Source organism: Miscanthus floridulus, chromosome 7 (genome assembly GCF_019320115.1).
Source record: "Miscanthus floridulus cultivar M001 chromosome 7, ASM1932011v1, whole genome shotgun sequence".
Lineage (NCBI taxonomy): Eukaryota > Viridiplantae > Streptophyta > Magnoliopsida > Poales > Poaceae > Miscanthus > Miscanthus floridulus.
This window is the reverse complement of record NC_089586.1, coordinates 12,570,073-12,638,680: the sequence shown is the minus strand read 5'-3', so window position 1 is coordinate 12,638,680 and position 68,608 is coordinate 12,570,073. Positions and strand designations below refer to the sequence as shown.

Here is a 68,608-nt window from a genome sequence, read left to right as displayed (position 1 = left end):
ACGTCTAGAATGCTCCTCTTTGACATTGGGAATTGGATTTTGATATTGTCATTATCCATTTGCTAGAGATAACTTGGACTGCCGAGCAGCGCCGCTAGCTGATAAAGAGGATGGAGCCCATCGCCGAGGAGAACAAAAAACTTAAAGAGGCGGTGAACGTCTTAGAGAGAAACATCCAGAGGGCCCAGCGCGAATGAGACCTTGTAGAGTCCAACACGCAGGACCTAGAATACCAGAGGGGGTCCTATCCGAGCAGCTGGCGGCTATGTCCGAGGAGCTGTGGAGCCAGTCCAAGCAGCTGGTTGCTATCTCCGAACAACTAAAGAGTAGCTCTAAGCAGTTGGAATAGAAATCCAAAGAGCTCAGAAGTGTATCCGAGCAGAAAGCAGGTATAGTATATCGGCGAATGCACTTGGTATTGCTTAACAGCCATATTTTTGGTGGTAATTGTTGCTCTTGTAGAGCAAGATGCGAAGCTCGGCCAACTGCACTAGGCCATCGAACAACTTCAACAAGAGAAAGCGAAGGAGTCTGAGCGAGCAGACAAGCTGACCGAGGAGCTGAAAGGTGAATACCTCCTGGTCAGAATTGTTGTCGAAGTAGTTTCCTTGTATGATGGAACATTATAACGCTTGCAGGCTACCATCATAAAGCCAAGGCACAGTTTGATGTGCTAGTGTAGGAGGATAGGACCCAAAGGGATAACTTCGACGCCGTAGTCACCGCAATTAAACCGGTGCTTGACTGCGTTGACCTAGAACCGGGTATTCATCTCAACGGTAGGTGGCAACGTTCAGACACCATCATCCAGAGGTGCAAGGTAGTGTGGGAGAACTTCAAGAGCTTCAATGGTGACGCTATTGTGTCCATCGCTACTCACGCCCTTATGGTGGTTTGGTCCCATTACCCTACCATCAACCTTTAGGCAATAAGGGGTGGGTTCACCGAAGGACTGAGCGATGTGGAGACCTAGCAGTTGGAGGATCAGGTGGAGGACGCAGTGAAGAAGTTGGCTGGTGATATAGACCTATTCGAGGAGACGGACGGTGATGGTGGAGCTTGGTGATCTATTCAGAGATTATCATCTGTAATATCTTGACAGTGTAGTTAGAACGCGCGAAGCACAAAAAACAATTATGTATGTGAGGAATGTTACAAGGTGCATGTGTATGCAGTTTGCTTGTATTTTCAGTGAAAAAAAATCCTCGTAGTGTTGACCATGACGTATTTATATGGAGTATAAGTAGAGTCTGAGCAGTTAGTTCGATACTGACCCCTATGGCCTCAGCTAGCCCAAAGTCCATAACGTCGAGCACGGAGCCCGTGCACGTGTAGGAGGAATAGGCGTGACTAAGGAACCGTACCCAACGACCCTTAACGCAGAGCGTGGAGCCCATAGCACGTGTAGGGAGAGATCAAAGACTGGGTCTTCTCCATAGAGAATAGAGCGAAACATGTGATGCTCGGCGATTGTTGAAATAACTTAGAGATATAGGTAGTATAAGCGGCATTCGAGCAATTAGTTCTGTGCTAAGCTCTCGGCCTTGGCTAGCCCAAAGTCCATAACGTCGAGCACGGAGCCCATGGACGTGTAGGATGATCAGGCGTGACCAAGGAACCGTAGCCGACCACCCATATCGCAGAGCGCAGAGCCCGTGGCATGTGTAGGGAGAGATCAGAAACTAGGTCTTCTCCGAAGAGAACAGAAAAGAAAGTTTGCTGCTCGATAATCGGTGAAATATCTTGGAGATTTGGAGCAAAGTGTTTGGTGATTTGGAGAAGACTTATTTGGTGATTTTTGGTGAAAATGTGTCGGCGATTTGGAGAAATTGTTCGGCAACATTGGAGAAAATCGTTCAACGATATTGGAGAGAACCGTTTAGCGATATTGGAGAGAACCATTCGGCGCTAATGTTGTAGATTTGGAGAAACGTGGTCGGCGCAGTTATGTCTATTTCGTATTGGAGTTCATTATGGAGTAGTATAGAGCTCGATGACCGTAAGTGGGGGTTAAACCACAATGCAGAAAAAGTGGAGACAGGTTATGGAGACCAAAACTTTATTCAGCATAAAGTGGGGAGTACATATCTGGAGCGTTTCAAGGATAGAAATGTATAAGGTGCTCGATGTGCCATGAGTTGGGAAAATCAATTCCATCTAAGTCACATAGGCGATAAGACCCTGGTTGGGTGACCTCTTTGATGACGTAAGGCCCTTCCTAAGGGGAAGAGAGCTTGTGCATCCCTTTGGTTTTTTGTTTTCTGCGGAGAATGAGGTCGCCGACAGCAAATGAACGACCTTTGATGTTGTGGTTGTAGTACCTCCGTAAGCCTTCTAGATATTTGGCTATCCGGACGTAGGTGATTAGGCATTCCTCCTCGGCCCTATTGATGTCCTCTGTCCGAACAGCCGCGGCCTGCTCTTCATCAAAGTTTTCCACCCTAGGTGCTCGGATGGCTTCTGAGCTGTAGACCAAGAAGTATGCAGACACACCGGTGCTGCGATTAGCTTGAGTACGTAGTCCTCAGACTATACCTGATAGCTCCTTGAGCCATCTGCCCGGGTGCTTTTCTTCTTTCTTATATAGTCTCTTTTTGAGGGCATCAAGGATCATGCCGTTCGTCCGTTCGACCTGTCCGTTGGCTCTAGGATGAGCAACGGAGATGTATTTGACGGAGATGCAATGGTCTTCGCAGAAGTTCCAAAAGTGATGGTCAGTAAATGTAGTTTCGAGGTCGGTGATGATGCTATTTGGGAGACTGAATCTATGGATGATATCTTCGAAGAGTTCGACTGCTTTCTTTGCAGTAGCCGAGACGAGCGGTTTATACTCAATCCACTTGGAGAACTTATCAATGGCGGCGTGGCATAAGGCCAGCTCAGCGCACGGGTGCGACGGCCCAGGCGCAGCGAGCGTGGCCCAACATGGGGACGGGGAGTGGTAACTGGCGTGGTTGGCCTAGGTGTGCAGGCCATGGCCCAACAAACCAGAAGCGGCTGGCCCACATAGACGAGCCCTGGTGTGGTGGCCAACTTGCACGAAGACCCCTGAGCTTTTCCTGAATTAACTAAGACCTTTCTTGTAAAGTTATGAGTCTAGCACTTTTGCAAAATCAACCCGGTAAAGAATCCTATTTGTGCTTCCTCACCTTCTCAAAACAGAGCACGGATCAGAGCCACCGGCCAACGGCTGATTTTCGTCAGGGGAAGACACGGCAGTGCGGACAGCCAGCAGGCGAGCTACATGGGGACCCACGCGGCCTCGAGCTAAGGCGGCTAGGAACCAACGATGGCCAAAGCGGCTAGGCTATGTGTGCCAATGACGGCAATCGTGCTGCAGGGCGCAGTAGGATCAGGAAAGGAGTGCGGACCATGGCGAGGCTTGACGACCCGGCACAGAGGTGGAGCGGCGCGGGAAGGCAGCATGGGAAAGTGAGGTGGAGACGCTGTGGCATGGGCGCGCGATGCGGTAAGGAAAAGGAGGGCCGACGCTACAGGGTTGGAGGTCTAGCACGGTCATGGGGCTTGCGTGCGCTCGCGTGGGGGATTGCTGGCACCGGACGGCGAGGTGCTTGACGGCGGTGGGCATTGGCGAAGAAGGCTCGGGCGTGGTAGGGTACGGATGCGGATGTGAGGCAGGAGGGGAAGAGTGGCACACGAGGGGCTTGGCACGGCTAGAAAAGGGAGCATGAGTGTGGCCGTGCCGGTGCGCAAGGCGCGCATACGCAAAGGCCAGGTGACGGATGGGCGCTGCCACCATGGTTAATCGGCTCGGTGGATGCAGGCAAGACAAGTAAAGTCAAACAGCAGAGGCAGGCAAGACCATCAAGGAAGGCAACAGAGGCAAGACAAGACAAGAGGCATTCATGGCTGCAGAGATGATGCGATGAAGCGGGCAACGACCACAAGCACGTGGCCCGGTTGGCGAACAAAAAAGACTTGGCGTGAGGCATTGAATTGTAGCAGCGTGTCCGCGCGGGGTCATCGACTAGCGGCAGAGCAGGGCAGGGAGACATCCTGTCCTCACTGTGGATCTGTTCGCTCGCTAGTCAATAATTAAACCACGACAAACAGTTGAACACATGGGCGTCGCATGGCTCTGCAAGCTGCGGCAGGATAGGTAAAACGAGCGGCTATGAACGCGCAACAGCATTTGTTTTTCAAAATCCAAGTTGTGCTTTCATCTACTTGACTTATACTTCAATTTTTATTAAAACCCCAAACGCACGTTCTATATTTTTGTTGCTTTATAAAAATCACTTTTCAAATTGGCTATTATTTATCGACACAAACTATGAACGGGTTTTCTATTTTCATTCCTTTTCAAACTAGTTTTGAAACTAACAAACATCACAGCAATACTCAAAACAAACATACTAACACACTCATGAAGTTCTTACCTTGCTGATGGAATAATTTTTACTTTCAACAAATTTTGTTTATAAAAATTATTTTTCATGCTTAATCAAATAAACAAGCCATTCGCCCTTTATTTGCTATCAGACATTTCTAAACATAAGTCAAATTTTAAAATCCGAGAACATTGTTTCGGTAAATTCTCTTAGGCCTAAACCTCGGTGTTAAGTAAGCTCGTAACATCAGAGGTGTTACAAAAAAGTAACACGAAATGACTCTTTTACCCCTAGCATCGAATGCAACACTACAGTAGCCTACAGTAGAGTTACAGGCCTTTCACGCTGCCTACTATCAATAGTTTTCCAAAATAAGGTAGAATATTTTTCAAGCATGAAATTGCTATTACATATATATTTTTATAAAATGATTTGCCAAATATATATAATAATAATTTCATACTTGAAAAAATATTGTATCTTATTTTTGGAAAATTATTGATGGTAGGCAACCTAAAAGTCTTGTATGACTCTACTGTAGGTTGTTGTAGTGTTGCATTCGGCGCTAGGGGTAAAAGAGTCATTTCGCGTGGCTTTTAACACCATTACCTTGTCAAACTAACAAAAAGGCCAAGAACCAAAATAAATTTTGTTTTAGGGCTAAATAAGCAATTTCAATCGAAAAAGGGCCAAGAAACTAAGCACCACCTTTTTTGCGCCAAGGAACTCATTTTCTCTTAATTTTTAGGTATCAAAACGAGCTCAAATAAAATAAGAAAAATCCAAAATAAAGCATGCTCTCTATTTCAAATTATAAGTCGCTTAAACTTTTTTGGTATATCCATTTTTGCTATGTATCTAGATATAGGGGAAATTGGCTGGCGGACACCCACAGTGGTGGTCGTTTGCTGACGGACACTCAAAGTGGAGCTGTATGCTAGAAGACACTCTGGTTTATTGTAATTATGCCAGAGGACACCGCGGACCGGTTTCCCCAGTTGAGGAGAGAGAATTTTTTAGTTTGGACATCCGGTGCCCCTGAGCGTCCATGGGTCATCGGGTCAGGGCTGACTAGGGCACTATGAGCTCATGAACCTATACACCGATCTGTGGACTTGCCCCTTCAGTATCAGTGGTCTTTGTGAACCTTGTCTATAGAAGAGGAGGGACAGGGAGTGGAGCCTATGACAGGCGGGCCCCACGGCCAGGCGTGGCCTGCCCCTATTAGGCCGAGTGATGTGGCTGAGCACTGCCTTGCGCTGGTCGTCCTCATCCGCTGCCAAGCCATGAGGTCAGAAAGGAGAGGAAGGGAGAGAGAGAAAGAAGAGAGACCGGTCGACGGAGGGCACAAGGGACGGTGACGGAGGAGAGAGAGAGAGCGGGGGAAGATAGCGAGGGAGGAGAGGGAGGCGGAACAGAGAGGGAGGGACGCGCTGACTGTGGGGAGGTTGGCTCCGGCGGTGTGGGTTGAAAGTGGAGCAGAGAGGGAGATGAGAGAGAGATGGAGAGGGCTCACAACGTTGGGCAAGGCGAAGGATGGGGAGGAGTCAGAGCAGGGCTGCCGAGGGCGGCTCCGACGTGGGCTCGGGCTACCGTGGCGTGGGTGGCGTCTGTGCTCTGGCGGTGAGTGGTGGACCGGCTTTGGTCTCCTCTTCCCTGTATGGAGCAGAGGAAGGTAGGAGAGCGATGGAGAAGGAACACGTTGCGACGATGCTCGGCCTCGTCCACCTTCCTATCCATCTGGTTCCCCGCTTCCTCCATAGCATCCACAGTGAGCTCGCCAAAGATCTGGACCACTGATCTTGACATGGCGGGTGGAGGTTTGCTGCCTGCCCTTTGTTTTCGCTGGGAAGGAGCAGAGCCGGCGGCGGCCATGGTGCTTGCCGAAAATGGCTCTCCGGTGGCCAGCAGCCTCCAGCGAGATGCCAAGGTGGGCGAGGGTCTACGAGGATGCCGTTGCAATCATGATGGTGGAGTTTTCATCGGTGTTGGTGGACTAGAGGTGGTGGACACTAGTAAGGGGCGGTAGCGCACCTCGCCGAGGTCGGAGGGGCGGTGATATGGGCATGGATCGACGAGTAGGAGTTGTGGGTGGGTTCGTCATGCTCTTGTGAGCTTGTAGAGCCCAAGAGGAGCAGTGTAGATGGCCGGAGTGAGGAGATCGGAAGCTCAGGCCGGGATCAGCCATGGCGGCGGCGGTGGCCATTAGAGGCGCTAGAGTGAGGGAGAGAGCTTGGAGAGGGTCGGGGCGGGTGTGGCATGCAGTTGTGGTGCCGATTCCCTGCTTTTATAGGGCAGAGAGGGAGCGGAGAGGGGCTGGGTCACGGAGAGCTCGAGCATGCCGGTCATGGCGGCCGTGACTCCGTGCGCACGTGGGAGAGCGATTCGTGGTGGGGAGTCGGCAAGGACGAAGTGGGGGCCTAGTCCGTGCGGCTGCGGTGGACGCGGGAGGAGCACAGACGGGGCTCAGTCTGCGGCTTGCTCGGTCGCCCGGTCAGGGCAGAGAGGAGCGGAGGAGAAGGAAGAGCCGGAGGTGGGGGATGATGGGTGGGCTCCACCCATCAGCGAGGAAAGGGTGAGGGGCCCGCCTGGCAAAGGGACTGAGGGAGAGAAGGGCACAGGCGGTTAACCAGACCAGGCTCGGGTCGGTTATTAGCTGGTCCAACCAGACCCAAACGTGGCTTAGGGGCACCGGATGTCCAAACTAAAAATTTCTCTCTCCTCAACCGGGGGAAACCGGCCCGCGGTGTCCTCTGGCATAATTACAACAAACCAGAGTGTCTTCTAGCATACATCTCCACTTTGGGTGTCCGCCAGCAAACGACCACCACTGTGGGTGTCCGCCAGCCAATTTCCCCCTAGATATAACGTATGTCCAGATCAGTGTTCGCATAAACGGCCTAAATGGCCGATTAAACGGCCACTAAACAGTAAACGGTGGTAAACTATTTTGTTTAGGGGGTAAATGGAAATTAAACGGTTAACCGTTTAAACAGTCAAAAAACGGGAAAAACGATCTAAACGGTCTAAACGGAACGGAGATAAACAGTATTAAACGGGTTAAACAGTTGTTTAAACGACTGTTTAGGCGAACACGAGGTAAATCTAGTTCAGTTTTGTATGGATAAATTTGTATACTTAAGTTTCTTATATTTGTAAATGTGTACACTTGATATGTTACATACATAAATATCTATATTTGGTTCTTTTCACATGCATAAATATATATACATACCAAAATAATTGATTTTTACTCGGATAAATATGTATAAATTCTAGAATACTTGATTTTTTATATGCACATATATAATTATATGCATTTTTTGAAAAGTACAAAACCGTTTAGACCGTTTAACTTCGTTTAAACACTGTGTAAACAGCATAAACGTTAAAGGAAGGGCGACCGTGTAAAGACCATTTACCATTTAGAAAAACATTGGTCTAGATTCATAGCAAAATAGATGTGCTATAAAAGTTAAAATAACTTATAATTTGAACGGTGAGAGTACAAAGTTGTGGATCTGTTTTCTTCTCTATGATTTTCGTATGAATTTTATTTTATATTCACCGGAGTCGATATATAAAAAGTTACGGCTTTTTTTAGATGAGCTGCACAGAAAATATAGAAAATCTTGTTAATTCAAGATGGCAGTAACCGGATAATCCGCATGACTATTACAGATTTACCATTTGTTTTCCACTCAGACAAATATTTAAAAAATAACAATTTGAATAATAATAGAAAATTAATAACGGATTCCTCCTCGATGAATCAGGAGCGCATCAGCCCACGCCATGGGCCTGAGGTTGTGGAAGAGCAGCCCGGAAGGGGAAGGCCCGGCCCACACTGTTGGAGTCGGTCGGAGGAACCGGATCGAGAGTTTTGTATTAGTAGTAGGTGTTAACCGTTACGGCCCTCCTCACCTACAAAGTCGAGGCTTTTACCAGTGTGCTATTAAAAAAGTTTGTAATTACGAATAAGTCATTAAAAAAATTGAGCTTCCATAAGTGCCATCATTCTGAACTTCTTTGCTCTCCAAGTCATTCCGTCTGTGTTATGTTGTTTTTTACCATTTGGCAGCCCTTACATATGGACCCGGTCAACGTAAACTTACATGTCCTGCCGAGACAGATTCTTATCTGAATCAACATCAGGAATATCTAAACCCTATGCAAGAACCTGGAAGAACAAAATAAAAACAGGACATTGATGTAACAAGAAATTATGAAGCAACTAACATTCCCAAGTGTTGACAGCACAGAAAATTATCAATTTTGATGTCTACATGCTCTGAGTGCTAGAAAACATCCAACCAAGCCAACATCTGAAAACTTGCTACTCATTTGGTTTAGCTATTGCAGTAGCATGTATACTGCTTTTGGCCCATGCAAAGACCAAACTCAGCAAGACAAAACATGCCACACGCGGCCTTGTCGTATGCATACTCTCCTTGCAGTTTGCGTCATGACTTCATCTTGTGCAGCCACTTGAGAGAGTTCTCAAGCTCAGAATACGCCGTCACCTCGGTGAAACTCTTGGTCTGAATCGCATAATCAAACACCTCATACGCGTCGGCGACGCTGCCCGATCGACACAGCGCCCTGACATAGGAGGCGTACGCCGGCGACTCAAGCTTCATCCCAGCCGCTAACATGGACTTGTACACCTCGACGGCCTTGTCCAGCTTCTTGTTCTTGCAGAGACCCATTAGCAGCGTGTTGTAGGTGCGCTCATTGGGCTGGCACCCCTTGGCCTCCATCTCCTCGAGTAGCTTCAGCGCCCCAAGCGCGTCGCCCTGGACGCACATCCCGTTCATGAGCGAGGTGTAGGTGATGACGTCCGGGAGGTGGCCTTCCGCGGCCATGGCGTCGAGGAAAGCCCTGGCCTTGGCGACCATCCTGGCGCGCGCAAGGCCGAAGATGAGCGTGTTGTAGGTGACGAGGTCGGGGTCGACGCCGTCGCCCCTCATCTGCCGGAACACCCTGAGGACGGCCCCGGGGTCGTCCGCCGCGACGTGCGCCTTCATGAGGGCGTTGTAGAGGTGCGCGTCGGCGCGGACGCCGTGGTCCCTGAGCACCGGGAGGACGCTGGAGATCTCGCGCAGCCCGCCGCGGTGGCACACGGCGTCGGCGAGCGCGAGCAGCGCCCCGCGCGGCGCCGGGTTGGGGCGCGGGGCGCCGTCCTCCTGGCCGGCGGGGTGGAGCTTGTCGAGGAGGCCCCGCGCGGCGAAGACGGAACGGGTGGTGGCGAGGCGGCGGAGGAGGAGCGCGAGGGAGTGCGTCGGCAGCGGCACGTCCGGCGGCGCGGAGAGGGCCAGGGCGGCCGCCGCGTCCACGTCCGCATCCGCCGCCAAGCGGATGGCGGCCGCGAGGTCGGCCGGCGTACGGATGGGCTTCCGCTCCTCCTGCACGGCCGGGGCGGCGGCGGGGGGCAGGGCTGTGGATCTTTTGGAGGTTCCGTGGGGCTTCTTGCGGGGTTTTGCAGGATTGGCGGGTGGGTGCGCGGGCGGAGGAGCACGCGGCGGCGGCGTGGAGGGAGAAGCCGCGTGGGGTCTGGGCTTTGGCTTGGGGATGAGGGCGAGGGGGAGCTTGGCGGCGTGCCGCACCTTCCCCATCCTGCGCGTCCCCTTGACCCCTTCCCGGGGGGCGCGCAACGGCGGCGACGAGGGCGGGAGGGAGAGGGGTTGGGTTTGTGCGGCGGCGAAGAGGAGCGGAGCCGGCGCCGCAGCGTGGAATGGTGGACAAGGCGAAGCTGTGCTGGGCTCCCCAGGTGGGCTGCGCTTGTAGCGATGTAGTTTCGGCCCAAGAAAGTTGGAGACGTGGGCTCGCTCGTCTGTCAGAAATGCTGGGCCGGACGGAGCTCCTTCTCATGCTCGAGAATTTTGGTTGGACAAAAACAAGGTGACATTCTCAAATCATTTATTCCACTCAAAAAAAAATCTCAAATCATTTATCTTTAGCATGTAGGTGCTCGGCAAAGTTTGTGGGCATGCGAGTAACCCACGAACTGATCCGTTGGGAATCCTTCTGAGCCTAAATTATGTGGGCAACCCGCATAGAGAAAGCCCATATGTGGGCTTATATTCATAGCTGCCTAGTCCTAGGTAAAATTTTCTTTAACTTTGAGTAAGATTTTAGAAAAAGAAATATATATCATAGACCTAAATTCCAAATAAATACATCACTAGTACAAACATACTTAGAAAAAATAACAAAACTGAGGTGTATAGATAAAGCAATTATAGGACTTGTTTTGGTTTTCTCGCTTTGAATTGTTGGGCGAGGTTACGACCTGTTTGGTGCGGCTCCTACGCTGGATCTTTACGTGGAGTCATACAAACAATATCACCCCGTGGATAGCGTTTCAACTCTCGTGCATGGAACCAAAGTTTGTTTTAGGCCCCGTTTGGCCGGGCTCCGACGGCTCCGGCTCCGGCCTGTTGGTTACTGGGCGGCCGACACCCGGCTATAGTGCAGGAGCCGGAGCCCACGGGAGCCCGGCCAAATGGGGCCTTAGTACGTGAAGCCAAAGATCAAAAGGTAGCTTCGCCAGAAGCCAAGAATGAAGCGATCCAGCTGGCTTAAGTTGGTTGATGAGCAGAAATTTTGTCAACACAAACGTCGAGGCGAGTTGGGTTCTAGTTGCACGTCTAAACAACTTGCCTCCATCAATGACTTATCGACCTGAGATGTGTACTTATTTCTGGAACGGAAGGAGTGTTTAGTTTGTCACCCAACGAGTAACACACGATAATTTAACTAGCAAAAATTCAAACACGCTCTAGACATTTGCACGCACGCATTGACCGGCGGTCCAAGGCGCAAGCATGACTTCTTTTAGCAGTACTATCTCCGTCCTGAAAAGAATGTAACTATAGGTTGCGTGACATAAAAAAATAGTTCATGTTTGACCAAGTTTTTAGTGAAAATTATTCATATTTATTGCTTTAAATTAATTTAATATAAAAATATATTTCATAATTAATCTAATTGTATTTATTTGATATCATAAACATAGATACTTTTTATTTATAATTAGTTAAACTTAATGTTTTAAAATGTAATACTATGCTCTCATACTCACTGATGGTGCCGGCCCTTAACGAAAAGGCGAGAGGCACTTTGCACGCGCACAGCGGCACAGGTCACCTGGCTCTCCTCGCTTCAAAATTCAGAATTCAGATCGGCCCCGCTGCTCTTCGTGCAACATATTCATCGGTTTCACGTGGTTCACACCACGACCCACCCCACTTGCTGCCTCGTAAATCACGAGACATGTCTACTACCCCTCGTTATGTACACACGTTTCCTCTAATAATTTAATTTACTACCGCTAGTTTTGTTACATTTTTTATTTTATTGTATATATAAAATCTCAGATAGTTTCCTTTGATACACAGTAGATTTGTGCTGCACTTGTACAACGTTTCCTCTAAGAATTTAATTTACGGGTCCATGTCACACCGGATGTTTGACACTAATTTTGAGCATTAAACATAAGCTAATTATAAAAACTAATTGCACAGATTAAGACTAATTTACAAGACGAATCTATTAAGCCTAATTAGTCCATGATTTGACAATGTGATGCTACGATAAACATATGCTAATAATGGATTATTTAGACTTAATAGACTCGTCTCGCGAATTAATCACAGCTTCAGTAATTAGTTTTATGATTAGTATCCGAAAACCCCATATGACACTTAGTGTGACACTTAATGTGACATCTCCTAGACTTTAGTCCCTAAATCTAAACATAGATAATTTTTTTCCTTGCCATGGCCTGTCAGTACTAGGGACCAGCCAGAGCCAGACGGGGTGGCTCCCGACCGGCCGTACTATCCGACAGCGCCAAATAGAAAAAACACCATGCACATCTACTAGTACCTCTCAGACTGACTTCAACCACTGCGACCCAAAATACATGATTTTTGAGGTAAAAAGTTTAATACTTATTTTTTATCTTCTTCAACAACAAGATAAAAAAACAGCATTTTCTATAAATAGATCTTTCAGAAGAGGATATTCAAATTTAAGTTATGTCTCTCTTAATACTTAAAATATACTCTAGATATTTATTTTAGGTTTGGCTTCCGTAACGAGTCTCCGACAGCCTCGGAGAGAGAAATGGGCCAAGTGGCAATAGAAAGTCACCTCCACGGTCCATGCCCGCCCATTGCCCATTGGTGGGTTCTTCTGCTTTCTGGTTGGCCGCTGGCCCGTGGTCCCGGTCGTGTCCGCCGGGCGCTGGCGACCGGAGTCTCCGGTCACCGACGGCGGCGGCGGCGGGCTCTGCAGTCTGCACCATACAAGAGACACGGGCTGCGAGGGACGCGGTTCCCATACATACGGTTACCGATTGTACTACTGCCACGTGGGCCCCACGGTCCCCGGGCCTACATGCTAGTCACCGCCTGCGCTTGCGCTTGCACTTGCACGCGCACATTCAGCCCAGACGGTTGCGTCGCGCACCCTCGCCTTCCCGCAAATTTCATTCGGCCTCCCGCTTCTCACATTTGCTAAAAAAAGAAAGAAACACAACACTTGCATATTTATTAAAGAAAGAAAAAATGGGAAAATAAAAGGAGAACGAAAAAGGAAATCATGAGGCACGGCACGGCAGGGTAGCAATTCTGTTCTCTAGCATTTCATCTATCTAATAATAGATTCTTTATTTTATTTTCTCTACAAATATAGATAGAAAGGTAATGATACCGTGCCCCAAACGTGCTAGATTTCTCTGTAAATAAAATAGAATTTATCTGTAAGGAATCTATGTCCCATCCGTGGAGTAGATGGGGGTTGGGGGAACAAATTGGAGAGCAATAATAGCAACTATACTCGCCCATGTGTTCAGTGTTTGGTCCCTCCTCCTTCATTTTTGGTTCTTTGGTTTCACAAATTTCTTATTCTCCGTGCGTTGCAACGAAAAAAAATTAATATCGCGATGATTCAAGTTTGAATATGTGTTGTACTATTGCAAAAATTGATACTTTGAGCTTGTTGTTCTCACATCATTCCATTTGTAACTAATCATCAATATAATATAAGTTTTGACGAAGCGTGAACAAATTGAATATAACTCGAGTTTTGATGTGAACAAATATAAACATCGAGTCTTGATTAGGACAACAAAAATTTAGTACATATAATCATTGGTCTAAGATAATCACATAATTAGGCCACTACTAAGATCCATGGCCCCTTTCACCTGCTTTTGTTGGATGTCTATAATGAATTATATTATTCAACATTTCATTGGCATTATTAATAGATCACATTAATGCAATCACAATTTGTTGGATGACACACCAACATCAGAGGTCCTAATCTTTTCCTAGACAACCTTTGAGAGCTCCCTCACTTCCTTGTGAATATGGCGAAGGCGACTTAACCAAAGACCTCCATCACCCACCAGTTTAGTTTCATTTTTTTGAACAAACTGGCAGGAGCTCTGCCTTTCAATTAAGCAGACAAAAACTTTGATATGACCTTGAGGTAAGTGGTGCACAACTCTTCTGAAAATTCTGAGAGTATCTGACATGGTAATCTGGTTAGGAAACATGTAGAGCTAAACCAACCTGCATTAGAAGCAAAGGCAGATCACAACCATTGCTATGTACCGCTTACCCCCAAATTTGAATAAATGGCATCATTTCTCCACGCCCCTTGCTCATTTCTTCGGGTGCAAGCCTCCTCACTCCCCGGGTGTCTTGAATTGGTCCGGGTGCAATCCTGTTGACTCTGTTAAGAAACAGTCTGCTTATTCTAATTATTTACCCTATAGATAGAAAAAGATACCGTGTCCCAAATGTGCTAGGTTTCTCTATGTAAAATAGAATTATCTATAAGGAATCCATGGGGTAGATGGGGAATAAATTGGAGAGCAATAATATCAACTACTCACGCATGTGTTTCAGTGTTTGTTTGGTCCCTCCTCCTTCAATTCCACTTGTCTAGTTTCACAAATTTCTTTTTAGCCACTACATCCCAAATAATATTTTTTCCACTAAGAAATACACACGTATTTCCTTAAGCCGTGAAAAAAGAAATAGACTTCCATATTTATTCTCTCTCTCTATATGTCTATCTACTAAAAAGACCCAACGTACTGCATTCCTGTCGAGTACGGAATACGCACGGTACATTCTCCGCGATGAAGAATACCCCAAGTCAGAATAACTTTTTCTCTATTTTTCTTTTTTCCTGAAAGTGACGCGGAATAAATAGGAAAAGCACATGTGCCCTGGTGGACCCGACACTAATACGACGCAAGCGGAAGGACCAAACCGCAAAACCGCACGGTTCCCTTCCATTCATTCAAGTCCTCCTCTCCTTCCCTCGTCCCTGTCAGACCATCGTCCCCCACGCTGTGACCCAACCGGGGCGCCGGCGGTCTCTCTCGGCCCCGCTAGATCCCGCCCCAATCACCACACGGCACGCCGCCTCCCGCTCCCACGCACGCGTGCTCCTCTTCCTCGCTTCTTTCTTTCCTTCCCTCCTTCCGGGAGCCGAGCGGGGGGATTCGGATTTGGGGATTGCTGTCTGTCCTGTGCGTGCCACGAAGAAGACGAGGGCGGAGGGAGATGGGTTACATTGGCCACCACGGCGTCGCCACGCTGCGGCGCTACAAGTACAGCGGCGTCGACCACTCGCTCGTCGCCAAGTACATCCTCCAGCCCTTCTGGTCCCGATTCGTCAACATCTTCCCGCTTTGGTTCCCGTAAGCACCTCCTCGCCTCTCCGCCCCTCTCTCTCCCTCTCTCTTTGATTCTTGCTTCCCCGGCCGTCCGTGCCAACCTCCAGCTCTCCCCCGTTGCTGAATGGCGTCATGAGAATGATTGGTTTTCCGGCAACAAGCTAAACTTGTTTTCAGACCCCGGTGGTGGTGCTGGCTGCGCCTGCCTCCACCATCTTGCTGCCATTCTGTTCCTATTGGCCACACTGTCCTGATCTGGTTTTGATTCATTGTATACCGACATCTCCAGTCACCGCATATCTGTGTGGCATCTGGCATGTGTGTGATTTGATTTGGGCAGTTCGAGCTTACCTGGCACTAATGTTCTGTAACTCCGAGTCCCAACCTTTAGCTTAGCCTGAGGAATCATCTTTAGCTTTGGTGAGCATCCTCCAGGGGCTGCTCACAGCCATAGAACAACGGCTTTTGCTTAGTGGTACCATCTTGTAAAGCTGGAAAAGCCTGGCTCTCATATATTCTGTAACCCTGTTCTTCCGGATTAGTTTAGGAGCCGTGCCTTCAATGTGGCATCTGAGGATTATGCTGACCCATGTACTTTAACGCCGTCATTTTGACTTTATGCGATAGTGACTAAATCAAGCCTTGCCATTCTTTGAACCTGCTGTTCAGTTGCTTCCTTGGTTAATGGAAATGGGGTATGCCTTGATTTTTTTAAAGTATCCTGTCATTTGCTGTTTACCTGCCAAGTTTACCGCTCCGATGAAGTAAGTAACGTTTGCATTCTTCCTTCAAGCTAATGCTTGCACACATCAAGTTGTTGCTTCTTTTTCCTAGTTATTATCTGCGCTGAGTGCTAACCTTATCTTTTTTATTTATTTTTTGGTTGATGCTGGGATGATCTGCAGACCAAACATGGTGAGAGTTCAATTCACATGCTGCTACAATGAACTATGCTTCTTTTGTTGAAATCCTGATAGAAAGTATTGATGCATTTTTTTTTTCAGATTACATTGACAGGTTTCATGTTTCTACTGACATCGGCATTCCTTGGCTTTGTAAGTATCTTACTGCAGTAAAGCTTTCAATACATATGATACTGTATTGTTCTTACATATATATATGCGAGTTTTTCTTTCTTTATGATCATAGTACTACAATACTAATAATTCAGAAAGCTTGAGCCTTATTACTGCTTCCATTCTACGTGCAGTTATATTCACCACATCTAGATACAGCACCCCCCAGATGGGTTCACCTTGCTCATGGACTGCTTCTCTTCCTTTATCAGGTTTGTCAATCTTTATGTGCTCACCCAAATACGCATTGCTCTACTGCCATATTTTCCCTTCACATCCTAACACAAGCCTGGCATTCAGCTAGTACTCTAATTTGTCAATCTGCACTTCTAGCACTTTTTTTTTAATTCAAGGCATCTACTGACCCATGGTATCTAGGTTTTCGTAATCAATTTTGTGGATCTTAGGATCCCTAAACATCTTTCTGAACATCTGATTGGGTTTTCTGGTTTTCCTGGGATCTAAGCTTCATTTTTTTAATTGAAATATCATGTCAAACCTTCCACTTTTTTTGTTTACATGGAATGGTGTTTATGCAGACTTTTGATGCTGTGGATGGAAAACAAGCAAGGCGTACCAACTCATCAAGTCCTCTAGGCGAACTTTTTGACCACGGTAATCTCCAGTTGGAATTTAAGCTGGTGTACTCAGTTTTAAGAAATCTCGTATGATGCTGACAAGTTTGCATCCTGTGCAGGATGTGATGCACTTGCCTGTGCTGTAAGGCCCACCTGTCAATCTTTTTTCTTTCAATTGCAATGTTTTGGAAATTTTTGTGAGCTGATTATTTTTTTATTTTATCTATTAGTTTGAGTCCTTGGCTTTTGGAAGCACGGCAATGTGTGGAAAGGCTGCCTTCTGGTTTTGGTTCATTTCAGCTGTCCCATTTTACTTCGCAACCTGGGAACAGTGAGTTCTTGTGTTCTTGCCTTGCCCACCAGCGACGAATGAAACATCAAGCTGTTGTAGGATCAATCATTGTTCTAAACTAATTTGCACGCTTAATACCTTTTATATTACTCCCTCTGTTCCAAATTATAAGTCGCTTTGACTTTTTTTGGTACATCCATTTCGCTACGCATCTAGATATAACAATATGTCTAGATACATAGCAAAATGGATGAACCAGAAAAGTCAAAGCGACTTATAATTTGGAACAGAGGTAGTATATATATCTTGCCAAATGGGTCATAGTTCTTTAGATCAATGCCTCCCACTGTCCCACGTGACTCTTAAGTCTTCTGGAGGCTCTCTTTTTTTAAAAAAAACCAAACACATTATATTTCCCTTTATTATCCTGTATGAACCTCAAAACTTGATTTCTTACTTTTGTTCTAGTGGTTCATTTGGTCCTGTGCTGTTGTGCATAATATATGTTGTTGCATGGGAAGTGCTTCAATGCTTTCTGGAAAGTGAAAACACACTTGTGTAATTATAAATAGGGATATAATGCAGCTACCCTTGGTGTATGCTTTTCGCTGACGATGTAGTGCTAGTTGATGAAAGCCGGACAGGAGTGAATCAGAAACTGGAGTTATGGTGGGAGACTTTGGAGTCCAAAGGTTTTAGACTCAGTAGAACTAAAATTGAGTATATGAGATGTGACTTCGGCACTACTACTCGGGAGGAGGAAGATATTAGTTTGGAAGGTCAAGTAGTGCCTAGGAAGGATACCTTTCGATATTTAGGATTAATGCTACAGAGAGACGGGGATATTGATGAAGATGTTAGCCATATAATCAAAGAGGGTGGATGAAGTGGCGCCAAGCATTTGGTGTCCTATGTGACAAAAGGGTACCACAGAAGCTAAAAGGCAAGTTTTATAGAACGGCGATTAGACCTGCTATATTGTATGGTGCAGAATGTTGGCCTACGAAAAGACGACATGTTCAATAGATAAGTGTCGCGGAAACGTGTATGTTGCGTTGGATTTGCGGTCATACAAGAAGGGATCGAGTTCGGAACGATGATATACGTGATAGATTAGGGGTAGCACCAATTGAAGAAAAGCTTGTTCAACACCGGTTGAGATGGTTTGGACATGTCCAACGGAGACCTCCAGAGGCACCGGTGCGTAGTGGAATCCTAAGCCAGGATAGTAACGTGAAGAGAGGCAGATGAAGACCGAAGTTGACTTGGGTAGAGGCAATAAAAGGAGACTTGAAAGGATGGAATATACCCAAAGACTTAGCCTTAGATAGGAGTGCTTGGAAAACAGCTATTCACGTGCCTGAACCTTGATTGTTTCTGCTGGGTTTCAACTCTAGCCTATCCCAACTTGTTTTGGACTTAAAGGCTTTGTTGTTGTTGTATATAATGCAGCTACCCACTATTCTGCTGAGATTTGCACAACTTAGCTTCTGCAAGTGCAAAGCACTACTGTCAAGCTTCACAACTATATACATTTTGTTGTTTATCTTGGTGATTTCTTTTCTATTTTTTGTTGAAATGATTTCTTGTTTTCTCCTGTATTACTTCATTTTTCATTGCTCTGTGCAGCTTTTTTACAAATATACTTATTCTTCCTATAGTCAATGGACCAACTGAAGGCCTTATGCTGATCTACTTGTGCCATTTTTTCACCTTTTTCACAGGTATAATTTCGTTTAAACTGTCAATTTTCATGCTTATAAGGTCCCTGTTGAACTTTAAATAAGGGGTCTTCCTCTGTTAATTCACTGTGCATATGTATTTACACAAAGCCATGTGGTTTGTGGTATTTATAGCTCATCTTTACTTTGTAGGAGCTGAGTGGTGGGCACAGGATTTTCAGAAATCAATGCCCCTACTGGGTTGGGTGCCTCTTATTTCTGGTATGGATGCTACCACACTAATGATTTCTTTTTGTATTATATTATCATACTGTCATCAATTTTCTTTGATTTTAGCACCATCTATATCACATGTTCCTGGCGTTTTTCTTCCTCTTAATACTCTGTGAAAGCTTCATTGTGAAATCAGAAGACAAATTGACTCTACCTATACTGATGTTTTACGCTCATTGCCTCTTTCCCCAGAAATCCCGGTGTATGACATTGTGCTGTGTCTTATGATTGCTTTTGCTGTAATCCCAACAATTGGATCTAAGTAAGTACTGTGTGACAACATGTATTATTTTCAACTGGTATTTTGTGCTATGTGGTGTTCTATATCATTTTCTGTATATTATATGTCCCTGTAATCTTATTTGGAAAGCCCTCTAAAATTACATTCTCTGTTATATTGTTTGTCAGTTTTGAAGTCCAAAGAAACAATAAGCATATTTTTATCTGTATTTCTGTATATATTGTTTCATATGTAAGATTAATTTATCTTTCCGATAAAAAAGGAATAGTTTAATCTTTAATTGATGTCTGGCTATGAAGTGAAATTACAGTTGCAAAATGGACCACCTGATAGTGCCAGAGCTAGTTAATGTTGCAAATGAACCAATTGAATGAATTGATACCCTTTTAGCTGATACATGTTTCTGTACAATATATCCAAAGCACCTCCTATCATACCAAGTGATTTTAAGCTCTAGTTGAAGTCATTATCAGACTAGTGCAGAAGGCACCTAAGTTTAGTTTGTCTACAAATGGAAAGGCACAATGGACCAACTGCTGAATTATGTACTGTTTTGGTGCTTAAGCATAAGCATACACATTGCATCTAAGATCTAGGTCTTGGACTCTTGGTTAGATGCTCTAGTACCTTTTTGAATCGCTAGTGAAGCAAGTATTGCCGATCTAGTGGAACAATACCTCATTTACTTAATGCTTGATCTTGTTATGTTTTTATAATGTTGAAATTTTTATCATTGAAATATAATAGAAGGTTGATAAAGTTAATGTTGCAACTGTACAGCATTCACAATGTATATAAAGTCGTTGAAGCAAGAAAAGGAAGCATGGTGCTGGCACTAGCCATGGTAATCTCTAAATTTATCTCCTTTTTTTTCGTACTGTTGTGATTCTCTTTCATTCATCTGATATTCTTCATTTGTGTCAGCTCTTTCCTTTTGGTTTGCTCTTGGCTGGAGTTCTTGTCTGGTAAGGCTTTTGAGGCCCTTCCTTGCTTCATGTGTATGCCATGCATCACTACCAAGAGATCTGAACTGGGCAATCTAAGCTACCAGTTTAGTAGCCTCTAGTATATCACTGAAGGATATTGCATGTTTATGCAGGTCCTACCTTTCTCCTTCAGATATAATGAGAAATCAACCACATTTGCTAATTATTGGAACTGGTTTTGCATTTGGATTTCTTGTGGTAAGGCCAATTGTTGTAACTGGTTTTGTATTGCATTTGTACAATCAATGCCTTCTGTAGCTGTGTCCTTTTCTTTGCTTCTTTGTGTATATGATCATTTGTAAATGACACTTTCCTGTTAAAGACTTGAGAGCATTGTGTCCTTATGCAAAAATATAGTTTAGACTCTGAACTCTCATGCTGATTTTATTTTGCTCTTATAGATGCCCTTTTTCAGATACTGTCGTGCAGTAAAAATATGAACATTACTTGATATCTGCTTATATTGCTCCACAGGGAAGAATGATTCTGGCTCACTTATGTGATGAACCCAAAGGTCTGAAAACAGGGATGTGCATGGTACTTGCTTGCAAAGCCGAATCATCCCTTTTCTCTTTTACACCATCCTCATTTATGGCCTTGCTAAAAAATCGTCTTCGTCCTTCTACAGTCCCTTGCGTATTTTCCATTTGCAATTGCAAATGCGCTGACTGCCCGGCTTTATGATGGGTTTGTGCCTAGATACCTTCTTCTTTTTGTAATTTGCAATAATAATTTCATTGTCCTTCTAATTTTATGGTCATTGGTTGTTGCAGAAATCCCTTCGTTGATGAGCAGCTAGTTCTCCTGATGTACTGCTTATTTACAGGTACTGCGTTATTTATTCTCGTGATTATCTTTTGTAGCAACAAGAGGGCAGTTGTGCGCCAAAGTACTTGTTTGGTGTGTGTTTGTTGCTCAAGAGCAATATTCCTTTTGGTGTGGAAGACTAAACCTGCTAAATCATCATGATTAGAGTGTTTCTGGTTGATGGTTTGAAAACTTTAGATCAGTAGCTCAAAGCTTACCATTACATCAAATTGACCACATTCAGAAATTCATTGACTGTAGGTTTGTCGCTCATCTTACCTTGTAAGAGCACCTGGACTCTGATCTGACCTTTTTTTTCCCGAATTTTGCAGTGGCTCTGTACATGCATTTTGCTACGTCTGTTATTCATGAGATCACCAATGCGCTTGGGATTCATTGCTTCAGGTTTTTAATCCTCATTACCATCATCTTTTGCACATGTTTGAATGATAAGTTGGTTGACACAATGTTGGTCTCGTGACAGGATCACTAGGAAAAAGGCATAGTTGTCCATCCATGGGCATCAGTGTTGCCCTGGATTGTAATCAATCAATAGTGGTGCCTGCCAGACAAGCAACTTTTCATAATTATCTCCATTATACGTGGATGCTGCTTCCCGAATCACGTTTGCATCTTCCATTACGGGGATGGTGCCCCCCCTGAAAATTCACATCAGCATGAAGAACTCTTGCGGATGAGAAAACAGTGTATTTTTTAAACAATTAGTAACAGCATGTTGTATCTTACCTTGAGCATGTGCTCATGTAATGCTCGGCAAAAATTTTGTGGAATTTGTTGAGCTGGCTGATAGTGATATATTGCAAATTAAGAATTGCTCGGTACTGTTAAAGGAATGGCCCTTCATGCATTTTTTGTGTGCTATATTTTTGCACAATGCATTACCCATGTTATTTTCTTTTGTTTGTAGGAGGTTGTCTGCGTTATTTTAAGAAGCCTGTTGGTTTCATCTGTTTCTGATTGAATTTTTATTATGCAAGTTTGGAGCAATGTGTGAAAAATATCAGTCCCCTTGTGTGAAAAATGTTTCAGCTGAGCAAGTTTGGAGCAACTATTGTCGTGGAAAAATACTTAATAACCTAATAAACATAATGTAGATAGACACTAGAAAGTATTTGTCGAAATCGTGAAAACCATGAAATATAACGCGACAGGTCCGCATCCGGCGCCAAAGCCAAGCAAACACAACTAAAGCACCCATCAGTCAGCTCAGCCCATTCTAGGCTGATTTATCATTTATTAATGATTCATGTTGGTGTGATGGGGCAGCAGCATCTCAACTGAAGCACTTTTATTGTCACAAAAAAAAAAAAAAAAAAAAAAACTGAAGCACTTTTGCTTCCTAGTTGAAAAGTCTAAACTCAAAAGCTCTTCACCGGATCTACAAAGTTCCAAGAAGTAAAAACTGCGCTGCACACTCGTTAACCCCATCAGACAGAGAATGTGATGTGGTACTCTTCTACCACCTTCTCCTGCGCTAATCCCCGCCACTCTACATTTTGTTAGAGATCATGTTCTTCGGCACACACAAGCACAACCACAAACAGGGTGAACACAGAGTTAGGAGGAACACGGAGGTGAACACAGAGGTGGGAGGAAGAGGGAGCTTTATGTGAAAAATGTTTTTGTCATGCGCCACAGGACAATTTTCCCCAAGTTTCTTCACAGGAATCATTTCCTCATTCTCCGCGATTCCCTATGTCAAGTGTCATATATTAGTATGTATATTGGCATGCTGACATGTGTTCAGTCAACTTCAGAAGGCAGGAACAAATTTCAGGCGTATAGATGATCATACCTTGAGACTGTTCCAAATGCACCTTTACCAAGTTCTAGCTCAGGAGAAAAATCATTTGTGATTTGCTTCAGAAAGCTTGCAGGTATATCCTTGGGCAACGTGCTTAGAAGACTAGACGTGGTGTTAGTAGTCATCTCTGAAGATTTAGAAAGTTGTGATCTGAGCGACAGCAAGACACAGCACGGGAGGAGGGGGACAAGACCCCCCAAGTCCATAAAGTTTTTACTGGAAAATATTACATTTTGTTAGAAATCACGTTCTTCGGCACATACAATCACAAGCACAAACAGGGTGAACACAGAGTTGGGAGCGACAGGGAGGTGAACACAGAGTTGGGAGGAAAAGGGAGCTTTTCTGTATTTCACTTTCACTTTCATTCAGTTACAGCTGTGAAAAAGGACCTCCTATATATAGCAAAGGAGGCTAGGTAAAAACTCTGCTATAGCCATGTGCGCTCCTAATATCACAACAAAAAACATTTATTCAACAACTTAATAATCTACATTTATATTAAGGAGATCGTAACAAAAATCTTGTCATATATTTTTTATGCTTTTTAGACAATAAAAAAATTAGACAATAAAAAAATTAGACAATAAAAAAACACAAAACACAACTAGAACAAAATATTTTCGTTCATCTAAACTTGTTTTCCTACCATATTGGGGTGCATTTCGCTAATTTTAGGTTCATTGAACGGCATTATTATTATATGTCGACTTTCTATCTCTTTTGCGGATCACGATGTAGATGAAGACGTTTACATACATGCACGCATACTTGCCTCCAATAAAAGCATGCGTGGGACTTCCGCAAGACTGAGCTGATAGGTCTCAAGATTGATCAATTACCACATACATCGTTATTACGGATACGTCGCCTACTGCTAAAAGAATAATGTCGTTAAGTCAAGGATTTGACAACCCATCAGATTCCATTATTTCATCACAAAGATTTTAATCAGCCGAGCTACGTTCAATTTGCTTATATCCATGCTCGTTGCTACCTCCCCAGTGTATAATTGATGGCTTCGCCACTGCTTCTGTTGGGTTTGCATCCGTCTTACTATGACACTCTTCTTCTAAGTACACCAATATAGGCACCGACCAATACGTCACAAATACCTTAATTAATCTTCTCCAAACATGGAAACTCATAAAAAAAAGGCTTGCATTGGTGGTATGTATTTTCACTGTGCTACGGCAAAAAAAAAAAACGATGCTTAACTTTTATATACCCATCAAAATGGAACGCAGAAGGCGAGCTCACTCGCTGTGTTGGGCACGGGAGGTGTAGCGCTGATGTTTCGGCCCAAGTAATGATCTGTGGGCTTTGTTGGGGCGTGGGTTCGCTCGCTTGTAAGAACTACTGGGCCGCAGGGAGCTCCTTCTCTTGGGCTGAGTTTCAGGCATATGCAACATGCTCGAGACCTCGGGACATTCTGAAATCATTTTTTTTTCGAAAGGTTTGTTCTGAAATCATTTATCTTCGGAGCGTTGAGACAAAATTGGACAGAATAAAAAAATATATTCATGATCTCTCTCGGGTAGTTTCTATGATCCATTTTAAAAAATGCGTTAGCATCTATAGGTTCAAATAAATAAACTATCAAAACATATCCAATCCATAATTTTTCGATAATGCTCTGTCCAGGATGTCGGGCCGCGATGCCCACGAGGCTTTCTTATCCGCTCCTACACGACATCGCTCGCACCACTCGCTCGCATCGCAAAAAAGAAACCATTGACGCGCACTCCGCTTTGTACCCGCGGCCGCCGCTCCCACCCCCGCAGGTCCACGCCGCTGGCTTCGCACTGTCCGTGTCTCTGCCCCAACTTCCCCTTCCTCTCTCTCCCGACGTGGCCCAAAGCGCGGCCACCTCCGCGCGCTGCGCATGGCTGGCCCGGCGGTGACCTAGCCGTGCGGCGCAGCCCCCCGACGGGGTGGCCACTCGCCCGTATCGCACGTTGCGCGCCTCTGCCCCACTCTGCCTCGCTGCTCCTTCCACCACATCCACTGCGCGCGCGAGAGATCCAATGGTGGTGGGGACTGCGGCGCCGGCAACAGGGGTTGTGGGGGGCTGCGTGTCAAGCCCACAATACCAACGGTCACAAACGGGTCCCCACCGGCCTCGTAGTAGGTGGAGTCCATCTGGTCGATGGTGGTGACGGCGCGGCTGCCTCCGGTGAACTCCACACGCCGGCGAGCCACCATTTTGCAAGTAGCAAGGAGATGCTGCGATGTGCTGAAAACGCATGTTGCAAGCATATGTTTCAAGTGTTTCGGATGTTTCAGAGGTATGTTGCAATTGTTTCTGATGAATGTTGCAAAAATATATCAGAATGTTGCACATGTTGTAATAGTTGTACACGTATGTTGTAAATGTCTGTTCCTAATGTTTCATTTGTGTTTTTGGATGTATTGTTGCAAATGTGTTTTCTAGATGTTGCATACGTTTCCACATATGCTGCAATTATCTGGATATTGCGTATGCTTGCAATGGTTTTCAAGTTGTTTTCATGTTTTGCAAGTGTTTCAGAAGCATGCTTAAGTGTTTCATTTATCTTCCGACGTATGTTGCAAGTGTTGCATGTAGATATTTCAAAGGTAGATCGGGTGTTGTAAATGTTGCAATGCGTGTGATAAGCGGAGGGGATGCTAGTGCCCTCCCCCCGCGCGGTCTGGTAGTGTGGGCGGCGTTCGGGTGGCGCGGGCCCTGCATGGGCACGTGAAAACCTAGGCGCAGACGGGGCGTACTAGTTTTTGTTTGTTTGTGCGAGTGCGAGCATGGATTACTGGTGCGAGCGCGGATGTCCGAACGCGGGCCTCAGGCCGGATGTCCGGACACTAGTCGTCCCCATAATTTTTAGATGGTGTTTTTTTTCATATATAGACACATAAAGTCAAGTTATATCAAGGCCAGCTGATTCGTAATCATTATGCATGCGCGTATAGCATGCTTCAGTCACAGAAATCACGATAGCATAGAGATGGTAACACAGGGGCATGCTTGTGTTCAAATAATGAGGATGTGTTCTTAGAAGTTTACCAGAAGATAGTAGTATATAATGTTGAAGCCAAAACAAGCATTGGGACAGCCCTTACCAAGAGAATAACTCCAGTTTTAAATTATCCCAATGACAGCATCTCAATCCCCTGCATAATTGAAGTGCAAAGGCTCTGGTAAACTAAAAATAGATCCTGCTGGTCATTCATTTGTGGATATTGGAAGGACAAAAAAAGATAGGGGGAATTCCTTGAGTGCTATTAAAAAAGATCGCAAGGCCCTGTGAGCTCCTGAAAAAGTTCTGCGGTCTTCAACGCCATCGCTCTAACTTTTTTGTGCCTTCCATGCCACTGCCGTCAGTTTGGGCTCTAACACCGTCAAACTGCAGGTGTGAAAAGTCAAAAATACCCTTAAGTCTAAATATGTCATTAATTTTTTTGAACATCTTAACAACTTCAAATGAAAAAACTCAAAACTAGAAAGTTATAGATCTCGTCGAGATCTATAATTTTCATATAAAAATTATCTTCATTTAATTCCACAAAAAAGATATGATTTTTCTAAGATATATTAATCATATCAAATCATATTTTTTTTGCGGAATTAAATGAAGATAATTTTTATATGAAAATTATAGATCTCGACGAGATCTACAACTTTCTAGTTTTGAGTTTTTTCATTTGAAGTCGTTAAAATGCTAAAAAAAATTAATGACATATTTAAACTTAAGGGTATTTTTGACTTTTCACACCTGTAGTTTGACGGTGTTAGAGCCCAAACTGACGGCAGTGGCATGGAGGGCACAAAAAAGTTGGAGCAGCGACGCTGAAAACCGCAGAATTTTTCCAGGATACTCCCTTCACCTTCAGTCATGAATATTTGGCACTTGGGACAAGGTTCAATCAAACTACTGAAACTTTGATCGGATATAGCATTTGAAAACATAAAAGCATGGGTGCGTTCTAAAATTAGTTCCATTAAATTCATTGGTATATTCTAATTCCAGTGAAAAAATATTTGTCAAAATCGGCTCTTGAAAAATCATGGAAAAATAATGCGACCAGAGGGAGCAGATGATTCAGTTCTCTTAGGCCCTCCTTTGGAATGTGGAATTGTTTTCATATTTCCTGTGGAAATAAACCGATTAATGTAAAATTTTCATTACATGATTTCTATGAAAAACTTGCGTTCTAAAGGGTGTTATCCTCAGAACGACTTGTCATCATCTCAAGAATCCGAATTCTATTCTTATGGCCTTTTGAAAGAAACTAGTACAGTACCAAAAAGCATGAATAGGTAACAGAGCAGCAAGTCACTGACCATGAGGAGTCGCACTGCCAATGGCATTACTAGCAGTAGCACAAACGGAACACGACAGCTAATGATCAATTCATTCGGTTAGTTGTGTGTTTATATTTACTTTACTTACCTCTGGCAAATAAATTGGTGCAATCACATCACATCTATATAAATTTGCTCACATGCTCTCTGGATTCGACAGCATCGTGCAACACAGTGACAGACACACTACTCCGGTCGTTGGCCGTGGCCATCCATGGCTGTGCAACGAGCTGCGCTGCACGGGATGCTTCTTCTGGCGGTGGCGGCGAGCGGTGCCGCGGCGGCGAAGGTCCCGGCGGTGTACGTCTTCGGCGACTCCACTGCCGACGTGGGTAACAACGACTACCTGCCGTGGAGCATCGCCAGGGCCGACTTCCCTCACAACGGCGTGGACTTCCCCGGCGGCAGGCCCACCGGCAGGTTCAGCAACGGCCTCATCGGCGCGGACTTCCTGGGTCAGTACTGATAACTGCAATGCGTGTGCAGACATCTCACAAACAATGCTGCAAAAGGACTTATAAGTTTACAGCAGCTAATATTAATTTCTGACAGAAAAAAAAGTTATGATGATAGAGTACCTTATGTTCTTGTAGTATTGTTTTGACAAAACTTGCAGCCATTGCTATGGGGTTCAGCGGGAGCCCACCACCTTACCTGTCTCTCATGGCGGCCACTGCTGCCAACAGCAGCAGTGAGGTGACGAGGAACACGACGATGGCAGCTGCAGCAGCCTACATGAGCGGAGCCAACTTCGCTTCTGCAGGCTCTGGTCTTCTTGATTCCACTGTATGTCTATCTCTACTGTACATTTGTTTTCACTTTGCATCAAATTCTTTTGTCTTTTGGTTTGGGACATATAAATCTTGCTTCAGTAGATACTATATTCTCAAGTAAGAATCATGCTCCAGTTTCTGACTAGACAAATCTCTCAATTAGCTTAGTTTTGCTGTCTAGGAAGCTTATTAGGCAATTTAATTCTTAAAAAACAAAAGGTGTTTTTAGCAAATTTTGGCTTATTAGGCTGCCTTTATGGTACACTTCAACTTTACACTTCAAGTACTATGTATGTGTAATGTGTGTCATCACTGCACACACTTTAGATAACTTTAATTGCATCCGTACATCAAGTGATGAGTTACTACATAAAGTTGGAAAAAGATCGTTCACAGAAGTTCAACCATTTATAACAACTTTTGTACTCAGCTCATAAATTCAGTGAAGCACGCTTGGGCCTGTCAAGACATTTTTTCCTTTTCAAATTAAATCACTAGTACAATCAGCATTACCAAGTAACAACATGATTGCTGCTTCGAAGAAAAACACTAACATCAAGGTCCAAATGGTCATTATGCCAGGGTTCTACAATCAGCATGACCCAGCAGATAGGGTACTTCTCAGACCTTAAAGACCAGATGTCAAACAGATTGAGTGCTGGCAAAGTGGCGGACTCGCTGTCAAAATCCATCTTCCTCATAAGCGCCGGATCCAATGATGCATTTGACTTCTTCTCACAGAACAGATCACCAGACTCCACTGCAATTCAGCAATTCTCTGAAGCTATGATCTCCACGTATGATAGCCATGTCAAAGTAAGAACTCTGGCCTATACTCTTCAACACAGAGAAATCCATATGCTGTGGTGCCTAGCAAGCAACTCAGCCTTTGAGATATTCTTTTCAACTCTGACTCGCTACTCAACTGACATGCTGACAAACCAGTCGATGCTTTATTATTCACTATAACTGTATGCTCGTTGTGCAGACATTATACCATTTGGGAGCGAGGAAATTCGCTGTGATCAACGTGCCACTGATTGGGTGCTGTCCATACCTGAGAAGTCAGAACCCAACAGGAGAATGTGTTGAGCAATTGAATCAGATAGCCAAGAGCCTGAATGATGGAATCAAGGACCTGTTCAGCAATCTCAGCACAGAAATGCAGGGCATGAAGCACTCCATTGGCAGTGCTTATCAGCTTGTCTCTAGTCTGATTCAAAACCCACATGCCGCTGGTAAGTTGCAACAACTGAGCAGGACAGCAGGAGCATTCTAGATATGAAACCACGCATGCCAGTGATTAGCCGCCTCTTTCTCCAGTATATTTGCAGATTTGCTCACTTTCTGCCTGCAGGGTTGGAGGAAGTGAAGAGTGCATGCTGCGGTGGTGGCAGGTTCAATGCTGAGATAGGGTGCACCCCCATCTCCAGCTGCTGCAGTGATCGCAGCAAATACCTCTTCTGGGACCTGCTGCACCCTACCCAAGCTACCTCTAAGTTTGCGGGACTTGCCTTCTACGATGGACCAGCACAGTTTGTCGGTCCCATCAGCATCAAGCAGCTAGTTGAGGCATAATACTCCAACATCAGAACAAGGATTAGCCCAAGACATCTTTGAGAGTCTTGTATACACTTTGTAATTTGCATTATTCTACAGCATGAGCTACCTTGTTATTCATCTGAAAATCTACACGAGGTTGGAAAAAAATTGTCCAAGTTTTCTGAAAAGTGTAAATACAAACGATTGTTGGTTTGTTGCATCAGGCGATTGATGTGTGCCCTCCTCAGGCACTGGAAAGCTGACCAGCCATTGCTTCACCCTGTCTCGCTTTGCCACAAGCCGCCTTTTGTTCCTTGTAGACAGCTGTAGGGGGCTCCCCATCCGGCTCAGTACCTCTTGTGCCAGTTCACGCACTTTAGGCTCACCTCGGACATCACTGTGTTTTCCAATGCCACACACCACTGACACCTCCAATGGCAATTCACGACCCTTTACCGCATCCACCCATTGCAGCATCAGCACATAGACTGAAACTCTACTGAATCCGTGCAGATTCAGCTTCACCTCTGTTTCTGACCACTCCATCGCTTTGTCAAGCACCGATGAGGAGGCCAGAAGTTCTTGCACCAGCTCGGCTTCTGCTGCCGGTGTAGATACAGACCTGAGCCTCTTGACCAACCCCGTCGTTGACAGTGGAAGTGAAGGATCCAGCTCTTGAACCACCGAAGCGAGTGAGGAACATGAGTTGAGCACAAAGTTGTAGCCTTTCATAATTGGCGCGAAGCGCAATTTCCGCATCTTCTTTAACCATGCCAGCATCTTGGAATGATCACGGCAGGAGCTGTAGCATGAAAGCACAGTGTCCACTGCGTCAGTGCCGAAGCGGATGCCAGCATCTACCATGGACGCAATAACCCGCTCCATGTCGGCCAGTGAGCCAGACTTGCCATAGCATTTCGCGACCGACCCAAACTGGAAGGACTCAGACTGGTATCCTAGAGAAACCATCTCCCTAAGTGTTTTCTCAGCCTCGGTGGCCAGACCCATCAGGCACAAGGACTTTATCATGGCCATGTAGGTCTTGCGCCCAGAGAGCAGCATGGGCCGTAGCTCAGCATAGAAATCCATCGCCCGGTCCTTCAGTCCACGAGAGGAGAAAGCTGCCATGAGCTCGCAGTAGAAGAGAGCTACCTCACTGGTGGACTGGAGATGCTGCGCGATGGAGTAGGAGATGAGAGACCTTGATTCTCCAGTGCTTCCATTGGCTTCAAGCAAGGCGGCAACTGCCGCAGCATGGATAGAGCTCCATTTGAACCACGGGGCCTGTGTGACCGCCTCATAGAACTGCAACAACAATAGAAGTTACCGGTTTATGACGAATCAGGTGATGATTTTTTTCTTCTTCTGCGTGGACCATTTTGGAGTTTGGAATATAGTTCAACAAGCTAAGACATTTCCAAATGTTCTTGGAATGCACACGCACAAGTTAAGTATGAATGCAATGACAGTTCATCAGAAAAAAGGCACTCACACTACGGTCGCTCGAATTCAGAGCTAACAACTAGCAAAAGTTGAATCTATTGCTCACAGATTGTAATGCCAGGTACAAGGACAAGCATAAGACTTCAAATTTATTTTGTGTTGGAAAAAATGACGAAGCTTTCTTGGTACGGCTGAGAGAGGGAGCGCACCGGGATGGCGAGGGGGTTGGAATCCATGAGGAGCCTGGAGAGCGCGGCGCGCTCCGACTTGGTGCCGACGTAGCTGCGGATGACGCGCTCGGCCGCGCCCGCCGTCACCGTGCGCTCCAGCTCCGACATGAGCCGCCGCTCGCTCCGCCAGCTGGAGCCCCCGCCCGACGCGACCCGGCGCAGCGAGGCCGAAGCCACGGGGGAGAACCTCCGCCGCTGGGCTGCCGGCGCCGGCGCCGGCGCCGGTAGGGACGCCGCCGCTGGCATCGCTGCTTGGGCTTGGCGGAGCCGCCTGTGCTGGTGCCTGATGGATGTGGATGAGGTGAGAGATGACACGATGTGCCCGCCTTTTTTATGATTTATCCATACCATCGCGCCGCGCCGAGCTGCCAGCCTGTGACTGACGAGCGGATAATTCCATCTGTGCGCTGCGGCGGCACACTCCCCACCAGAGACCACGCCTCGGTCGCCGGCCGCCGCGCCTCGCCGCGCACGCGACGATGCTGGTCCCGACCGCTTCCGTACCCTGCCTGTCCTCCCCGGCTCCGCCGACACCTACGTCCACAACGGCGCCTACTCACCTCATCCGCCTCCCTCCCCTCACAACCCACCCCCGCGCGCGCCGGTGCCGGTGCCGGTGCCGCGCCAGGCCGCCGAGAGCTGGACCGGCGCCCACGCCTCCGCCTCCGCCGGCGCCGTCGTCTCGCCCGGCGAGGGACCGCGTGATCGAGTTCGGCAAGCACAGGGGCCAGATGCTGGGCACGCTGCCGCCGTCGTACCTCCGGTGGGTCGCGGCCGAACTCGACTACGGGGACACCGCGCCCTGGGCGGACCTCGCGCGCGACGTCCTCGACGACCCCGTCTACGTCGACCGCGTCGAGTGGGAGCACGCGCACCGCTTCCTCCGCGGTGATGCCGACGGCTACGACTACGCTTTCGACGACGGCGGCGACGGGCCGCTCCAGGAGATGGCCGAGCGCTTCGGATGGGACCTCTCCGACGAGGAGGGGTGGGGCCGCCTCGATTTCCGCCTCCTCGGCACATCCTACGGCGGCCGCATTCCAAGGAAGGGCGCCCGCAAGAAGCAAAGCAACAGCAACAGCTCCACCGGCGGCGGCGCCAAGAAGGGCTCCCTGTTCGACGCCGCCGGGGCTGACCCGGGCGGCACCGGGGCGAAGCGCGACGAGAGGAGGGAGCGGGTGCGGATGAGGAGGGAGGAGCAGGTGAGGACGGCCAAGATGGACATGCTCGGGGTGAATGCCGGCGTGGCGGACGGCGGTGTCCTGGGGTCGTCGTCGGCCAGGAACCAGGCTCAGATCAGGACGGCCAAGAAGGAGATTTTGGGACTGGGTCGGGGCAGCCGCGCCGGCGAGATGCTCGACGTGAAGAGGACGCCGGACAAAGGCGGACAGGGCGCCAGTCCCTTCCCCGGCCGTCAAGCATTCCTCGACAAGGTCAGGAAGCTCAAATGATAGCTAAGCTAGGATTTCCGATGCTAGTAGAGTAGGATGAGTTGTACTTACATGTAATTTCTTCGATTTGCTGAGGTTTGGGGTATTGTTGATGATCAGTCTGTTCACAATAATCCTGCTCTTGAGATTGTGCCGGAAGTCAAAATGCATCAGTCAAGTCAGTCAAGAGCTACGTTTGATCAAATTAAAAGTTCGCTGAAACAGGACACACTTCTGTACAACTACAGCAGAAAAAATTATCATCTATGATAAATCTCAGAGTTACTGGCATGAAGAGGATTGTTTCTCATTAGCAGGAATTTATTTCAGCACATTTCATCTATATCAGTCGTTAGGACATTCAACAAAAACATCTACGATTACATACATGAGACAGAGAAACAAAACAAAAGGCAATTGAGCCAAAAAGAGAAAAGCAACTGCAATCACACGAGAAAATCGTCAGCCTGTTCGGCTGGGGCTGAAACGATCGTATACGATCGTGGATTATTACCGCTGGCTGGTTTGGTGTGAGAGAAAAATACTGTTCTGGCTGGAAATTTACGATCGTTTACGACCAAACGAACAGGCCAGCAGCATGGGCCGTAGCTCAGCGTAGAAATCCATCGCCCGGTCCTTCAGTCCACGAGAGGAGAAAGCCGCCATGAGGTCGCAGTAGAAGAGAGCTACCTCACTGGTGGACTGGAAATGCTGCGCGATGGAGTCGGAGATGAGAGACCTTGATTCTCCAGTGCTTCCATTGGCTTCAAGCAAGGCCGCAACTGCCGCAGCATGGATGGAGCTCCATTTGAACCACTGGGCCTGTGTGACCGCCTCATAGAACTGCAAGACGAATCAGGTGATGATTTTTTTTTCTTCTGCGTGGACCATTTTGGAGTTTGGAATATAGTTCAACAAGCTAAGACATTCAAAATGTTCTTGGAATGCACACGCACAAGTTAAGTATGAATGCAATGACAGTTCATCAGAAAAAGGCACTCACACTACGGTCGCTCGAATTCAGAGCTAACAACTAGCAAAAGTTGAATCTATTGCTCACAGATTGTAATGCCAGGTACAAGGACAAGCATAAAACTTCAAATTTATTTTGTGTTGGAAAAAATGACGAAGCTTTCTTGGTACGGCTGAGAGAGGGAGCGCACCGGGATGGCGAGGGGGTTGGAATCCATGAGGAGCCTGGAGAGCGCGGCGAGCGCGGCGCGCTCCGACTTGGTGCCGACGTAGCTGCGGATGACGCGCTCGGCCGCGCCCGCCGTCACCGTGCGCTCCAGCTCCGACATGAGCCGCCGCTCGCTCCGCCAGCTGGAGCCCCCGCTCGACGCGACCCGGCGCAGCGAGGCCGAAGCCACGGGGGAGAACCTCCGCCGCTGGGCTGCCGGCGCCGGCGCCGGTAGGGACGCCACCGCTGGCATCGCTGCTTGGGCTTGGCGGAGCCGCCTGTGCTGGTGCCTGATGGATGTGGATGAGGTGAGAGATGACACGATGTGCCCGCCTTTTTTATGATTTATCCATACCATCGCGCCGCGCCGAGCTGCCAGCCTGTGACTGACGAGCGGATAATTCCATCTGTGCGCTGCGGCGGCTCACTCCTCACCAGAGACCACGCCTCGGTCGCCGGCCGCCGCGCCGCGCCGCGCACGCGACGATGCTGGTCCCGACCGCTTCCGGACCCTGCCCGTCCTCCCCGGCTCCGCCGACACCTACGTCCACAACGGCGCCTCCTCACCTCATCCGCCCCCCTCCCCTCACAACCCACCCCCGCGCGCGCCGGTGCCGGTGCCGGTGCCGCGCCAGGCCGCCGAGAGCGGGACCGGCGCCCACGCCTCCGCCTCCGCCGGCGCCGTCGTCTTGCCCGGCGAGGGACCGCGTGATCGAGTTCGGCAAGCACAGGGGCCAGATGCTGGGCACGCTGCCGCCGTCGTACCTCCGGTGGGTCGCGGCCGAACTCGACTACGGGGACACCGCGCCCTGGGCGGACCTCGCGCGCGACGTCCTCGACGACCCCGTCTACGTCGACCGCGTCGAGTGGGAGCACGCGCACCGCTTCCTCCGCGGTGATGCCGACGGCTACGACTACGCTTTCGACGACGGCGGCGACGGGCCGCTCCAGGAGATGGCCGAGCGCTACGGATGGGACCTCTCCGACGAGGAGGGGTGGGGCCGCCTCGATTTCCGCCTCCTCGGCACATCCTACGGCGGCCGCATTCCAAGGAAGGGCGCCCGCAAGAAGCAAAGCAACAGCAACAGCTCCACCGGCGGCGGCGCCAAGAAGGGCTCCCTGTTCGACGCCGCCGGGGCTGACCCGGGCGGCACCGGGGCGAAGCGCGACGAGAGGAGGGAGCGGGTGCGGATGAGGAGGGAGGAGCAGGTGAGGACGGCCAAGATGGACATGCTCGGGGTGAATGCCGGTGTGGCGGACGGCGGTGTCCTGGGGTCGTCGTCGGCCAGGAACCAGGCTCAGATCAGGACGGCCAAGGAGATTTTGGGGCTGGGTCGGGGCAGCCGCGCCGGCGAGATGCTCGACGTGAAGAGGACGCCGGGGAAAGGCGGACAGGGCGCCAGTCCCTTCCCCGGCCGTCAAGCATTCCTCGACAAGGTCAGGAAGCTCAAAGGTGATGAATGATAGCTAAGCTAGGATTTCCGATGTTAGTAGAGTAGGATGAGTTGTACTTACATGTAATTTCTTCGATTTGCTGAGGTTTGGGGTATTGTTGATGATCAGTCTGTTCACAATAATCCTGCTCTTGAGATTGTGCCGGAAGTCAAAATGCATCAGTCAAGTCAGTCAAGAGCTACGTTTGATCAAATTAAAAGTTCGCTGAAACAGGACACACTTCTATACAACTACAGCAGAAAAAATTATCATCTATGATAAATCTCAGAGTTACTAGTCAGCCTGTTCGGGAGACCGTATCGTATCGTGGATTATTTACTGCTGGCTGGTTTGATGTGAGAGAAAAACACTGTTCCCGGCTGAAAATTTACGATCGTTTACGAGCAAGCGAACAGGATTGTTTCTCATTAGCAGGAATTTATTTCAGCACATTTCATCTATATCAGTCGTTAGGACATTCAACAAAAACATCTACGATTACATACATGAGACAGAGAAACAAAACAAAAGGCAATTGAGCCAAAAAGAGAAAAGCAACTGCAATCACACGAGAAAATCGTCATCGTGACTGTACAACTACAGCACACTATTCCATTTGCATCAGAACTTCACAAGTATGCTGTGATTACAGCGTGCATCAAGCACCAACATTGCATTGGAGTAACTATCGTGGGTGCCCAGTGCCCTTCAGTGGCTTCTCTTCAGTGCTGCAAGAAAACCTGACTTTGTTTTGTGGCGACCCTCAGGGTCTGTTTTTACCTGTTTCAAAGTAAGACATCACAATGCTCAGTTCTGGAGAGTAATATTAGACAGCAAAGACATTGTCGACTTGATTTTCGTGTTGTAGAGTAAAATCATGATAATTTTGTTTAGACATGTGATTGATAAACTAGAAGTGAGAACCGGAAATGCAGGACTGACCTCTTTGGAGAGTTTCTGTAGGATTTCCAGTATTTCGGAGAAGTCAGGCCTTTCAGTTGGATCTCGATGCCAACATTTCTGAAGCAGCTCGATAAGCTTGGGATGAGTGTCTTTTGGGATCATTGGCCTAATACCCTGCAGAGAATGCGTGTGGGTGAATCAAGTTGTTCATAATGTGAGTCTCCACATGAGCAGATAATATGGCCTTACCCAAAAATTACTAGAAACTGTAAAAATCTCTATAAAAAGCTCTGAAACAAAAGGTTTCAATATTTATTTTAACAAAAAAAAAAGAAAAGAAACGGCTACCTGTTTCACTTGAAATCAACAATTAAGAGTATGTTTTGTACACAGTTTTTTTTTGTGTGGCAGTAATACAAATCCCGTTGCTTTAAATATGTGTTTTAGTGATAAAGTTTTCTACTTTTCTTATTTCCATGAGAACTTGTAGCATACAGAATGAACTTGTTCCTCTAATCTCATGTATATATATAATCTATTAATAAACAAATGCATAGCCAAGGATGATGGTCCAGTATTTAAATGACTCTTCCTGAAAGAGCAAAGGCTGGCATCACTTCTAAAAGACTGTTTTCTAACAGAACTGCACTGCTCCCTGTTCCCAAGTGTCTGCATATGCCGCTACCTAAAATAAGAACTGAATAAAATACTACAGCACCTCCTAGATGTATGTATCTATCGAAGACTCCATTAGGTCATATCCTTAGGGCTGCTAATAACGTAACTACGGAAGCCAAATGCACTTACCTTCTGAACAACACCTATTGCTGCTTGCAGTGGTGTTAGGTACTCGTAAGGGATCTGAGGAATCAAAAAGTTTGAAAATCAATAGACTCTTATGAGTAATTTATATACAAACTAAAAATAGAAAACACAAACTGTGCATAATCATGTAGAAGAATGCAACTGCAGTTACCTTGCCGGTTAGCAGTTCCCACAGAACAATAGCAAAGCTAAAAACATCTGCTTTGTGATCGTAGGGCTTATGTTCTATGACCTGAAATTTCAATAATAACATCACTATCATTATTTAAGAAACAGACAAATATGCATTGTTCTTTTTTGAAATACGTATTCATGACAGTGCACCTCAGGTGCCATCCAACGGTAAGTTCCAGTTTCTGCAGTCATCACTCCAGATTGGTCTTTCACACGTGCAACACCAAAGTCTGCAACCTTTACAACCTGCAAAATGTATTCCTATTACCTTTTGAGATCTATCGATCATCAATCACAACAAAGACAGCTCTGCACATTCTAAATCAAACAAACATTATGATTCTGTTTTGAGTTGGTTAGTCATCTAGAATGTCATGCTCAAGTTTTTGCTGGTTTCCCTTTAATTAACTGTGTAGTTGTATGGTTTTGGTTCCCAGTTTCACTCGTAAACTGGGTTAAGTCTTTCCTCTAGTGAAGTCCAGGAACTCCATGCCCTTTTCCGAAGTATTTTCTTAAAAAAAACATGATTTAGGGCTTTGGAAAAAAAACTGACCCTGTTTTCATCCATGAGAAGGTTTGCAGTCTTGAGATCACGGTGAATTATGTTGTTTTGGTGCAGGTAGTTCATTCCTTTAGAGATGTCGGTTGCCACTTTCAGTATTTCAGGAAGCTTGAAAGCATTATTATTTTTGTGGAGGTAATCATAGACACTCCCTCCTGACATGAAATCTGAGACAAGGAAATGCAAAAATGGGGTAAGGGGATCAAACACCATAGAAATTTATTGACATGCCTACTGCAGAGATGAATCTCATCGTAGTATACCCGTTACTATATACAACGTTGGTTGTCTTGTACAGGCACCAATAAATTGCACGACATTCCTGTGACGGACCTTTCTGCAAGCATGTATAAACCAAGAAACATTTGCATGATTAACAATGTTGAGAGGCATTTATGAACTATTATTAAAACCTACACTAGGTATTTGACATCTTCAACATTACTGAAATTAATTGTAGCTGGGAGGGGCAACTGTCTTTGGAAAGATCATGTCAGTAAAAAATTTCAAACGAACCTCATGATGTACACTTCTTGTGCAAAATCTCGGTACATATCTGCACTGATGCGCTCAGGCCTCACTATTTTGATGGCCACGTCCTGATTGCAGTATGTTCCACGGTACCTAAGCAAGCCCAAGTATCAGATGAAGCTCTGAATAGGTTCCCATTTCCACGTTATTGAGTAAGGAAAACTGAAACTTACAGGTCGCCATTTGATCCGGAAGCAACTTTGCTTCCAAACTTAAGCAGTTTAAGGTCAATTTCCCAAACATCTGCACCATCTGTTGGAATTTCAACACTTGTAGATGGCATACCTTGTCCACCTTGTGGACCTTCTGATGATGGTGATGATGAGCTTGATACAGGCCAAGCTCGTGTCTGTAGAAAGCTAACTTACCACAGTTAAACAGTCGCTCATAATTTCAGAACAAATCACTATAGAAGCACTGTGTCAAATATGAAACGTTCAAAGTAACACTTTCATGGTATCCATCAAGATTTGAACTTTGCCAATCACAAGATCTTTTGTATTCATTTGTTTCAGATAGAATTAACGTTTTTTATCTTCTTCAACAAACTAACTTCTCAAGAAAAGCAGAGAGAACAATTTAAGTAAATACCAAGAGAGCAAAAGGTTGCTTTTTATGGAGCTAACAACTTCACAAAAGGAAGGGAGGAAGGAAGCTTATACCTCAGCATTGTGAAATTTCTGAAGCAACTTTCCTTGCAGCTGCTCAGTACTCTAGAAGTTGCAGCAAAATAATAATATTAATATTAATATAGCAGCATAAAAATATTACACGTTGCTGAACTAAAAGAAGCCTTAATAAGCAAATAACCCATTTCAGCGATATAATGGAAGCAGAGAGAAACTATGTACCTCAAGATGCCATCCAGTGACGACAAATACATCCAATGAGTAGCCATCAATTGTTGAAAATGCATGTGCTTCTTGGATGTCAAGACCGAGCTCAGCAAGCAAACAGGTCAGCTGTAAAATAATGCATAGATGACAGAGTGTCAGGTGGCAAGTAGTTGCCAGTTCACAACAGAAGTTTACTCTGGAAATGGCTTTAATGTATTTTGTTAGTTTCTTCCTACTATTACCAAGTTCTTTGTTAAAACTATTTTTTCATTCATTATGTATGCTGACTTCTTAATTTACTGAATTTAGTTAGCTCTATCAACTATGCCAGGGCTAATTCTGTGAGTAGCCGTGTCAAAGAATTTCCACACTCCAAGGAAAAAGAAGTGTGACTACCTGACTAAGGAGCTTTGGCTTATCAATAGTTGCAAAAGTTATCTCATGCATTGGCCTGCAAGATTCAGAACAGAGAGAACAATGAGTTAACAGAGAATATAACTTCTCAAATTGTTTGCATATCAACAGGCTCTATATGTCCCTAAATATGAGCTTAAGTTTTATGTACTCGGGAAAAGTGAAGGCCTCCACATATGATAATCTATCAGTTTCATGCAATGTCATCAAACCAGAATGAAACAAAAAGCTTAAAGATGCTAGCTAAGGCAAGTATCGGCCTTTTTGGAGATGCTTCCACCCCTAACCAAGATTCATATATATATCAAACTTAAGAAAGTGTGGATTTTCTTGTATTCAAGGAAAATAGTACATATCCACATATCAAGATCAGTGTTTTTAAAGAAAAGGCACGTCAAGACATATATGGAGCCGATTCGCAGCAAAGCATTAGAGATTACTGTCTACTGCTCTCATTTTTTTTAATAAAGGAAAAAAATGCATTCTTCGAAAGGTAAATACCACCACAATTTAGCCATGTTAGCCATTTGTAAAACTGCAACTCCGAAATATCAGAAACAGTCTATTGGGGGTCCAGAAGGGTGATTTTATTCATATTATACATCCTGAAATGCTAAACAAATAAGGAAAGAAAAAACCGAAAATCCAGCATCGCATAGGAGGAAATTGTTTACCTGGAAATGAGATGTACACTGTGATCAGTATCATTGGTGCTCCTGACGTCACCCTCATTTGTTTCGAGCCCGAGCGCCTCTAGATTGGAGGAAGAACCAAATGCAGGGGGTGGGTGAGCCCTGAAACGTTGTGCACGACGTTACTATAACATACAAAAGAAACCAAGATCTATAGGCGCATGAAAGAAAGAAACTTTATCCAGATCTAAATATCGATGATACATACATCTGGCCGGCCACATGATTATTAGAAGCAATCGTCTCCATGTCAGGGATCACAAGAATCGGCCGTATCACCATCAATAATCCTAGAAACCTGATGAGCAAGCATGCAAATAACAGTTTTGCTTCAGAAATCACGGACGATCACATAATGGGGAGTTGCTGTATTTCAGGTGCCTGGATTTTTAGAGATTTTCAGACAATAATCTTACACAAACAACTAGCGCAACTAAAAGGACAACTCACAAGAGACAATTTACAATGTTTTTCTACAGCCAAACAATGACAAAATTGCATGTTGTCAACAACAACAACAAAAAATCAGGCACCTGAGATATAGGAGAAGTGTTAATTAATCTATCCTATCCAAGAATTGAGTTTAACGACCAAAAAGAAACGATCAATGCTCTTGTAACCTCCAAACTTTATATTGCGCCATTCGAACAGGTTAAAGAATTAATGTACAAATTGCTGAACCAAAAACATCAACACAAAGGTGCATCATATCTTTACAAGCTCTACATACACTCATTGGTAGGATGAAACATGTCGAAAAGGTGTGTGAACTCCTGGAACAAAAGGATAATAACATCATAAAAAGCATCTTTTCACAATCTTAGACTTTGGTATTATCGAACACAGAGAGGTACTTGGTCAGGAACCGATGCACACATTTCTGAACGAAGCACAAATCAAAATCGACGCGTGTGCGACATGCAACCATGCGATTACAGTGGGATCCAATTCCAATGGGTGGATGGATGGATTACTGGATTTCTGACCTGCACGACGCGCACGGACAAGGCGGGCCGGCGTTCCGGATCGCGCGCCTCCTCGAGCAGCCGCTGGTGGGTGACCACGTCGTCCGCCCTCTCCGCGTTCACATCCAGCGCGTACCTGCGCAAGCGAACGCATGCGTGTCGTCAGGCCTCAACCGATCGAAGCAACGCCAACGCAGCGGCCTGTAGATCACGGGAAATCTCGATCGTCAGGCGGCGGCGGCGTCCCCAAAGCGAGCGGCTCACCGGGCGGGGAGGCGGTGGAAGTGGGCCCAGAGCGCGTCCTCGAAGGCCGGGGAGGCCGCGGCGGCGGAGGAGGAGCGCAGGCGGGCGAGCACCTCGTTGTACACCTCGAGGCGGCGGCCGTGCTTGTCCGTCCGGCGTCCCCCCGCGCCGGCCTCGGACTGCCGCCGCGGCTGCACCGGCGGCGGGGGACTATCCACGGCCATGGATCTACCGAAGAACGACTAGCCGCGGGCGCGCGGCGAGTCGATCGAAAAGCGACGCGGCGTGCACGGAGGAGGACACGAGACGACCGTGCTGCGCCTACTGCTCTTGCATGGGAGGTGGTGGCACGCACGTGAAGAGGCGGCGACAAAGGCGAGAGCTTTATAGCGACGGGACGGAGAGGGAGATCGAGGCAGCGAGTAATGAGTCGGAGACGGTCGCCTTGGCTAATTCGGAGAAGAACAATACTCGTAATAGTAAACCTTAACCTTTGGATCATCAGTAAATAAAGGAAAAAATAATTAGTGAGATCCAGTCCAAGGTTAGGAGGAATGAAGGAAATCAGAGTAGATTTCGGAAAGAAATTACTGACCTTTAATTTGTATTCGTCCTATACGCTTCATTACCGTGTAATCCCTCCGTCCCTAAATGTTAGTCGTCACAATTTACGTGCCGATAACTTTAACTCAATTTATAGGAAATGCGTGCAACGTTTCTATCTCCAAATAAATTTATTAAAAAACTAGATTCAAATATCTATCAACGATATTAACTATGTATTATAAATATTAATATTTTTTTAATATATATTTAGTCAAGTTGTTTATCGGAAAGTGAAAACGACATACATTTAGGGACGGAGGGAGTATTACTTATAAATTTGCAGTGGTTTGTGTTTCCAAAAGGGCATATATTTTTTAGAAATATGGAAATCGAAGAATTAAATTTTGGAGATAAGGCTGAATGAGGTGGCTGTCTCACCTTGCTTTGGTAGGATTTGGATTTGGATGCCCAGGATAATAATAAGCAAAATAATCCGGGCCGGAAACCAAGTCAAATGTGATGTGGAGAACCGAAGAAGTTGTACGACAAGCCATTCTTTGTTTGCAAACTGCAAGGAACAACAGGTCAACACTCCATGGGACCATGGCGCATTGGGACATGTATACAGTAGGCGTCTGCAAACCAGCAGGTACGCATGCATGCAAAAGGAAAGTTCAAGAGCTGGTGGATGGCCTGGACACCCAGCGAGCTGACTAGATAGGCACCCAACTTGGGTAGTAGTAGTAGTAGGATTATGTTTTAAAATTAGTATCAAACACAGCATGATAGCACAGATAAATCCTAAGGATATTGTTGAATATTTGGGCAATAATGGTTTGTTAACTCCACGGATGTTTTTGGATCTTGAGCTAGCTAGCATCTGGATATGAGTCAATGCCAGACCAATTTAATTAATTTGACAAACTGACAAGCTAAACACCCTACTCTGAGTCACTAAGCCAGGTTCAGTGGAGTTTTGTGTCTCGGTTTTCAAACTTTCGTGTCTTGAAAATAGTGTGGACTCATTTCATCCTACGAAACATTGATCATATCTCTCTTCGTTAATACTGTAAATATTTACTAAGTTGATAGTTTATTTAATATAAAACTCATGAAACTTCCAATGAGATTGGCCTAAACTTATCTTATTTCAAGAAGGGAAAAAAGCAAAGCAATCATGCAAATAGATAAAAAAGGGTTCAACATGCCTAAATGAAAAGGCAATACAACTTTGTGCCGTATTAACTACTCGTGAAAAAGATCCATCTTGAGACGAAGCAGGGATTTGCTATATACTATATGTCAGACAGATTTTAGGAGGAAAATATGTCAATCTACTGACCTTATGTTCATGCACAAAGATTTGTGTAGGTCTTCTCCTATAACCACCACATGAACTCTCACAAAGTTAGGGTTTTCGATTTGTGAATAGGGGATTGGGGCTTGTGTTTTTTTGCCCTTCGGTGATAAAGGGATGACTAGGAGGTTGTTGGGCCAGCGGTGGTGGTGGAAGGTGGATCAGACTAGATGGCTAGGCGGTGGGGGCGTTGTATGTTGTGGTGTTGGGTAGTTGGATGGTGCCACAGTGGAGACGTCTGATTTAGCTGGATTGGCAAGGGAGACATTGCGAGGGTGGGAGTTTAGGCACTGCGAGTCTATGACTGAGGAGGGCGAGGGCATCGTGATCGGGAGAGAAAATACTATACTATGGCTGATAAGCTAGGTCGATGGTTTCTACGGCTGATAAGCTGGCTGAATCTGTTTTGTTGGCGAGGGCGTCGTGATCGGGAGAGAAAACATTGTACCATGGCTGATAAGCCAGGCTGATGGTTTCTGCGGCTGATAAGCCGGCTGAAACTATTTTGTTGTGAAAGAAAAACATTGTACCATGGCTGATAAGCCTAAGTGAACAGAGCGTAGGTTGTTATCCGGGTGGGGAGACAAAGGAGCTGGGGATGACGTGGTTGAGTGAACAATTGATGGAGGTGGAGAGCGGCGGGAGCACCATCGTAATCGACATGAAGCATAATTTTTGCACCTCTTGCAACTCTCTTCAGCACCCCTACAACGCAACACGCGACACACATGCAATAAAACTCTTCTCAAGTATTGGACATAAGATATGTGTACCTAAAACAATGTGCGAACTTGTGTGTTGTCCCTCTGATTGACTATGGGTGATGCGCTAATTACACTCTTTTGCGGGAAAGAACACCGACAATAAACAACATATATGTACATGGAGTTTATATGGAGAATTATTTGGAGAAAACCTAAAGGAAGTCGAAGATAATAGAAAAACGCGAGAAGATAGTGAAGTAGGAAAAAGAAAAGGTATCGACCACTCTAAGATTTATAAAGCTAGTCTCAATAGGAAGTTTTATGACATTGTTTTCAAGACTGTCATGTCATATAAAATAAAATGACACATGCACTTTCAATAGAAAAGTTTCATTTTATGGTCTCAGAGACATTTAATTTTATGACTCATAGAGAGTTGATAATTGTACCAAAAAGAGTTTAATCCACATAAAACTCATTTCTTCTCTTTCTTCTTAAAAATGTTGCCATGTCATCCAAAATATTTATGTGACATCTTATTAAATACAGATGAATTTTTCGCAGAAAATACCCTAAGTAGTCCGGACACTACTGGAAACAAAAAATCCTTGTCGGTTCAGTACCGACAGGAAAATACCAAAAACCAACAGGGCAATAGGCAAACTAATTTCCCTATCGGTGTACCGACAGAACTGGATACAAAAGATTCCCTATCGGCCGCAGGGTGTAGACTTTTATCCCTGCTGCCTGAAGTGGACAGCAAAAATATTGTTTCCGACATAGAATGATTTTCCCTGTCAGTTTTGACCCACCAGGAAAATTGATTTATACCGACCGGGCAAGGAGTTATTATTATCTTGTCGTTGGTATTCAACACAGGAAAGTGTACAATTGCTAAACGTGGCCATTACCATGACATCTTCTGTACTAGTATATGCTTCTCGTTTTCTACTAATCAAAGTCCAGTGAGATTGATGCGACGGAGTAAAATCATTAGATGACTTTTGGCGCTCGCACACACACTACCTCCTTAAAAAAAGGAATAAACTGGAGTAGTGGAGGATATGCTTATACCGATCCGCCGCATCACAGAACACATTATTGCTTGGTATACATATATGAATTAAGAATGTGATTAGTTAATTGGTCGGTTAATAAACTTTAATCTATTCGAGGATAAGCATCGCTACGCGCGCCCGCCTTGGACGGGTTAGAAATTAGAATATGCCTCTGCTTTCAAACGGATCTCGGCGTCTCAAATGGTGTGTATTTAATTACTCCGTACTATTTGATTTTTTTAGCGGACACTGTGCTTTAGTAGTATAATTGAGTTAGTCTATCGATCAGGTGTTGGATCATTTGTTATCCACGGGAGCATATAGGGGGCTTATTTGGCAAAACTTTATGGGCTTGTTTGATACACCCAACTAAAGTTTAGCTAGCTAAAATTTCAAAGCTAAACTTTAGTCAGTTAAAAGTTATCTCAGCTAAACTTTAGATTGGTTGTTTGATCATCGAGCTAATAGACTCAGCTAAACTTTAGCTAGGTTAAAGTAGCTAAGTCCAGCTGAACTTTAGTCGATATTTTGGCTAGACCGTTTGGATCTCTAGATCAAAATATGTACATTAAAAAAATACTATATTTTAGACTTTAAGTACGGTTGAGACTCGGAGAACATTAGATGAATCATTTTGATTATAATTAATTGGTATTAATGTGTAAATATTTAAATAATTTAATTTAGTATAAAAGTACATATACAATCCAGATCTCGGATCTGAAACTATACCGGATTATAGCATTAGAAAAAAAAAGGTCAATACAAAGCTAACACCATTGCATTATGAGATATGCTCGCTCTAGTCCCCAATATAAGTCATTTAAAACTAAATATCATGACATTTCAATTGGAAGGAGTCATATGTATCACAATTATGAATTATGAAACCAATGTTCTTAACGAACCTTACACAAGTCATTCGTGTACGTGATGTGTTTCTTTATCCAAACTGGTACAGACCTAAATAATGCACTTGAATTGCTTTTACGACGAGCAAAAGTCTACACGCACTAATTACTGTAGCATTCATGCCGTCACGCATGAGGAAAGCACCAAACATACACTACTACAGAAGTTAACTGTAGGAGCGGCTCTAGAGCCTCTGTAGGGGCGGCTGCGCTAGCCGCCCTTCCCAGGATGTTCCTACAGAGGGTGCCTCTGTAGGGACGGTTTCATGACCGTCCCTGCAGTGCCCTCTGAAGGGGCGGCTGGTGTTTTCAGCCGCCCCTACAGTGCCCTCTGTAAGGGCGGCTGGTAATATCAGCCGCCCCTGTAGTGGACTTCTGTAAGGACGGCTGTATCACCAGCCGCTCCTGCTGTGTGTATTTGTAAGGGCGGTTCAATCAAGAACCGCCCCTACAGTGAATTTTCCAGCAAAATAAATAAATAATTCAAATTCAAATCTGACCATATATATATATATATATATATATATATATATATATATATATATATATATATATATATATATATATATATATATATATATATATATAATTCAAGTTCGAATCTGACCGCCACAAATATACATATATACATCCACAAACACAAGACCATCATCACAAATCATAATTCACAAAAGTCCATCATTACAACATAGTCCATTATGAAGTCCATCATTATAACATAGTTCATTAAGATATCCACAAGTCCACATGCAAAACAAAGTCCAAACCGTTCCAAAGTCTGATCCAAATCATACCACAAGTCCACATTGTCATCAACGGCCTAGGGCTAACCTATCAGTCTTCCGAAGGTGTTGGTACAGAGGATTACTACCTAAGTCGGAAAGAAGATGATGGTAAGTGCCTTTATGATACACAATCTGGTCCATTATAAGTTGCAAAGGTCGCCGACCATCTCTAAGAGCTCGTCATCCTTGTATGGGTTCCTTCTCGTGTCTTTATCTTTCTCCAACTAAAAGAGAACAAGTTTAGGTTTACTATATCACAACATATGTGAACTTTTCATACTACGAGCGAAGAGGTTCAAACTTACCAGACTAGGGTTTCTGTTGTAGCCACCGATGGTACTCATCATAATACATGTGTAGTATCCACAATGTAGACTCCCAGGCTTCTGCTTGGGGCACTATGTGTTTTGAATATGGAGATGTTAAGTAATGCTATTAACAGACACGTAATATATAGAGTACCAAAGTAAATGACACTTACCGCACATAGAGTTTTGACATACAACTTTTCCTTCCTATTTGGATGATGCCTCCCCTTATGTTCCTGGACATAGTGCCTGAATGCCCTGTTCTAATGGTTTTAGCCAATGCAACTTGTTAGTATCCCACATTGAACCTTATAAGTATGTATACAAACATAGTAGCTAAAATGAGGATTGTCAATATGTATACGTCTTGACAATCGTTATGAAGTCTTTGTATGTCTCGACTGGGAAATCCGCTGAATCAAAGACCCATGCCATGCTATGTGAGAGCCAGACACCTATGCAAATCCAGTGATCGCTGCATGAATTTAGCCATAGAAGGAACACATAAGCTCTTTTGCATCGAACAAAGTATATTGAACAAAGCTAAGTATACAGTCGAACTTACTTGAAGTGGTATGGTATCCATATATTATCGTGTTGTTGGAGATTTTTAAAACATAGGGCAATGTATGCCGCAACCTTGAGGGACTCTTCCAATATTTTCTTGTTCCTGATGTCCTCTTTCTTCTTAAGTGTCTTTCTAGCTCCTAGTTCTTTGTAATCTAGTTTCCACTCTTTAGGGTAATTAAAATTTGTTGATGCTATAGGTGAAGGGTCTATATACCCATGTTTCAGAGCTGGCCTCTTTTTCATAAAGTCCGCTTGCATTCGACAAATCACGGCGCGTGTTAGTTACAACAAAATTAAAAGATTACATTCATATCATATCGAGAGGGCAATGACTTACAGGCACCATATGCGAATCAGATTTATTTCCATTCGTCCGAGGTGGAAGCATGCCTGGATATCCTTAAACTCAACGGCAATTTGCCCACCTGGGGCTCCAAATGTGCCGGCAGGGATCCATGCTTGTAAGATTTCTAGTTCTGTTATCTGAGCACGCAAGTACCAATCATGGAACTTTCTCATTCCACATGGCAAGCACTGTATGACTCGGTTTGGTAGGAAGTTCTTGCCTTTTTCATATTTATCCGGGTAATTATTTGACCATTTGAGGTTATCAACAGCTGGATACTTGTTAAACCCTTTGTGCAGTTTGCTAGTGGTGCCCTCCTCAGTGGTGCCCTCCTCAGAAGCTGGTGCTCTGAATTCTTTTACTTGGTTCTTAGGCTTTAACTGGTCATGGGCCATCCACTTGTGCACCGACAAGACGTCATTAATGCCCATATACAATGGCCTTATCTTGATTGGGATTTTGTTTCGAGCTTCCCATTCGGGCACGTCCTTGTCAACTTGTGCATCACCTGCTCCAAGGGCCACTTGTTCTTCACGTATCAGCTGTTCACGAGGCAATTGCTGTTCATGAGACACTTGATGTTCATGTATCGGCTGCGCTTATTGAGAAGGATGTTGCATCTCATCATGCCTTTGCTCGGTACGAGCTGGAGAAGGACGTGGCATGTCATCATGCCCATGCTCGATACGAGGTGGAGAAGGATGTGGCATGTCATCATGCCCTTGCTCGGTACGAGGTGGAGAAGTCTCTAGCGTGTGGTGGTCATGGTCATAGGCCGGTGAGTATACCTCCCCGTCCTCGACGGGTCGCTCCAGAGGATGAACTTCAGTCGGAGTTGGCGAAGACTCGGTCAATACAATGTCCCATCTGTGCCAGAGGATGAACTGGTTCATGACGTCTCCGAGTAACATGAGCCCCTCGGGAGTAGGGTGTTCTATCTTCCAAGTCATGAACTCGGGCTTCACGGTATGCACCTCGACCCGAGTGTAGTCCTGCGGGATGTCCCTATTGTGCCACGTGCCGTCCGGAGGATGTGCCACGCTCGTTGCCACCTCAATGATCATGTTTTGCCTACCCATCGGAACCACTAATTTGCAACTGGTTGGCGCCGTATGCGATCGATGGGGGTTCCGGTTGCATTGGAACCTTGACTGCTAGAAACATCCGGAGGGCTGCCAACTACCGTTAGTTCTCTGGGCGGCCCCATTGGTGTCTGTGGCTCCATCGTAGACAGTCCTTTCTCCACCAACATCTTTTCAACTAGAGCCTTCACTTGGCGCTCAAGATTAGACTCTCGGTCTCTGTCATGTTTCTTGTACATGTGCCTCTCCTCTATGAATCCGTGCTTCTAGGACATCCTCTTCCCTAGCCCTCTGGTGCGTCCTGTGTGCTCGGGGTTTCCCAAGGCAACGGAAGCTCGTCCCTCTCTCTGGAAGGGTTGAATGCGCCATTCTCCTTGTCTTCAGCAAGTTTTAGTATTTTTTATACTACCTCTCCGGTCTCCGGCTTAGCAAACTTGAGGCTACTACCAGATAAATCGACACTCCTCGTGTATATCCATTGTTTAAGGCGTGGCTTCAACTTCGGCACTTCCGTATTCCCGGCAGCTTCGACCTCTGCGTCCATCTTCCTAAAGACCTCTTGCTTGCCAGTGTAGCCACCGAGGCCTAGACGAGGGTAGTGTTGGTTCTTCTTCGCCTGTTCGCTGTTACGGGCACTGAGGGACAATGATGCCTCTGAAGTCTTCTTAGCCACGAGCTCCTCCCATTGACTAGGAGTTATGTTGCCATACTCGTGGAAAGGAGTTAACTTCTGTTGGATAAAGTTCTTGTTCAGATCTGACCGCCAACGTCGGAAGCTCTGCCCCATTATCTTAAAAGCATTTTGTTGTACCAACTCGTGCGTTCCCTCCGGAAACCTGAAGTTCTGCTTCAGCTTCTCCCATAGGTCTACCTTTTGGCTCATAGGTACAAGATTCCAGCTATGGATAGCTGGGTTCAACTTATCTCTAACTACAAACCCGATGTGATTACGGAATTTTGCCCTGTATGTATATGGCTCAAGGATCTGCTCGTCTGGTCTGACCTCCGTTATCACATAGCATGCCTTGTTGTGATATTGGATTGGCTTTCTAATCCCCCCTCGTTTCCTCTTTGGCTGGGCAGTCTCAGTCGTGGTTGTGTCCTGAGGTTGTGGAGCGGAGGCCTCATTGTGAGTACCTGTGGCTCTTTCCTCTGATCTCCTTTGCCCCGCTACGTATTGTCCGGCAAGACGAGCCGGAGGCCGACGTTGTCTTTTCAGAGGTTGAGTAGGGACGACCTGTGTATCCGGCAGGTCAAAAGTGTTAGCAGAGGTAACATAAAGCCATAGCATTAGCCAAATTTACAAGCTACTAAGGCTTTATCCGTACCTCGTCGTTCGGATCAAAATCCTTGTCCAACTCGTCCTCCGTTGGCCTCCGTCTAGGTTCTTGTGGGAAAGGATCCTCGAGACTTACATATCCCCCTGATGAGGTGCCATCATCATCATCCCCTTCTTTGCCTTGGGCATCCTCTCCGCCTTCTCTTCCCTGGGCTCCCCCCACTGGATCCTCATCATCGACAAGGTCCTCCTGAGTAAGCATCACTTCTAGACCCTTTTCTAACTCATTATCGAACTGCTCCTGAGTAAGCTGGTCATCTAGTTCTTGCTCTCCATGGGATGGCTGCTCATCATTCACGGGGCATCGGGATGCACTCTTTGATGTTTGTGACATTTCGTGCCTTGTTCTAAGAGTTGCAAGAAAAAAAGTAGTATAAGTAGTAGAAGTAGTAGTACTAGTGGTAGAAGTAGTAGTACTAGTAGTACAAGTAGTAGTAGTAGTAGTAGTAGTAGTAGTAGTAGTAGTAGTAGTAGTAGTAGTAGTAGTAGTAGTAGTAGTAGTAGTAGTAGTACTTGTAGTAGTACTAGTAGTAGTAGTACTTGTAGTAGTAGTACTTGTAGTAGTAGTAGTCAAACAAAGAGAAAGCAGGACTAGCCCACTGCATAGCCACTTTTAAGTCATGAGCGTTGTAAAACTCAAATTTCTACCTTAATACAGTGATATGCAACGAGAGAAAAAAAGTCATGATAAGATCGGATCAGACACATACAGCTAGCATAATAACATTTAAAAAGAACTCCAAAGACACGAGGTGATGAAATAGTGTGGATAGGTGCATCAGCAGTCACTAATTGCAGATCAACCCCAAAGATAGAGGCGAGGTTTTACATGTGACAAGCCAACACCAAATTGAACTGGACTCGCTAGCTAGGGTAATCAGATTCCGCATGGGAGCACGCAAGGGCCCAACAAACTTTGCAATCGGTCGATACAAACTTTGCTATCAAATGGATACAACTTAGAACTATTTGAAGAATAAGACATCATCTTCTGTTTTTTTCCTTGAATAAGTTCCATTGTAAGATATGAGCAATAGCTACATTCAGTAACAAATTCTACCAACAATTTTACTACAGCCCAGTAATTGAAAAATCAAATGGACATACCACAAAAAAGATTGTATTAAAATTCATAACAAAAACAGCTTAACAAACAAAATAAAGCAGGAAAACTGGTGCACAGCAAGATACACAAATGGTACAACCTAAAGAACTGCCTTCAAAACTGAGAACACACAGTTTATAGGCAGCGGCTACATACAGGACTACGTCGAAAACAAGAGCTACTCTGTTAGGTTAAAACAGATGTACCATGGCTTGAGCCTTGAATACTAACAGGCTGAAACCTAGGTTAAGTCATTTCCATGTTTCAAATAGTTTTGGTGCTTGAAACTAATGAAATGTGTAAAAAAGATAATGATAAAATGGGTAATATTATTTTTTCAACCAGCCACAAATGACTTAGGAGGTCTGAAAAGGTAGAAAGCATCCAGTTGAAAATAAAACTCTAGCTATGGATTCGACAAAATTGGAATTGCTAGGAATCTCATCTTTAGTCATGATTAGAGAAAATTTGGAGGTGTTAATGCATGCATAACTGTTGTGCGGTAACATGGGACCTTGAATCAGGATCCCTGCATAGAGGCCCCAGCTGTTTCTTTTAGCGTGCAAAATGTAGTGTCCTGATTTCCTTTGCTGGCAACATGATTCAAGCATATCATGGCTCGCAGGTAGCAGCTGGGAACCACGGATCGAAGTCATTCGATGGAGATCCAGCTAGCAACGGTGGCTGTCCTTGCTTAGCTGCTGCAATCTGCTGGGGTTCTTGAAAAAGCTAATAAGCCATGCCCTGTACTGTACTACTAGTACTACTAATTTCACTAATCTCTTAGAACAAGTTTTAATATGATCTACTATGGGACCAGATGTTAGAACAACTAACATCTCTTAGAACAAGTTTAAATATGATCTACTAATTTCACTAACATCTACAACTAACATCTGGAACATATATCAAAGATACGATCAAGTTTAAATATGGGACCAAGTAAGGTTCCGTTCACCCAAATTATTTCATTGACAAAGGAAGTGACTATGTCAGTTGTTTCTTTCACCAAGCACTCTGAAATAGTACAACACTATCTAAAAAGTACTTCTGTATATCTCTTCTTAACTATAGTCTGTGACTCTGTACCTTTTGAAAAAAAAACTATAGTATGTGTACAAGAATAGGACACATATCAAAGATACCATCAAATTTAAATAGTCTGTTTACCCAAACTAGTTCATTGACAAAGAAATTAACTATGTCAGTTATTTCTGTCCATTTGCATTTTCCCCCAGTATTGAGTTACAGACAACAATATCAGTGGCAAAGCATGCATTTGATGTGTTCATTTGAAACACAAAGTCTAAACACGCAAAGACAGGATGCAAGAAACAAGCAGCATTGCTACGGACTAAGCCAACATAAGCTAATGTTGAGTGATCAATGATGAAGTGTAGTCTCTTTTGTGATCAGACTATATACATTCACTAATCTTTGGACACAAAAAAATGGTGATGTCAATAGCATCACCTCACAATCTCTCAACAATTCCAGCATAGCATAGCACCATAAGCCTGTTTCGTTTCTGTGTTGGCACAGATGCTAACCATATGAACATTAACTAACCACCAAAGTGACTGACATTACCACATCAAACCAGATGAAAAGAATGGAACAAATAGTATTAGACCACTACTACGAAGCACTGCCAAGTAAGGAAGGATTGAAAAAATGAAGAAACCAATTTATCAAACAGAAGGACAAGCCTCTATGAAGACACATGTATATGATGTAGTAGTTGCTAACTTATGCAGAGAAAAGCTACCTCATCTGAATCAGGCTCACTGCTGCTGCTGCATTTCACACAATGTTTCGTCATAAGCGGCATCATAGTAAGCAAGCAAGTGTGGCTTCCCAGTTTCCCTGCCTATCTCTGTATCTTCTCATCACTGGGTGCCATGTGGCTTACTTAAGCAGTCAAGGATTTCTGTGCGTGTGCGCACAATCCGGTGGAACATCTGCCTGACCTCACGCTCGAGCGGGTCAGAATTGCTAAAACCAGCTAGCAATGGTTTTAGCAATGCTCCAGATGTTAGTTGCAGATGGAGATGGGCACTTCTCAAACAGCTCAGAATCTCTGATCTCCATATCCAACTCAATCATCTGTAACTAATTTCACTAATCTTTTTTTGTACTATGTATAATCATATGATCTACTATAGTTCCACCTTGCTGGCAACAAAAAACATAGCAATGCGCTGCAACTGAATGGAATCAACCCTAAATTAATGAGTGAGATCCACTTCCAGGGAAAACGAAGAGGTAGGAAAATGGGGATGGGGGTGAGGATACTCACGTGGAGAAGGCGTCGGCGGTGGGCCAGAAGGTCCTCCTCTGGGTGGCAGCGGCACGATGAAGATCCAACGAAGGGACGACGAAGGGACCGATGAAGATCCTCTGGGCGGCAGCGGCATGATGAGGGCGGGGAGATCGCCGGCGCCCTCGGTCCCGCCGGATTGCTGGAGACGGTGTTGACGACGCTCCGGATCTGGGCGAGCGGAGAGGGAGAGGGAGGGGGCCGGCCGCCGGAGACGCGTCGGGAGCCTACCTGTGCGTGCGGTCCTCGCCTCCTCGGTGCAGCGGGAACCCTAGCCTCCTCGGTCCTCGCCTCCTGTGCCTGCGGTCCTCCCCTTCCTTCCTCGGTTCCTTCGTGCCGCGGGAACCCTAGCCGCCGAGGAAATTGGGCAGCCTGACGGCGTCCATAGGAGATTTCGCCCAACATTTAACGGGCGGCCACAGCGACGGTCACTGATATACCTCAGAGCACTGTAGGGGCGGCTGAGGTTATAAACCGCCCCTACAGTTGAATTTTTTTTCAAAAATCTAAATCAAAATGAATTATTCAAATATAAATAATAAATAAACAGTACAAAATTTTATAATTATTATATATATATATATATATATATATTTACATATACAATAACTAAGACAACTACAACAGTTTAAAATTGAAAAATTGAACCTTTAAAAATGGGGAAAAATTAAATTTTAAAAAATTAAAATCAAAACTACTAAAATAATTTTGAGACACCAAATGATCTCAAATGAAAATCAAAGTTGAACATCAAAGTTGTAGAGGTCATGAAGATCTACAACTTTTATTTTGGTCATCTTGTCATTTGATAAAATTTGAACCTTTCAAATTTGAAATTTGAAAAAATGACAAGTTCGAACCAAAATTTGAGACCCAAAATGATTTCAACATAAAAAGTGATGAATACCAAAGTTGTTCAACTTATTAATATCTACAATTTTTATTTTGGTCAACTTGTCATTTGACAAAATTTGAACCTTTCAAATTTAAAATTTGAAAAAATGATAAGTTCAAACCAAAATTTGAGACCAAAAATGATTTCAACATAAAAAGTAATGAATACCAAAGTTGTTCAACTCATTAATATATACAACTTTTATTTTAGTCATCTTGTCACTTGACAAAATTTGAACCTTTCAAATTTGAAATTTTGAAAAATGATAAGTTCGAACCAAAATTTGAGACCCAAATTGATTTCAACATAAAAAGTGATGAATACCAAAGTTGTTCAACTCATGAATATCTACAACTTTTATTTTGGTCATTTTTTAATTTGACAAATTCTTAGCACACATTGTTCACTAATCTTACACATGTCTTATATAGTTTATAAAACCTTATGAGAGATGTGTCACATTTATGAATAATGTCATTACCACTTTATCATATGAAGAAATGACCAATACAAAAGTTGTAGATTTTGATGAGTTATTCAACTTTGGTATTTATCACTTTTTCAGCTGAAATCATTTGGGGTACCAAAATCTTGTCTGAAGTTGCATTTTTTTTAAATTCAAAATTTAAATTGCTCAAACTTTTCATATGTATATATTGACAAAACCAACAAAATAAACTGATAGAGAATGATTTTAGAAAATTTTAGAAAAAAAATAGATTTGGAGTTAGTATGAGGAAGAAAAACTAGTTACAAAGTTGACCCACAGATTAAAAAAAGAAATCACACCGTTCACTATGATCATGTAAGGATCATCTAGAACAGTGTGATTTCTCTTTTTAATCTGTGGGTAAACTTTGTAACTAGTTGTTCTTCCTCATACTAACTCCAAATGTGATGGTTTCTTTTCCTAAAAATTTCTAAAATCATGCTTCAGCATTTAAGTTTGATCAAACTTGGATGTGACAATGTTTTACACATTTTAAAATTTGAAATTTGAAATTTGACAAGTTCAAACCAAATTTTCAAACCCTAAATGATTTCAGATGTAAAAGTGATGAATACAAAAGTTGTTCAACTCATCAAGATCTACAACTTTTATTTTGGTTATCTTGTCATTTGACAAAATTTAAACCTTTCAAATTTGAAATTTGAAAAAAATGACAAGTTCGAACCAAAATTTGGACCCCCAAATCATTTCAACTGAAAAAGTAATGAATACCAAAGTTGAATAACTCATGGAGATCTACAACTTTTATTTTGGTAATTTCATAATTTGATAAATTCTTAGTACACATTGTTCACACAAACATACATGAATGTAGTCTCACACACACATACATGAATGTAGTCTCACACACATACATAAATGTAGTCTCACACACATATACATGAATGTAGTCTTACGAACACTGACACACTTACATAAACTAGCTAGCCCACCGTGACAACTTTCCCCTTGACACCTTTTCGTTCCCATGGCAATACATCTTTGGGCAGGTTCTTTTCCACAGCCTCGATCTTCTTACAAAAGTCTGTGAATAGCGGCATCTCATCACACTTATTGTAAGCTTCAACATCGTCCACGCCATCAACTCCGATGGTATGTTGTTTTCCAGAGGCCACCACGTGCTTTGTCTTCTTCTTTTGGGGAGGTTACTTTATGGGTCGGGCATATAGAAGACTTGCGCGACTCGTTCAGCGAGCACCCAAGGGTCATCCTGGTAGCCTACATTTTGGAGGTCGACGACTCTCTGTCCGATCTTATTTAATTGATGTTGCTTGATCCAGCGGTATCGAAACAGGGCCACCTTTATATCCCTTCCATAGTCAAGTTCCCATATATCTTCAATTATGCCAAAGTACAGCACCTTTCGCCCCACTCCGTCGAGAGCCTCTATTCGGACGTCGCTGTTCTGATTCACAGATTTCCTATCCTTTGTGTCGGTATAGTATGTGTACCCATTGATGTCATAAGCATTCCAAGATGTCACCTATTTCGATGGCCCGGTCGCCAACCGACTGATGGTAATAGAATCTATGGTTTCTCCAGGCTGTATGTTCTGGTCCTTCAACCATGATGTTAGGCGTTGCTTATGCTGTTTCATGACCCAATCATCTGAATGGCCATTCCTCTCAGCCATAATGATAGCCATGTGTTCATCAATGTACGGTTGCATCACTACCATACTCTGCAAGACATTGTAATGCGCCCGACTCACCTCTCTGTAATCATTATCGAGGAACACTTTCCTACCACTTGTGCCCTTCCTAGCTAGCCTTCCCTTGTGACGAGAATTGGGATTACCAATCCCTCTCTGTACTTTTAGCCACTCTTGGCAGCACTCGATGACTTCTTCGGAATTGTAACCCTCTATCATGGAGCCCTCTGGGTGTGTTCGGTTATGCATGTATCGGCTTAGAACCGACATGAACCGCTCGTAGGACCACATTTCATGCAAGAAGCTAGGGCCCAGTGCATCGATCTGATGAACCAGGTGAATCATGAGATGTACCATTATATCAAAAAAGCGGGAGGTAAACACATCTCTAGCTGGTTCTGGGTCTCCACCATGAATTCATGTAGGTCACTCAGCTCTTGCCTACGAATCGTCTTCTGTGAGATCTTCGAAAAGAAGTAGCACATGCGGGTGATGGCCATCTTTAGGAACTCTGGCTTTATAGCCCTGATTGCAATTGGTAGGAACACTGTCAGCATCACATGACAATCATGAACCTTGCAGTATGTTAATGATAGGTCCTTCATCGACACTAGCTTCTTCGGGGTCACCGAAAACCCAGTCGGCACTCTGACCCCCCTAAGGAAATTGCATATAGCTCTCCTCTCCTCTAGGGTTAGGTTGAAGCTAGCCGCAGGAAGACTATACTTGCCATTATCTTGCTGTACCGGCCAAAGCTCCCGCATCATGTTCAGCTGCACCATGTCTTTCCGTGATCTGAGACCATCTTTTGACTTGCCCGTGTCCATCAAGGTAGCCATGAGACTCTCAAAGACATTCTTCTGCACGTGCATCGCATCAATGGCATGGGGGACCTCCAAGTCTGGCCAATAAGGCAGGTACTGAATGAAGATCGATTGCTTCTTGAATGGTACGCCTTCGATGGGAGGTGTGCTTCTATCTCTGATCGTTCCATCCAGATTCTTCTTTCCATAGACGACGTGTGTGTTTTGGACTATTCTGAACACATGTTCTCCATTACGACGTCTCTCTGGAGGGGGTTCATCCTCCGGGATGTTGCCATAGTATCTTAGGTACAATTTGCCGCGGTACTTGTGACCTGTCTTTAAGAAGCGCCGGTTCCTTATGTAAACTATCTTCCTGGATCCATCTAGGAACACCCATTTAGTACCATCCAAATGGACTAAGCATCCAGTCTTGCCTTTGAACTATCCAGACAGGGCAAACAACGCGGGGTAATCATTGGTAGTAACAAATATTATTGCTTTGCATATGAAGTCCTCCCGCTGGAACACATCGTACATCGGCTCCCCATACCTGCATAGCCTCTCCATTTCTTGCATCAGAGGCTCCAAGAACATGTCTATATCAATGCCTGGTTGTTTGGGGCTAGAGATAAGAATGGTGAGGAGAAGGTACTTCCTCATCTGACACAAATACGTTGGGAGGTTGTACATGGTCAAGATGACTGGCCATGTGCTGTGGTCGGTCATTCTCTCATTGAAGGGATTCATTCCATCGGTGCTCAAGCTGAACCGTACATTCCGTGGGTCATCACTGAATTCTGCTTTGTACTTGGCATCGAACGATTGCCACTGGCTACAATCGGCTGGGTGTGCGATCGTATCATCATCCACCTTGCGCTCATCATCCCACCATGTCATTAGTGCGGCTTTCTTAGGGTTTAGGAACATACGCCTCAAGCGGTCGATCACTGGCAAGTACCACATAACCAGGGCAGGAATTCTTCTCTTATTTGCATCGTTGCCTAATGGAGTTTCCTCTGGGGGCTGAGATTCTTGCACCACCTTCTTCCTACCCTTCTTCCACTTTCCTATGGAGGCTTCCACCCCACTTTGAAGGTCATTGTTCTTGTACCGACTAGCCCCACACCTAGGACATGTATCTAAAGTCTCGAACGATGTGCCATGCCAAAAAAGGATACAGTGGTTGGGGCATGCATGGATTTTTTCAACCCCCAATGTGAAGTGGACTTATAACCTTCTTCGCTTGGTATGTGTTGGTGAGAATTGTGTTCGGCTGTGGGAGCAACCGTGACATGAGGCACAATAGATCATTGAAACTGCAGTCCGACCAGCCGTACTTAGCCTTCAGGATGAGTAGCTCAAGCACAAAACATAGCAGTGTGAAGTATGTTGGACAGCCCTTCTCAGCATCATACACAGTCTTCTTCGATGCTTTTGTCACCCTCTCAAGATTTTCTAGACCTCTCTTGCTCTTTTATAATATTTCTGGTCCAAAGGCCCCAAGCATTTTGTTCAAGTTGTCACCGTCATCTGCATCCCCCTCACGTGCTTCGCCATCATTGCTGACACCACCAGCATCATCACCACCTTGTTCATTGCCAAAGCCACCACCTTGTTGATTGCCATAGTCACAATCCATTTGTTGCTCAAGATCGTCTGTGAATCGGGACAAGTATGCTTGGGTTTCAGCTTCATCAACTAGATCATCGTCGCTATCATCAACAACCACTGTTTCACCGTGATGAATCCACACTGTGTAGTTCGGAACAAATCCTCTCCTAATCAGATGTTCTTTGATGGTACTCACATCTCGAAATGCAATAAGGTTCTTGCAATCTTTGCAGGGACAAATAATTGTGTCACTATTCTCTTTCAACATCGCTGCATGCTTCTCTATGGCTTTGATGAATTTGTCCACCTCATCACGGAAAAGAGCGTCGTGTCTTAACGAACCATACATCAAAGAGTTCTTGTAGTCCATCTTATAGAAACAAAACAACCAAAAAAAGAATATTACTCGAGAATAATTGTATATACCTGAGACACGCACCATGGTAGTAGATGATAGTTAATTAATTGACTATTAATGCATAAATATTTTAAAATATAAATTAATAGGTTCAAATAAACAATTTCAAAGAAAACAATTAGCAACATTTAATATTTCATCCACTACCTTTCATGCAAACTTCATTCCAATTTTATGGTAGAGGATAATTAATTAATGGCCTATTTATCCATAACTAATTAAAAACACACATTATAGAAAGGAATCAAAATAAATATTAAATGATAATTAGTAGCCATGGTAGAGGATATTTTACACATTAGCAACAATTAAAATCTTACACATTCACCTACATGCAAACCCTAGTCACATAAAGAAAAAATGAAAAAGAATAAAAAAAATCCTAGATCTAGATCTAGATATAGGGTTTCATGACACATGCATCAAACTTCACTAATACTACACTAAAATCAACAAAGATGTACTAACAAAGGGTGTAATCTTACTTCCCTATCTAATTACCCTAGTATAGTGAAAATTAGAGTCCAATTTCACTCATAACTAGCTCAAGCTCCATGGAAGAAAGAGAAAACCAAAAATCAAATTATTCATTAACCAACGAATTAAACTTCAAATAAAGAGTTGGAGAAGCATTTCCTTACCTTTTAGAGCCTCTTCATCAAAGGATTTGAGATCAAAACCTTCCCCCCTTAGTAGAGCAATTTTTAGGAGGAGCCAAAGGCCTCCCAACCTTTTTTTTGGTAGAAGAGTATGTCCCGAGGTGGAAGAAGGGGTGACTGCTATATATTCGTGCGCCATCAATAGGGGCGGCTGGTGATTCAGCCGCTCCTACAGTCGAACAGCAGGGGCGGCTGGTGGTAGCCGCCCCTACAAATAGTCACTGCAGGGGCGGCTCAGGTTACCAGCCGCCCCTACAGTGCCATCTGTAGGGGCGGCTAGGCTGCTGGGGCCCGAGGACGCCCACTATAGGGGCGCCTCCAATCCCAGCCGCTCCTACAGTAAAAATGCCGCCGTTCCTACTGTACGAATCTGGCGTAGTGATAGGAGTGCTGCGAAAATGGTAAACAAAATATGGATGACACGTGGTGTGTTTACTTTGGGAGTTTGGGTGCATGGAAAGAGGTGGCCACATTTTGTCATGCATACTTGGAGTTTTGACTAGACACTAGAGTCGGAGGGTCTCTTTTTATGATACTAGGTAGCGTGCCCGTGCGTTGCTACGGGATAGCTAACATTTTGTACTAAAAACACACGGATCGCACAATAAGATAACAATACTATAAAAATTAAATACCAATGTTAAAGTGATATTTAATCTAAAAAACAAAGTGTGTGAAATTAACACAAGTCATGGTGAGCGCGGCGTCGCAGGCTCACAAACTCTACTTTATAGATCTTTTCCGTGATGTGGCTAAGATAATATTTTATATTGGTCGGAAGAAATCTCCGATATCCATTTCTTTCGTGCGCCAATAAATACCAATGTTGAATATTCGGACTCGGATACGGATAGATCTAAACCCTCTAAACGGATTCAGTCTCGGATACGGTCGAAAAATATCCGTACCGTTTTCACCCCTACTCATAACAATGCCTAAATAAATGGATTACAAATTAGATCCACCAAGGTTCATATGCAATAGACAAATTACATCCGCAAGGTCCATAGCTCCAACAAGTTAGAAAATAATAATAAAAAATCTAGAATTGAAAATTGAATTGTCTTAAGAACTAAAACAAACTAAAGCAGCTTTGCTGAGCCGCTAGTGGTCGTGCTTGTCTGAAATTAAACTATATGCTGATCAACAGTATTGGACGAAATGGTCTATTTAAATGGTCACAGGATACACCGTATGTTTGAACAAATTGTATGAGTTTGATAGCTACTGCTCCAAGGCCCTGCAAATGGTAATATGTCAAAGAAAGTTAACCTTCCAAACTAACAAATATGCATTAAGGGAGAAAATACAAATAGTCTCTGTTAAAACTGGCAAAAAAAAATAATTGCAGTAGGAGCCACTGGCTCCTCCTGATTCCTAAAAAAAAGTTTGAGACACATGTATATATAGGCTTTAGAAACAAGTTTTCTTTCACTTTGCTGGTAAACCAGTGCAGCTAATAAAAAAATAGATCTGCAAGGTCCCTAGCTCCAACATGTTCTGCATGGAAACAGTGCAGTTATGCTGACAACACCACGTGGCAACCATGACCTGCAAGCGCATACAACCATAGGCAAACAAATTATCCAGTCTAGGGATTCAGCATGTATGAGATGTAATAATTCAAGATAAAACTTATTCTTCTTTTTTTGCACTTCAGTAAGGTTTCATGTCGGCAGCTGGAAAATATGATCATAAGAGAAAAAACATAGCTACTTATGCATGACTCTGATGGCACTTGTGCACATAGACAATCAAGATGTTTGGTTTGTTGGGCACTGCATTGAAAACTGTGGTGGTTGATTATATAGGATAAAACATTGAACGGTGCAAGTGAATCGTTAAATGGAAAGAGGACTTATTAGGACACTAAACTGACTTATTAAGACACATAACTACAGGCAATCACTTTAACCATATTTGTGTTCACAGCTCAATGACCTTGCAAACAAACCAAATCAATGAATCGGAACTCATGCTATGACATAATGGGCACCTTGTAACCAAGTCTACACACCAAATACTGTAGCATGCATGGCATCACACATGAGGAAAGCACCAAACATAGGAGTGCTGCGAAAATGGTAAACAAAATATGGATGACACGTGGTGTGTTTACTTTGGGAGTTTGGGTGCATGGAAAGGGGTGGCCACATTTTGTCATGCATACTTGGAGTTTTGACTAGACACTAGAGTCGGAGGGTCTCCTTTTCATGATACTCCGTGCAAACCGTTTATTATCTCCAAAATTAAGAGAACCGTTTATATCTCCAAAATTAAGAGAACCTTACTATTGGATGGAAAACATATGAACCTTGCATTGTAGGATTAAGGGCTGTTAATTTAGTTGAAGCCCTGGGATGGACATTTGGTAGACCGAACCGATTGGTTTGGTTCTTCGTTGTTCTGAAAATTTCAATTACATAAGAATTGAAATTTATCGGTTACTTCAAGATCTCAAGCCGAGACAATTCGGTCTCGGCTATGACCAAAGGGAGCCGAGGCTAATCACTGGGAGGGAGGGGGAACTCAGGAACTACGCCAAAATTGGAAGGAGGGTGATGAGCCCATGGCTCCTCAAGTTATCGGTAATAATATAAACCTTGACCCCTTTCATGCCACTGCTTAGCTGCCTTGCTGATGTACAGGATCGAGGCTGTCAACATGGGTGTCCAGTACATTTGCGTGGAAACAGACGCTTCCCTAGTAAAGGACGATGAGTATCGGCTATTGGCGACGCGGGGCGTGATCACAGAGCTGAAACTTCTATTGAATTCAGAATTTAGTGCTTGTAACATCAGAGTCGTCTGTAATCGTGATTGTAACAAAGTAGCACATGGCTTAGCTACTCCTGGATGTAATCTTCCTAGCAGTCTGCGAACTGTTTGGGATGGTGTTCCTGACTCTGTTGAGGACTTGGTGACCAACGATTTAGCTGGGATCTTATGAGTAATAAATCTGCCAGGATTTCAAAAAAAAATGGAAGGAGGGAAGTGTAGGTGACCAGATTAGAGTGAGGCACCACCGAGGGTGGGGATGGACGGTAGAGAAATAAACTTAAGGAGAGAGGAGAGTCGGTTGGGTTGGGACTAGGAGTCGGGAGCGTAGTTTGTTTGCTAGGTTTCTAACCGTTAGTAGGCCTAGGCTTGGAATGGCCATTGTTTAAAAAAAAATCTTTGATTCAAAAACTGTAGTCTCCTATCGGCCAAATGGTTTATTTGGCTATAAACTTGTTTATTTCTCTATCTATCTGAATGGTGTTCGATCCTAGCATCTAATTATAGGGAATGTATTGATAAATTGCCTCGTTTTTAATACTAAACGTTTGCCTCGGAAGAACTCAATTTTTAGAGTTGTCTTAAATCAAATATTTTTTTATGTTTGACCAAAATTTATAGAAAAATGTACAAATATTTGTGACGCTAAATGAGCATATTATTGCCATAAATATTGGCACTATTTTTCATAAATCCAGTCAAACTTAAAAATGTTTGACTTAAGAAAACTTTGAGAATTGATTTATTCAGAAGCGAAGATAACAACTAAATATATATTTGCCCTTTCAACCAGAGAGTGTGCGCTCGTGTGTACGCGAGTGTCTGCGTCTATAACTTAGTCTCGCAAAAAGAGGAGAGTTAATTAGCAGTAGCATATGTTGGATCCAAACTAGCTTAGTACCGTCGTTTGGTGTAGTTGTAGAGAGCACGCAATTGTCGTCTCGGTGACCGACAATGTATTAGCTGGCAGTATGCTACGTATATTTTTGTAGGATATGGTAGAAAAATCAGTGATGCTACGTACTGTATACTGCTAGTACGTGGGCATGTACAGCGGCGGATCCAGAAAATATTTGAGGGGGGACTGAACAACACTGCTGCTCGATCTTAAGTCTCAGCCCTCTACACTATAGAACTTTGCCTAAGAATTCATGGGGGCTCCATAGGAGGTTCCACTGTTTCGATATGGGTAGAGGGGCTTGAGCCCCCCGCCCCACCGTTGGATCCGCCCCTGGGCGTGTATATACGTGGTGCTCAGGAGGGGCGGGTGGTATTAACTGGACGGGCTCGACTGGCCGCTTCGCATGCAGCTTCTCGATCGTTGACCACCTTCTTCAATTTCTCTTCATCACATGCATGGCCACGTGAGGGCGGGATGGACGGACGGCTGCTTGACAGCGGCAGCATGGCACCATACATATCCTCCCTCCCTCCCTCCCGGCCATAAAAGATGTGACTTTTAGTTTTTGATATCAGAATAGCGTAGATATAAAATTACGCATGTACCCTCTTCTCTTATATCCTCATGTCTGTTTAGTTCCTAAAATTTTGCAAAATTTTACAAGATTCCTCGTCACATCGAATCTTTGGACGCATGCATGAAGCATTAAATATAAATAAAAAATAAAACTAATTACACAGTTTAGACGAAATTCACGATACGAATCTTTTAAGCCTAATTAGACTATGATTAGACACTAATTGCTAAATAACAACGAAAGTGCTACAATACCATTTTCCAAAAAATTTCGCCAACTAAATAAGGCCCTATTTCCACACATGAAACTCTAAAGCAATTGTTGCATCCGGAAGGTCGTCAAAGTTCAAAGTATTTTATGGCCGCAGGGAGCTTGGCGGCCACCTCTACACCGTGGATGAGAATCGATGAATAGATAGGGTGCGGTGGTTTCCCGTATGCATGCAGTGGTTTTTTAATAGGTGGGTCCCACTAAAAGGAGCTGGTTTTAAACCAAGATTATATTTTTTTGACAAGATTTGAATTGTAGGATTACATTCTTTTTAGGATAAAGAGAATACATAGACAACTAGTACTGTCCGCAGGTGGATATATATACAGGTGTCTATTTGGAATGAGCGCTAAGTCTATAGTCACTAGTTAGATGTTAAAAATTAGCTTAAATTAGGGTTTGTTTGATGCATGAGCTAATTGCTAGCTAGCTAAAAGTAGCTCTAGTGCATCCAAACAGGAAACAAAAAAAGGTGACCTAATTTAATTTCTAACTAAGTCTTTAACTACCCCCTCTGTTTCTGAATAAATATATTTCTAGAGTTATTTTAAATTACATTTTTAAACTTTGCCTGAATTTCTAGAAAAACACATCAAGATTTATGACATCAAATTAGTATCATTAGATATACCATAGAATATATTTTCATAATATGATCATTTTATGTCATAGATGTTGTTACTCTTTCCTATAAAGTTAGTAAAACTTAAGATAGTTTAATTTGCACGGATTATAGGAATTGATTTATTTGAAGACGGAGGGAGTAGTTGTTATTCAACAAGCTAGCCAATGATAGCTAATTTGGGCTAATTTTTACCCCACTAATAACTAACTATGTGTATCAAACAGACACTTAGTTGCAGTTGGTCACCTAGTTGGCTAACACAGTTAGTTGAAGACTTAGCTAAAAAGTTAAACTTATCTATTAGCCCTTCTCTATCTGGGTGTTCTAAGGCTAATTTAATTTAGCTAGTTTTTAGCTCGATAACAATTAGCTCTTTAGTATTTAAATATGCTATAATTGTTGTAGTATTTAAATATGCTATAATTTGGGGAAAAAAACTTTGGGCCTTTTTCCTGTCGGCCTTTTTTTGACGGCCAGTTTTTACTGTCGAGTTGTTCTTGTCGGCCGCCGTCAGGAAACTATTTCCTGACAGTTTTTGGCAATCAGGAATTTTCTTTTCTCTGGTAGTGAAAGATATATTTTTAAAGCATTCTTTAATAATCCAAATTATACGTGTAGGGGGAATTTAGTTTAAGCAAGATTCTATTATCATGATGTATGCATCGGCCTGTACACTCACTCAAGCCAGAATATAACGGCATTCGTAAAATTTTAGCACATCACACACTCACTTTCCGCATGCTAAGCGATTTCTTATGCAACGTAAGTCAGTGTACCTGCAGAAAACTGATTAGATAAAACCAGTGCCGCTATCCTAGATAGACCATATTGCTAGAGCTTATACTTATTTAGATAATTTTATCGCATCCGACTTTTCGTAAAACTTTTGTTGGTCAAATTTTTAGGTTTTGGGAAAAGAGTGCTGAAACTCATAAACTCATTATTGGCTCTGGTACCAACTGTGGCAGAACAGCCCAAAATAACTCACTTACGGAGGCGCTTGTCTTCCACTGACACTAAGCGCCCCGAGAGCGAGCTACATCGAGCGGGTTCTATCGAGCACACCCCGAGGGAAAGCCCGAATGATCCACATTTTTTTTTCAAGGATCCAATAATGAGAACGAGTTATAATACTTAGTCCATTTCATACATCCAGAGTTCTTAAAAATTGTATTATTACATTACCAACTTCAGAGTGTGGAATATTAAACAGCGGAATGAAAATAAACATCAATTAAACATCTATCGATAATAAGCAAGGATCCATCTGTGCCCACCAGAAGAATCATTCACACAACGGCTACTCCTTAAGTAGTACCCGCAACAGGGGTAAATAAACCCTGAGTACACAATGTACTCGTAAGACTTATCCGACTAATGAAAATAATTTCCCGACTCCAAGTGATATGATAAGCTTTATGGTTTGTTGGTTTCCTTTTTGCAGAAAGCAATACTAATAGTGGATTCTTATTTATCTTATTATTAGCAGTCACGATTAATTCTTTATCTAGCCATTCTATGTAAGCACCTGTTCTACTTTCAAGCAAGAGTTGAGCAAACAGTTCTATTTCATCATCTTTTATCTTTCAGTTCTTACTATGGTGCTAGACTGTAGACAAGCCATACTAGATTGTCCGGCGATTCGCGAATCAATGTGCCTAGTTAGGTACCCCAAAAACACACGCCCCACTTATACCCCAGACACAAGCAGGACCAACCCATCACTCTCATGCCACGGGGTCCAGATCCCCATCCAAACGTGGACTCCAAGCCCCCGCTCCTGAGTCCCGGACTCAGTGCGGTGCTTAGACCTCCACCATCCCCGCCTCCAATCAGTCGGTCCAGAAAGAGTCAAAACCCATAATAAGAGAGCAACAAGTCTTCCCTGCGCCCATACCCAAGTATGTGCTCGGGATAATAAGTCTGTGGCTTGCCTAGAACCCAATGCAACGGTCGGTCCTTAACCGATATAGACAGAGAAAAAGTGTAACCAAGCTATGCCCTATTGGCCGCAGGACACAACCTCTTAGACCCACCAATACCCAAACCATATCCCTGCCCGATCTCCAATTTCCTTTCCACCATTTTATCATGAGTGATAATAATCACCTATTGTGAGTAACGGCAGGTTACTCACGCTACCAAATCCTGAGCAGAGCAGCTACTCGACCTATACTAGTAGGACTTGTAGGTAAGTATATTTATGAATGTAGTTTCTATAAAATGCCTATAATGTAAATGCGCAACATATATATATATATATATATATATATATATATATATATATATATATATATATATATATATATATATATTCAATGAGCATTCAAAAATAGGGGTTATGTACCGGGGCTTACCTTGGGCAGGCGGTGTGTCAACAGAGTCAGCAACGAATGGCTATGGGGCTCCCTCCTATACGAGAATCTCCTCCTCATACTCCTCAATGATCTCCTCGAGCTCTTGTTCGCCCGCATGAACGAACTCTATCAACTTGTTATCTACATGCATGAAATGATGACACAACATTTAGTAATACGGCAACAGCAACTCTTAAAATACGAACACACCTATCAATCAACTAAGCTAGTTCTACCGACTAAGGTGCTAAGTTACCTATTGTTACCACTAACAAGTATGAAACACGACATGTACTATCTTAGCAACTAAATGTATTCTTACTCTTAATACCGATATACTATATATATACTAAAACAGGGAGTATTAGCTACCCTATATATCAGTCTACTCAAGGGCTACAAAAACTATAGTGAGCACATAATAATCAAATGAACCTACTGTAAAAATTTCATAGCTAAAGCTGTCACCAATTTGTCACAAAAATTCCTACAAATATTATGCTAAATAATACTAAGCTTTTCTACATGAATTAATGAATATATCATTATCATAGATAACTGTAAACTAACAACACTAACAGATAGATAACATTTTTGTGAACCTAACAAATTTTGTTTCACTATTTTTGGACATCTTCAGAAATTACTATAATTTTTCAAAGTTCAGCTCAAAACTAAATTGAATAAACCTTTACTACTTTACTAGAAAATGAAAAACCAAAATCCACCGCGCAGTCCGTGATGGAGCGGCGCGGCCCACTCCCGTGCAGCGCGCGCGCATACGCGACC

At 44.1% G+C, this 68,608-nt stretch overlaps 5 protein-coding genes, 1 long non-coding RNA gene and 2 pseudogenes across 6 annotated transcripts; 4 read left to right on the top strand and 4 right to left on the bottom strand.

Moving 5' to 3' along the window:
- Positions 1–8,515: 8,515 nt before the first annotated feature.
- Positions 8,516–10,067, bottom strand: LOC136462595 (pentatricopeptide repeat-containing protein At2g17670-like). The gene has a single exon (XM_066461679.1). It carries the CDS (start codon positions 9,965–9,967, stop codon positions 8,816–8,818), a length of 1,152 nt encoding a protein of 383 aa, XP_066317776.1. The 5' UTR covers positions 9,968–10,067; the 3' UTR covers positions 8,516–8,815.
- A 4,601-nt stretch (positions 10,068–14,668) lies between these two features.
- Positions 14,669–21,823, top strand: LOC136466534 (choline/ethanolaminephosphotransferase 1-like). The gene is made up of 18 exons (XM_066464973.1): positions 14,669–15,078; positions 15,960–15,969; positions 16,059–16,109; positions 16,265–16,342; positions 16,670–16,745; positions 16,828–16,850; positions 16,939–17,039; positions 18,630–18,724; positions 18,875–18,943; positions 19,148–19,217; positions 19,977–20,040; positions 20,121–20,161; positions 20,296–20,380; positions 20,657–20,719; positions 20,811–20,869; positions 20,956–21,008; positions 21,322–21,394; positions 21,474–21,823. Exons 1-18 carry the CDS (start codon positions 14,942–14,944, stop codon positions 21,493–21,495), a joined length of 1,170 nt encoding a protein of 389 aa, XP_066321070.1. The 5' UTR covers positions 14,669–14,941; the 3' UTR covers positions 21,496–21,823.
- A 5,325-nt stretch (positions 21,824–27,148) lies between these two features.
- LOC136466531 (GDSL esterase/lipase At5g55050-like) lies at positions 27,149–29,504 on the top strand (annotated as a pseudogene).
- Positions 29,505–29,615: 111 nt separating this feature from the next.
- Positions 29,616–34,217, bottom strand: LOC136465078 (uncharacterized). The gene is made up of 7 exons (XM_066463961.1): positions 34,107–34,217; positions 33,735–34,041; positions 33,137–33,414; positions 32,644–32,707; positions 31,900–32,403; positions 31,121–31,675; positions 29,616–30,773 (listed from the first exon to the last, which is right to left on the bottom strand). The coding sequence occupies exons 2-7, from the start codon at positions 34,002–34,004 to the stop codon at positions 29,616–29,618; spliced, it is 2,829 nt and encodes a 942-aa protein (XP_066320058.1). The 5' UTR covers positions 34,005–34,041; positions 34,107–34,217.
- On the top strand, positions 31,604–32,690 carry LOC136466533 (uncharacterized). The gene has a single exon (XM_066464972.1). The coding sequence runs from the start codon at positions 31,621–31,623 to the stop codon at positions 32,590–32,592; it is 972 nt and encodes a 323-aa protein (XP_066321069.1). The 5' UTR covers positions 31,604–31,620; the 3' UTR covers positions 32,593–32,690.
- A 20-nt stretch (positions 34,218–34,237) lies between the features above and the next one.
- Positions 34,238–35,411, top strand: LOC136466532 (uncharacterized). Its single transcript, XM_066464971.1, has one exon. It carries the CDS (start codon positions 34,238–34,240, stop codon positions 35,213–35,215), a length of 978 nt encoding a protein of 325 aa, XP_066321068.1. The 3' UTR covers positions 35,216–35,411.
- A 214-nt stretch (positions 35,412–35,625) lies between these two features.
- LOC136466530 (serine/threonine-protein kinase STY46-like) lies at positions 35,626–41,700 on the bottom strand (annotated as a pseudogene).
- Positions 41,701–47,001: 5,301 nt separating this feature from the next.
- LOC136462594 (uncharacterized) lies at positions 47,002–47,699 on the bottom strand. The gene is made up of 4 exons (XR_010760763.1): positions 47,565–47,699; positions 47,364–47,474; positions 47,173–47,257; positions 47,002–47,089 (listed from the first exon to the last, which is right to left on the bottom strand). It is a non-coding gene; the product is annotated as an uncharacterized lncRNA (long non-coding RNA).
- Between the last annotated feature and the right edge of the window lie 20,909 nt (positions 47,700–68,608).

Coding starts and splice junctions, on each gene's coding strand:
- LOC136462595 (XM_066461679.1), bottom strand. CDS start 9,967: ATGGGGAAGGTGCGGCACGCCGCCAAGCTCCCCCTCGCCCTCATCCCC.
- LOC136466534 (XM_066464973.1), top strand. CDS start 14,942: ATGGGTTACATTGGCCACCACGGCGTCGCCACGCTGCGGCGCTACAAG. Junction 19,218..19,976: donor ATCCCAACAATTGGATCTAA/GTAAGTACTGTG, acceptor GCAACTGTACAG/CATTCACAATGTATATAAAG. Junction 20,720..20,810: donor TGAAAACAGGGATGTGCATG/GTACTTGCTTGC, acceptor GTCCTTCTACAG/TCCCTTGCGTATTTTCCATT.
- LOC136466533 (XM_066464972.1), top strand. CDS start 31,621: ATGCTGGTCCCGACCGCTTCCGTACCCTGCCTGTCCTCCCCGGCTCCG.
- LOC136465078 (XM_066463961.1), bottom strand. CDS start 34,004: ATGCCAGCGGTGGCGTCCCTACCGGCGCCGGCGCCGGCAGCCCAGCGG. Junction 33,415..33,734: donor CCAACCCCCTCGCCATCCCG/GTGCGCTCCCTC, acceptor TTCGTCTTGCAG/TTCTATGAGGCGGTCACACA. Junction 32,708..33,136: donor TCGTTTGGTCGTAAACGATC/GTAAATTTCCAG, acceptor TCTCAAGAGCAG/GATTATTGTGAACAGACTGA.
- LOC136466532 (XM_066464971.1), top strand. CDS start 34,238: ATGCTGGTCCCGACCGCTTCCGGACCCTGCCCGTCCTCCCCGGCTCCG.